The 71,832-nt window shown below is 47.9% G+C and overlaps 3 protein-coding genes across 3 annotated transcripts in view; all 3 read left to right on the top strand.

Moving 5' to 3' along the window:
• LOC144118695 (uncharacterized) overlaps positions 1 to 7,702 on the top strand; it is an 8,654-nt gene extending 952 nt beyond the window's left edge. Inside the window, exons 2-4 of the mRNA XM_077651546.1 lie at positions 3,905 to 4,078; positions 6,281 to 6,412; positions 7,003 to 7,702. Coding sequence (XP_077507672.1) covers positions 3,905 to 4,078; positions 6,281 to 6,412; positions 7,003 to 7,200 — 504 coding nt within the window. The 3' untranslated portion in view covers positions 7,201 to 7,702. The remainder of the gene's footprint in view (positions 1 to 3,904; positions 4,079 to 6,280; positions 6,413 to 7,002) is intronic.
• An 11,734-nt stretch (positions 7,703 to 19,436) lies between these two features.
• On the top strand, positions 19,437 to 24,288 carry LOC144118694 (uncharacterized). The gene is made up of 3 exons (XM_077651545.1): positions 19,437 to 19,852; positions 20,207 to 20,388; positions 23,955 to 24,288. Exons 1-3 carry the CDS (start codon positions 19,491 to 19,493, stop codon positions 24,236 to 24,238), a joined length of 828 nt encoding a protein of 275 aa, XP_077507671.1. The 5' UTR covers positions 19,437 to 19,490; the 3' UTR covers positions 24,239 to 24,288.
• Positions 24,289 to 30,812: 6,524 nt separating this feature from the next.
• Positions 30,813 to 48,969, top strand: LOC144119795 (uncharacterized). Its single transcript, XM_077652335.1, has 5 exons — positions 30,813 to 30,969; positions 32,071 to 32,899; positions 36,097 to 36,361; positions 45,426 to 45,677; positions 48,319 to 48,969. Exons 1-5 carry the CDS (start codon positions 30,815 to 30,817, stop codon positions 48,837 to 48,839), a joined length of 2,022 nt encoding a protein of 673 aa, XP_077508461.1. The 5' UTR covers positions 30,813 to 30,814; the 3' UTR covers positions 48,840 to 48,969.
• Positions 48,970 to 71,832: the final 22,863 nt, after the last annotated feature.

Here is a 71,832-nt window from a genome sequence, read left to right as displayed (position 1 = left end):
TTGTTTTCACTGAAATGCTTAGAACGAATCCGTCATTATATCAGTGAACAATTAAATTGGTAACGGTGCCACAGCGCAGGGCGCTGCGCCGTTATTGCATTCAGCATTCTATGATTCCGCTCCAGGCTCTGTTCGTGCTTTCGCAGCGCTTCTACAATGCCAGATACGAATGCGGTCATTTTAGAAAAAAAACCAGAAAATTCAGTGAAAAAAATTGCAGCGTGTACTGCTTCTAAGGTTCTGCGAAAGTGAAATACTTGCTTTCACCTGTTTATGAGGTACTCTTAAGTTCACAACGACACTTTTTTAGGGCGCTTTCTTCCACTTTCTTTATCCTGCGTGCGCGTTGTTCCTTTCCGTTAAGACTTCCGTGCATCCCTACTTCGAGCAGGCGCTGGTATTTCATCGTGGCAGCTAGAGCGACAGGTATTACATATTGTTGCCCAAGCATTGCAGGATTGCATGCTAGCTGCGTGGCAAAGTGGTTAACTACTTATGCGTATTAGGAGACCATGATTTCAAGGAAAAAATTCAGGGTTATTCGCTTTTTTGGGTGATTGAGCTGAATAGTAAGAGCGACAGCTGACGAACTCCCTTCTGTACGTCATGCAGACCAGAGGTACATGGATCATGGGACCTACAAAGGGCACAATCACGAGAGTGACTGGTCCCTGACGCAGCCACATTACAAACACCAAAAAAGGCTAGAATAATACTGATTCACGAGACAGGATATATAATGGATGTTGCTAATTACAAGCCCATATATCACTCACGCACTTCATGCAAAATATTGTAGCACATAATTTTCAAACACGCAACTACATTTCTAAAACGTGAAAGCTTACTGTCGGCTCACCAGCATTCTGTTGAAGCTCGTTTATCAGCAATCATTCAACTGAAATGGGTAGCTCGTGACGTTACTCTTTGAAATAATAACTGCTCTCAAACTGATGTGAATTTAAAGCGATAACGCTAAAGGCTGTGTTGTCCAGAAAATCTGGTGCTGGCGTTTTCGATGTCGGCGTTGTGGGTGAAAATTCACGAGCATAGAGCGACATGGGAGGCAGGTGGACCACCTAGGTCACGTGGCGTTGCGGCGTCAGCACAACCTGCCCACCGGATAATGAGAAAACTGCCTACCTTGGCAGGTTGCAGTTTAATTAATTATTGGTCGCTCGGGAAGAGCAACCGGGGCGTTACAAACCCCACCGCTGGGAGCGTCCTGCCATCGCAGGCCAGTGGCGCATCGCTTAACCGCTGCACCACTGCGTGAGGAGGGGTATGAGGACTCCCAGCGATGTATGAATGTAAAGTAAAAAATGATCAATTCTGCATATATGGGAATTAACCCAGTATGATATCGCGCTATACCCTTAAGGCAGAGCTTAAAGAGGAACACAAGAAGTTTTAGAATTCTATGAGTTTAAATGAACCGAATGTGTGAAACTTGGAGACTAGCATTTGAAATGGTGACGTAATCGCCGAATAAAGCGGCGTCGGCCTTCAGGCTTCTCTGCAGTGCACAGCGACAGGCAGAGGCCGCAATGATGACGTCAAGTACTGCGGCGCTAGGTTTACAGCGAAGAAGCGGTTGTTTCAAGGAAGAACATGAATGCCGTCAAAGGTGAAGCTCACGAAGCATTGCTTGGCGGCATGGAATGACTCACAGCAATGTGTAAACGAAAGCATCGGATATCTGAAAATTCGGCAACAATGACGTCACAACGAGTTTCCCCGCATTCCTCTAACGCAGCGAGGAAAAGCCTGAACATCGTCGCGGCTTTAATCAGTGATGACGTCAGTTTTCGAAATGCAAGAGCAAAACTACTCTGCATATGCTTTACCTAGAAGCTTCATAGATTCGAATTCTTGAATAACCTCGAATTCTCAAAAAAACTATTTCACCTTCTCTTTAAGTGTCCCCTCCTATTTTTGCTCGACTTATCGAAAGCTTTTCATTGCCTGAGTCACAACAGGCTAATGCCAAAAATACAGAAGGTTATTGGGAAGAGAGAAGCTTCTGCCTGTATAACAGATTTTTAACACATTTCTCCCAGTTGGTTATGTTCGACCATATGCTACACCACAAGGCTCGGTCCTCGGTCTACCGCTGTCCCTCATCTTTATTAATGACACAGCGAACAATACAGGCTGTAAAATTAAGCTCTTCGCGGGTGTTCACGTCATAGAGCAAGAAATGATCAGTAACGACCATCTCGCTCTTTTCGAATCCTTTAACGCGCTAGCCGAGTGGTGCTTCGGTTGCAAATTTGTGTTAACAATGACATCAACAAAATATATATATATATATATATTCTCTTTGTTCATCTATATCGTGTATAGCACACCGTTTTCGAAGGTAAAAGGCGAAAAGTATTTTGGAACATCTTTGACCTCAAACCTATATTGGGGAACGTACATATCTATTATTACCACTACTGCGTTCGCAAAGCTATTTCATCTAAATAGCTGCTTAAAGCTCGCTTCCAGGTTCAGATTCCAATGGCGGCCTGTCCGGAGCCAGAGATTCTTAGCACCCTCCGCTGCGTCACAGGTCCGACCGCCGCCTTGGTCAGTTGCTTCGCAGCCGCTGGGGACTGAGGGCCACGGGTTAATTGGTTTGTTCATGGAAGGTTGCGGCCAAGTACTGCACCAGGGTGGTCAAATCCTGTTCTCGTCAGGGAGTGCGTTGTCGGTTCTGGTCACCAAGATCAGGCCGCATCCCAGGCCTGCTTCTGCAATTCTATTGACACGCGGAGTTTTTTTCTTTTTTAAAAATCCGATGGAGAATTGCGCGGCACCGGGATTCGTGTCCCGGTCCTCTTGCACGCGAGGCGGACGCTGTACGTCTACGCCATCGCTGCGGACATTCAGGGAATAAAATAAACTAAGCTCATCAATAAAGAACAAATCCGTTAACCTACTTAATTTCTCAGATAGAAATAATCGCTAGCAAATATTAATGATTCCTATGTTTTTCCCTTACATAATTTAGGCATCACTACCAATACGTAGAATTGAAGTTGAGTACACCTGTTGTTCGCAACATTTCCCCTTTTCTCTTTGTGTAAGATGTGCCCGTGCTGTTGATCATTTTATTATGCGCTTGTTTTCTATTTAGTTTTTGATCGCTTGCATTTGTTGAAACGTATAGCTGTTTCGTTTTTTTTTGGTTTACACGCACGTGTACCTTGAAGAGAAAAAAAATACCCATTTTTTTTTTCATTCCGCTAGGATTTCGATTGAGAGCGTAAATAAATAAATAAATAATGAACAAATAAGCGTAAAGTAAATAAATAACATATATGCATTATTGAATCGGTAAACGCGCAAGCTATGTAACTCTAGATACGAGTAGACTAGAAGTGTTAACCGGAAAAAAATTGTATTTGCACCGGAAATAAACTAGACTTATTTAGAAAGTTTGTTTACAGGTTGCTGCAAAGAATAAGACAGTCGCTTTGAGCATAGAGGACTATTTGTCAATTCAAACGAACCTAGGTAATGCAAAAAAAAATCATAACCTCCAAAGGGTCTGCAAGGATACTAATATTTTCTGCTACAAAACTGCACAGTACCACAAAAAAAATTACGTCAGTGCGAACTTCAATTAACTGTGCAACCCTACCCAATACTATTCACTAATGCCAAGTGGAATCTATACTGAGTTAATACGGAACAATATGTAACTTTAAAAATACCTGCTGGCGTTTGCCGTCATGATTGGCATCATTTCAGGTTTTTCTCGTGGCATTTACGAATTTTAAGTTTATTTTTAAGTGACAGTTCACGTTAAGTCGATTAGTTTGCAGGGCCACAGCAGCTCTTTTGGGCCGATTTACGTCACATTACACCGCCTTTTTTTTCACCCTTACATTCTATGATATCTTTTGGCATGCAGAGGAGGTCACTAGAAGATGCCATGAGAAGATTAAGGTGGATTGACACCCCGTCTGTGGCCATATCGTACTCTCTTTGCACCCGTCACTACAAGACGTCAACGGTGCCGGCTCGCATCAACAAGCCGTGTATGCATATGGTAGACCCTCCACCACCTCCCCGAACCTCTTCCGACGTAAGCACACATGCCTGGCATCAGCCACATCTGCGGGATTCAGTACAGTGCAGGACAGAAGGCGAGCGCAATATCGAAAGCATGGCTAGGGAGTGCCTCAAAGTTGTCCACAGATTGCAGTCCCTTCTGGACTTGCTGTGGTGCCGATAACCAGTTGAAGTTGATTTCCTTTCCTACAAAGGAGGAGCCGGGACTAAAATCCGTGGCAACAGCTTGGCAAAAAGTCCCGCCACCTTTAAATAACTGACAGCACAGGATGATGGCGGCGGTTACAGAGTATTACATAAGATCACAAAATAAGGACAACAGTGGTTATAAAGCAATTCATAAATTTACATACTATGATACATATATGTTGGATGACAAAGTAATATATAAACAAAGGGAATTACAGTTGTCACTCCTAAAAATGTAAATAATTGAACAATGTAAAGGCTACATTTACACATCAAGATATAATAGAACACACGCATATATATATATATATATATATATATATATATATATATATATATATATATATATATATATATATATATATATATATAGTGACTGTTGGCTCCCTTTATAATTTTATCAAACGAGCTCCTCATTTCCTGAACTTTGACTGCTAATAGCTTAACGAGGGTCTCGGTTCTGGCAGTCTTCATGCCATAGGTAGCATAAGAGGGCTCTCGCACACTTTCCGCCCTCGCCGTTAGATGACGTTCCACGTCACACTCGCGGTAATACAGGACGTGCTGCGTCCACCGCTATGGACGAGGGTGGCGCCGGTGAACACTCTCAGCTTACACCGAATAAACATAAATACCCACGAGCTCGAGCAGCAGATTGGACAGCCGTCGCCGTAGCTCATTTGGTAAGAGCACCGGACGCGATATTCGGAGGTCGTGGGTTCGGATCCCACCGGCGGCATGGTTGTTTTTTTGCTGCTTTACAAGTAATTTCCTTTTGAGCGATATATTAATCGATGTATTATTATCCCATTGATCAGTACTAAACATTAAAAAAATTAAAAAACATTCTCCTATGCACCTTGGTTTCAGTGACTGTTGGCTCCCTTCTTAAGTATATATATATATATATATATATATATATATATATATATATATATATATATATATATATATATATATATATATATATATATATATATATATATATATATAGCGAGAACTTTCACAGAAGTCATAGGGATAACAGTAAGAAGAAAATAACGGCGCAAGCAATGAAGAACCGGAAAACGTCATACAGAAAACTCAAAAAGTTTTCCCAGCAGCAATCCCGCTATATCGATTTCGGTTTACCGGTTACATCGAAATTGTCATCGCTTAATCTGTTAAGCAGAACTGGAAGGTTATGACAAAAAGATTGATCCATATAGTAAGCTTTTGGAGTTGGGGTAAACCAAATTTCTCTGTCTTGTGTTATTACTACTGTTCAGTTACCGCACTCGTCTGATGAATTCGGTTCTATGGTTGCTCCTTAATGTTGGACTCATGCTCGGAAAGAATCCACACGAAGGAAGAACAATGCGCAATGCTCTCTGACGGACGGTCAGGTGATGAAAGTTGTGGGTCGGGGTTGGAGAAAGCATAGGTGTAAGGAAGCTTTCGGCGGTGAGAGGACACCGGATTTGAGCGTCGATGGAACAGTAGTGAAACCTCAACTATCCTTAAATGCGGGTGTTCTGCGGTGAAATAGCATGACGACCTATCTCTTGTCCATCACTTCACTTACAAGGTATGATAGAGATGTGTGTATTATCTATGCAACACATAACATGAGAGTTAGGAGTCGAACAATCTGAAGGTCCAAGCAGAGCTCGCCATGTACCTGAGCAGGAACGAAGGCGATAATCAAGTGCACAGCTGTTTGCTACACAGTGAGCTGCATTACAGAACACTGCATAATTTCCAGGCCTCGGTACAACCCCTATATTCCTGCAGCAGTTCTGGAAGTATTTCTTTTTCTTGATTTCAGCTAGTATTTACCTCTCGCTTGTCTTTCGTCACCCTGCTCTCTTCCTGTCGCATTAAGTTGCGCCTGTACTCTTCTCAATATCACGTAAAGCCTTTTCGTGAGCATGTGAGCATTGTGTGTACTTTTGCAATAAGTTAAAGCACGGTCATAATATGGCATTACATTTTTTGCCACTTGAGGGAGAAGCCTTTCTCACTACTTCCATATTTTTCATTGCAGACATGCAATGATGTGGACGATTGGTACAACGGATCAACCACCTACGGCGCACAGTTTGTTATGATTGCCCAGCTTGCTGCGAAGTCCGATATCATGACAACTTTCGAGAGCGTCTCCACAATCACTTACAAGGTAAAAATACTCAGTCATATATTATGCGCCTGTATATCTGCATACAAAATGTAGTCTACATAGTCACGTTTTTGTGATGATCTTTCAAAGCTCTGAGGTTCGTCTCTGTCTTAATGCACTGTGCCCATTTGGCTCAGAAAAACCGCAGTGCAGACTGGAAGCAGCCTCTTACGCAACAACCTTAGCGCTATTGGCACCGAAGCAGATTCCTTGACAATTTTTTTTGCCCAACAAAAACGTGATTTTTAACTTTCAAGCTGCACTCTAGACTGAAAGCCGGTAAAAAGAAGCTGACTTCTTCACATTGTACTTATTGCGACAGGCTAGTCCGTGGGGAGACTGAGTATGCATAATTATTCATTACTCAGTCTGGAAGTAAGTGATTTTACTTTCTGAAACCCTAATGTTAATGGGAACGCAGTTAGTTCCCAAAGGGCTGACTCCTATATATGTTTTCGTTCTTTTTGATAATTATCAACTAGTATATATTCATCGCGCACTATAGAGTGGCTGTAGGAAGCTACAGTTTCCTAATCAAGGTGCCCATTAAATTTCATCGAATGAGTTCTGCCTCTTCTCATGCTTTTCAGTACTGCATAATGAGGCTCGTATATACCGACTTGGGCATGGCTTTGTTCGACATCGAATGCGAAGACTGGTCCAACGATTGCACCCATCGGCCGTCTCAAGCAGAGGTCCAGGGAACCAAGAGGATCTTCGAATCGACCAACTACACTCGTAGGTTGGCGACTCTCACCATAAACCCCTCCAGCTTCAGCTGCCCTTGACCACATCCCGGAGTTGGATACCCGATCGCACGCCCAGCATCTCTTTCAGAGCTTGATATCCTGCCGACGTGTTGGACATGTGACGCTCGCGCGTTAGAGAGCGTTTAACTTTTCGCACGTTTTCACGACGCTTTTCAGCGCACATTTTATGTTTCCCTGCGTGTAATTCAAAACCCGCACAGCGAATTAGCGTACGTTGGCTCGCCAATCTTCTGCAGCTCGGACTTTTCCGCAGGGTACTCCTCTTCAGCAACGCCACCAATTGGACTAGTGTGACTTATCTCATCATACTCCTCCCAAAGCAAAGCTGGGATCAAGCGCATACACACTCCTTCGCGATGAGCAGAACCACGTGAATATTTGCCGAGCTTGTCATTGATTACGGTTTAGTAATGAGCAATTTCTTCGCAGTATTCTTTGCGTTTCATAGTACGTCTGAGATTGCACCATATCGCTCGCAGTTTTGCTTTGATCAACTGTGTTCGTGACAAAGAAACTTTTGTTTAATTCGAGTGATATATATGATCTGACGTTCCTCAGAGGGCTGCACTTCACGAAGCGAAGCACCGAAATCGTAGCTTGGCTTTCAAATTTTTTTTTACTCATGATTTTCCTTTAGGTTCTCAGTAACGCACTTACCCCCTTGCAAACTTCAAGGGCGATAGCAATAATGGGGAATAGCACAGACAAGCCTACGCATGCTGTACCACCTGTTTCTATGATCCGACAAAGATGAACTTGACGTGCTACAGCGTGTTATGGTGGTTTTATTTCCGGTTCTTGCGTTTGGCGCATGATGGCCTTAGCCGCCTATGTGCCATAAAACCCAACACAACACAAAACTCTTTCCGGTTCTGCACTTTATTACTTTGATCTTTGCAAATCTTTTATTTCCTTTTATCTTTTTATTTTCTGCATATTGCTGTGTGTGCATTCTTTTTTTGACTGAGACGCACTTTAAATAAGGATTGTTCTTGCTTAAAACCTGTACATCTTGAACTTCCCATTGGTAAGAGCAGTGAAATTCTACTCGCGTCATTAGCGCCTGCTTACAACTTGTAATTGAGAACACAAAGCGACATGAAAAGCTTAGAAGTCATCCTATTATCCTTCTCAAGGTAAAATCTATGCCTGCACAAGTCACACATTCCATGCCGTAAACGGTTTGGGTGTCAGACATAGTGTATCGCTACAACCAAAACATCCTCAGTTACACGTGCTAAAGTGAATCGGGCAGAAGGTATACTGTCAGCAGTGACCCTGTGGGGTCGTGTGATGACGTGTGGTACTTTCGGTTTGGCCTGGATGTAGTCAGTTATAAAGTCATGGTTGATTAGATTAATGGGAGAGTTGTTGTATTGCGGCACTGTGGGTTCCGGACGAATAAATGAACTGAACTGCCTCTTCTCGACAAAAAAAAATACATCTTGAACAGTTTTAAAAAGAAGCATATCATAGTAGGCATTTTCATAGATTTCGGAAAAGCCTTTGACTGTCTCAACCACAGACTGCTAATTCGAAAGAAATCAACGGAATTAGAGGGTTTCCACTGCACGTTTAAAATACCATCTTTCGAATCGTGCACAATATACAAGTATGAATGGCCTTGAGCCCAGCTCAAAGAATATTAAGTGTGAAGTGCCGCAGGGAACCATATTGGGGCCTCTGCTATTTAACCTGTATATTACAGAACATAGTAAATATCATTGACCAAGCATCATTTTTTTATGCTAGTACGCAAGTATTTGCTGCAGAGTACACAAGTAATAAACAAAGAAAACATTGATTTATCCCAGGTAAACACCATGCAAGAATAAAACCTGTTGAAAATAAATGCAAACATTAGCAAAGTGGTTCTTCCCACCAATTAACAAACTAGTGCATACGAAGAAAAAAAACTAATTAGTGCAGAAGAAATTGAGAGGATTGATAAAGTCAAAAAGCCAGGAGTTGTCTTCAAAGAAACAATGTTGTAGGATCATCCATATAATATTTGGCCGGAACTCGTTCGAGTCGTGGGCCACCTATATTGCCTCAAAACAACAAACAAAAGTATGTTCCTGCTTAGTTTTTACCATAGTACAAAGCGGTACTTTGATGACGCATACGTTATGATCTTTGATATCTATATTTTTTAATTGCTTTCGCTGCACAAGAATGAGGAAATTCTTTATGCTGATTAGTTCAGCAGGCTAAAGTTCTTAAGTAGAGTACAAAACTGCATCACACGAGACGTCCTTCCCACGACATATTAAAACTCCTAGGACAAATCATGGACAACAAATGATCGCATACCAGCTAACAAAACCAAAATAAATATTGATGTAATTAGTACGAAAATACATGACCTTTTCAGGTATTTCCTGGGTTTCAAGAATTGTGTGGTTATACATTCTGTACCATTATTATTATCATTATTATTGCAATGTGTGCATACCAAGTTTTCTTAACCTTCTTTTGACGTTACTTTGATGATGTAACCTTGATATGCGCGCATGTTACCCTGGTGCCTTCATACATGTAGGAACCGAGTGCTCGTCAAGCCTTTGAGACTTTCTTGCGCGACCCTCTTCATCTTTGCGACGAATAAATTTTTTGTATTTTTATTGTGACTTTCCCCTTTTATAAATCTGAGAACTTCCTTCCTTTTTTACAGCAAATGGTTTCGTAGGCCGGAACCGAAAATTCACTTGTTCCACCAATGTAGTTACACACAGACCCATAGGCTTATATGCTGTCTCAGATGTGTTGCAGGGTATGATGAAAGCTAGTACTGATAGAATATGGCATACATTTTATTTTCGCGAAAAGTTCTTTCAGCATCTGATCCGCATTGTATATAGTACACCAGTTACGTTATTACGGTTAATTTAGCAGTACCTGATCATCCCGAGAACTTTCATTTAACGACCCGCAGTTGTCTAGAAAGTTTCGAATTGGAGGTGGTTGCGCAACGACGTCAAAAATGTCCTCTATTTATGTAGTAAATAAAAAGTTAGGCCAGATCAATTGCACTGACGCGGAGTTAATACTGTAGCCTTTACTTTCAGTCGCCAATCTGCACACAACCAACCGCAGCTGGTAACTGACGCCGAGTCCGCCACCGTACTAAGCAATGAATCGTGGTCTCGTGACGTTACACACCGCGTCGATCAATCGGTGAATTTCATTACGGTCGGCGCCACCAGATGCTGCGAACTTTCTCCGTTGGGGATTTTAATGCTACCGCATTAAACCTTTAACCACCATCTTCAAGCAGAATTCGTCGGGGGAGGCTCTACCGATATCGCCAATGACGAGTCACACTCGTCCAGTCCGATGTTGCGCTGCTCCCACCGCCAATTATAATTATATATTATATAATTATATAATATATTATATATATTTTATATAATATATATTATATTATGTAATATATATTATATTATATATTATATATAATATATATTTTATATAATATATAATACATTATGTAATATGTATTATATAAATGTATAATTATAATTGGCGGTGGGAGCAGTGCAACATCGGACTGGACGAGTGTGACTCGTCATTGCCGATATCGGTAGAGCCACCCCCGACGAATACTGCTCGGAGATGGCGGTTAAAGGTTTAATGCGATAGCATTAAAATCCCCAACGGAGCAAGTACGCAGCATCTGGTGGCGGCTTCCATAATGAAATTCATCGATTGGTCGACGCAATGTGTATCGTCATGAGACCACAATGCATTGCCCACTGCCAAAGACCAGTTACGGCCGGTAATTGCGTAGCTTGCAATTTTCAACACTAGAGGGCGATAGTTGTCCATGAGAAGACGCCTTTCGTGCCTTTAGCGTGTGTTTTAAGTCTGACAACAATCATTTCATAATGGCATCACACATGAAGAATGCCGATGGCCGCGATGTCCCGAGAAATAGTAGCTTCATGGAGCAGTTCTTAGGGTAGCGTTGCTGACTATCTAGAATTTGTTTCTGACAGTAACTGTGACTTAGTTTGCGAGCTGGAGACTGCTTAAGACGACAACGAGAGCGACGGCTACGACGACATGGTGACGCTCTGGGAAGTACATGTTAACTGCTAGTAATGAAGCCTTGTTTTTGTTAGGACGAAGCAACGTTTATGCACATTGCAGTGTGTTGCAGCGTAATGAATCAAAAACCATAAACCATAAATATGGCGCCTTTTTCTCTGTTGTACCCCATTACTAAGGCATACACCGAGGGAAAGCAACCTTCCAGAGCAGATTTTTCTTTTTAAAGTTTTTGTGTTAATTCTAACCACAAACTAATGAAGTAATATATTTTTTAAATCAAAATTACACGATAAATATTTACTAGCTCAAAAATATTTAGGCAATGTGGCAGAAAGTAGAGCTTGTTTGGATCGGTTGCGCTTGAGGTCCGGATACTATCCGGATTTTGGATATCAATATGACAGAAAATAGAGCTTGTTAGTTTCGGTTGCGCTTGAGGTCAGGGACCATATAATGAAGGAACCTGTTTTCGTGAAGCAAACACCGTGGCTGTCTTTCGACCTTTGCTATTAAATTACTCCTATCTTTCGCCGGCCCAGAAGGCCGGAAAGGAAAAAGTGGACATGTCCCTTGGATACATTCATGCAACCTATTTATGGTAATGTGTAAAAATTTGCCTGTTCTATTGGCATTTCGCGTTTGTACATGCGTGTATTGAGTGCTATCGTCTCTCCGAGTTGAAAACTGAACTTCGCATTTCAGCCTAACTGTTGACAAACCTACTGTGCCTCTTGTTAGGTGTCGGAGGGACGCTCTATTATAATGCTTATAGCAATAGGGAAAGGCACTGTGCAAAGACAAAACAAAAGCTCATATTTAGGATCTTCTGTAGTTACAATGCATAGTACATTAATAGGCATTTAAAGAAGAATAAGCTTGCAAAAACTAAGAGCTTTAAAAGTTGATATTTAGCCAAATGCAATTTTCTCTGATCTGCGCTTATGGAATGCTCTACGCTGTCGAATGCTTTGGCGATACCCATAGCGAATAAAGCCGCGACCTCTTTCTTCTTCATTGCAACTGCTTTCTGCTCTCCAAATCTAAATGAGCAGTTCAGATCGAGCACCCTCGACGAAACCCTGAGAGCCCCTATCTAGTACCCTATCGCTCAAGGCTTGTAATGCCATAACGTAATCTGTAAGACGGCTGTGAGCAATGCGTTCAATAAGTATTACTAAATTAGACAACAGGGAAATCGGCCGAACGTTATCGATTACAAAACCCTTCCAGGGATCTTTCAGAAGATTATTTTCGCAATTTTTCATTCGGGAGGCAGCCAAGTTGTCTCAAAGGACACGTTAACAATATGCAAATTATCAGAGGTAAAGTTTTGCTGAAGAGACTTAAACATGCCGATAGTGACCCCGTCGCATCTAGGAGCTGCAGGGTAGAGGCCAGAAACTAGGGAAAATAATTCAGAGGGCTGAACCGTAAAGTAGTCTGCGCAGGAGTGTGGGTAGGACGAACGGAACCACCAACCGCTCTTGAAAGCGCAATGCAAGACCTTGAGCAATCTAATCAAGTTGATTTTGTGCTTCCTGGGGCAGTAACAGCACTGACTCTGTAACATGAGAGGACGGCGAAATATGGTTGCGTTCAATGAACTGGCACAAAGCTTTGCTTTTATTTGGGCTGGATAGATAACTGTTGAAATTCGCATTTTACTCCTCCTTCGCCTTACCAATAGTGTTTTTAAATGAAGCCGCGAAAATTTTGTAATTTATCCAATTCCATGGGCAGTGGTTATGACAGAGGCTCTTCCAGGCAGTTTTTCTAAGTCGATATGCTCTCTCACACTCATCATTCTACCAAAGGGAGGGCCGTTTTTTTAAGCGAAATTTATTTCCCCAGGGCATAAAAGATGGGTGAAGGTGTGATAAAAGATGTAGTAGTGATTAAATGAATTGAAAAAGGCTAGCTGATTTGATGAAGCCCAGTAGAGAACGATGGTACGGCCCTGCGTCCAGACAATGTGTGAAGCAGGGTTGCATGGTGAAAGAACCGCTACCTTCAGGTGCCGGATCCTTGTAGGCTTGAGAGCTGGGCAGTCGCACAGTAAGTGATGAATGTCGGCTTCAATGTCCTCGTGTTTACATATCGGACACCCTGGCCGAGGAAACAAATCTCGGTACTGAGGCCACTTCCGAGTGACGGCCGGTGGGAGGGCAACCCCGACCCGGATCCTCCTAAGCGCAACCTTCTCTGCACAGGTAAGACCGCGGGGGAGGGCTACCGCACACGGAGGGATGAGAGCACGTGTGGGGCGCCGGCGGAGTTCCTTTCTTCATGAAAGGAGGGTAAAGTTGTCCCACTGAAGAAGCCGAGGCAGTGATGAGTCTGGATTCGCAAGGTGGGCCGCTAAATCTGCCTGGCTTTGAGAGGTCAGCAGATCCCGTTGGACCCACTCAATACGTACTGGCTGCGGGATGCGTGCCGCGAGCCGGTAGATGTCCTGACATATCGTTGGACAACGGATAACACGTCGTAGGAACCGGACAACTTGAAGGGCATAAGTGCGGATGACAACGCGGAACACAGGGAGCATTGTTATGGCGGCCACGGAGCAGAGTGCTTCTTGAACTGCAACGAGCTCAGCACAAAAGGACGAAGGGGGTTCCGTTAGCTGAAACCTAGAGGTTTGATTCAGGGCAGGTCTGCACGGGCAGTATATTGCTGTTGTTGCTTCGCAGGCTTGTATGATTGCGTCTACGTAGACAACAATAGATCCTTCAGGCAGGCAAGCATCTTGTTCCTTAAATTTCTGGTGAAACAACGATACCGAATTAGCAGATGTTGGTCGGCGATTATCTGTTGGCTTCTTGTCACTGAGCTGTACAAACTTTCAAGGGGAAAGAACTGGCGTTTGCGGCTGAAGAACGGAATGTGACGTTGCATAATTCCTCAGTGCATGCGTGGAGTGCAATACACTGGCCTTAAGGCTGCGCGCATCACGGCGCTGCTGCACCAGCTCATCAATTGTATTGAGCTGCGCATTTTCTTGTAATGCTATGAACGGTGTGATGTGTGGAAGGCACGTAATGGTCCTCATAGCCTCTCGGTTCACGGCTTCAAGGCGATCCCATTGGGCTCTTGTAAGATGTTGAAGCTGGGCTTGATGAACAATACGTGGCTGCAGAACTGCCCTCACCAATTGCCGTGCAACGAACAAGCCTGCGCCACGTGTTTTAGGAGCAATTCTAATCAAACCCAAAGTCTGAATAGCTTGCCTTTTTACCTGAGAAAGCCATGCAGTCGCTGATCCTGATTGGTGAATCGTTAAGCCAAGTATTTTTACACTCGGACTTTCCTGTAGTGGGGTGCCTGATAGAGAAAGACGGATGGGACTTGCAGCAAGTTTACGGCGTCCCAAGCGGTTGGCGAGCGACGTGTATGTTGTTTTATGCACGGAGAGCTGAAGTCCGATGGATGATGCGTAATTAGAGGTAACAACCCAGGCAGATGGAAGGACAGCCTCCTGAGTACGGAGATCTTGGTGAGTACTCCACACCTTGATCTCATCAGCGTACTGAAGAAATTTTATGCCACGGATGTCATGTAAGCGCCAAACCAGCGGGATGAAAGCAATATTAAATAACGTCGTCGACAATGCTGATCCCTGGGGCACGCCGCAGAGAAGAACAAATGATCCGACCGCTTCACTGCTGAGGCGTATTGCAAATTTTCTGCCTTCCAAAAATGATTCGACAAAACTACGCACTCTTAGAGGGAAATGAAGCATGTCAATGGAGTTCAGAATGGCTGCATGACAGATGTTGTTATATGCTTTTCAACGTCCATTGCTAAAACGGTACGCACATTGCGGCAGCGGGTAGACGACCAAACTGCAGATGCCAACACAGCCAACCCGTCCTCTGTACCAATATATGATCGAAAGCCGATTTGTGCTGGGTGATTAAAACCGTGGTGCTCTAGCCACCATGACAATTGTGTGGCTAGCATTTCCTCCGCCAGCTTGCACAGCGTAGGAGTTGAGGAGAAAGGTCGTAAGTTTCCGAGGTCCGTCGGAGACTTTCCTGGTTTCGAGATAGGAATCACGACAGCGGATTTCCAGCTCTCGGGCAAGACGCCATCCAGCCATACTTTGTTTATGGTGTCTAGTAGTTGAGGGAGTGCAGCGCTACTAAGGTTCTTATACACCTCGTACTGAATATTGTCCGGGCCGGCCGCTGTTTTCCGTTTCGCATCATCTATTGCAGCCAGCAACTCAGGCAAAGAGAACGGACACGCAATTCCATCTGCGTCGACATCAGACGGCATTTGACATACATGCGCTGGTATGCCTGCCATATTCAAACTAGCGGCTGAAGAAGGCACATCAACGTATTCTAGGAAAAACTTTCGCGCTGCTCTTTGGCGAAATCATCTGGCGACAAGTTAGCAGCAAAGCATGCGGTTGCTGCTGCGTTAGTCGAACGGAGAACGCGTTCCATTGTGCGGAATGTTTGCGAGAGAGAAGCACTCAAGGATTTTGCAGAAAGTTGTTCCCACCACGCATGCCACTGCCGCCGAGAGAGGTCGCGTTCATATTTGCGCGCCTTAGCTGTAAGATAGTACAATCGCGTACGTGCCTGCGACGAAGTAGGGTCTCGCGTAGCAGCCAGCTCGACTTGACGGCGTGCCGCCCACCAGTTAAGAAGGCCGAGGTCTGGTGCCGGTCGACCAACATCAGTCCAGGTGGTAGTTGTAGCACTGTTGAGCGCGGTTTGTATGCGCTCAACAAGGATTGGCGAAGAATCTGAACAGAGATTGTCCAGGCAGGAGCGAAAACTGTCCCAGTTGATCACAGAACATTTGTAGCGTAAAGGACGGAAATGTGAGGTGTGAAGACCGATGATGATAGGGTGATGATCACTTCCCCAGCAGTCTGGCTCCACGTGCCAGGAGGGAGTACCCGGATCCGACCACCACGTCAAGTCTGGAGCATAGCAAACACTACGAGTTTGACGCACTGGCCGTGTTGCTGTCCCAGGATGGTTGAGCACCACAAACTGGGCATCCTTGAAGGTGTCCCGCACACGCCTGTCACGAGGGCTCGAAGTGGGGTACCCCAAATCCTGGTGAGGGGCGTTGAAGTCGCCTCCGACTAAAATCGAACACCCGGGATACTGCCGACGGACACTTATTAGCCAGCCAAGATTAATATAGGAGGAAGCGCCACCGGCTGGTATAGCATAAAATGAAACGGCCACGACGGTTCCGTTCTTAAATTTCGCAGCCATTGCCACTACCACTTGATACGACGTGCACCAGTTTTCGTCAGCAAGGTGTACATGCGGAAAACGATAATCCGCATACACCACTGCCTTTCCCGGGGGAGCAGCAGTTTTTACATGACGGTCTACCATTGAAGGAGACATGTAGGCACTGAAGCCTGGAATCGATGGCAAGGCGTTTGTTTACTGTAGCAACATGGCGCATACCTGGAGCTTGTGAATTCGTAGTCGGGCCTTGAGCTCTCCCACCTTTGTGGAAATGCTTCTGCATTTCCACTGCAGCACACCAGCACATACTGAAAATTGCTATTTCTAGTTACTACACCAAGCGCTGTAGTATCACGGACGTCAGGTTGGACAACTGGTTGACCATAAACCGGAGCAAAGAATTTGCAGATTAGTCCAGTGGCATTGAGGTAATCTTGAAAGAGGCGGCCGGAAATGACACTGGTGGGCGGCAGGAAGGTGTTGTTGCTGCGCCATCGATAGATGTGGCGGATGATTCCGCTGCCCGTCTACGTCGAGCGCGCAGTTCACGATGTTGCCGGAGCTAGGTGACCTCCGCTAAAACATGTGCGATTTGTTCGTCGACTGCGGCCATATTGTCCTGCGGTAGTTCAGGCACACTGCGCTGCTTTGTTGGCTGTTTTGGGAGGCGTTCTTTTCGTACAGTATCGTTAGAAGGCTGTTGAGCTGAAGGATCATGCGAGGTGTGCTCAGGAAGCTCCGGCCACTCGTCGTCATCCACAGGAGAGCTGCGAACCGATTCGATGTCTGCAATGAAGTTATACTGTCATGTATTGGCCAATCCTTACTCACTCGACGACGAGCCTTAAGTGTTGCCTTTTGTTTTGTCGGACAGCTTGGAGATGTTATCTCGTGGTCGTCGGATTTGCAAAGGGTGCATCGATAAGCCACTTTCCCTTCCGATGTACTTTCACCGGCAGCAGTGAAGGGGAAGGATTTGCGCATATACCCAGTACGGAAGCAGTTATAGCAGTATACCACACTCGGTTTATATGGCCGAAGCTGTAAAATACAGCCACAATAGTACAGACGGGCTGGTAGTGTCAGAGGGCCTTGCAAGGTTACTATGCAAGATCGCTCCTTTCCCACGCGTCGTGCCCGGATGACACTGTGCGTGGGACAGTATAGCTCACACTGGAGTGCAGTTTGATCCTCAGTGATATCGACGTTGTAGACTACGCAGCGCTGCAAACCGGAGCCTTCAACTAAATACACTTGTACTGGCACTGAGATTTCGCTTGTTAGTGAAATACTGGTGAGCTTTTGCAGCCGTTCTACGGCAGTCAGAGTCGGAAGCCACACTGCAATGGTGCTGGACTTTGTCCTGGCTGTGCAGCTCCGAAAACCTTTGGTTCTGAGGCACGCGTCCAAGTTAGCTTGTAAAATCTTGTTTGGTATATCTGTGCGGCTTTTGTTGGCCAGTGATTTTATGGTCACTTTGTAAGACGACGATCCGGGTGTAGGCTCCACCGAGTTCTCGATCGTACGACAAGTGCGCTTGCCTTGGGAGCCATCACTTGCCGAAGATGAAATCGGTTGGCTTTCGTTTGAGGGACGCTTGTGAGTTACGCGAGGGCAGTTTTTCACGGGTAAAGGCGCCGATAAGTCCATTGGAATGCCCTGTTCATCATGCTGTGCGGTTTGAGGTCCATCCGGACGTGTATAGTTGATGGCCATTGGCCCTGGGGGCAGATCACTTACGAGCAGTTCGGCATTTCGGCCGTTTGTTTTTGACCGTAGATTGCACCTTCGGCCAAATAAGGTTTGTTCCTCTTTTTCCTCTTCCTCTTCAACTAAAGAAAAATATGGTCCGCTTAGCACAGGCACGCGACATCAGTGAGGGAGGAAGAAGAACAAGAAGGGAATTACTTAGCAAGGTCGGCTCTTGACGGGTCAGTGACACATCCCGTCCCGAATTTCAGCCTGCTGGCGATTTCCAGGTTTCAGCGGTTCCTACATATATCAGCCAGGTTACGAGATCCCTTACTAAATACCACTGACTATCAGCACTTAGCATATAATTGGAACGTCCGTTCGTGTAAATCCAGGCTTTGTGAGGTAACAATGACGCGGTTGCGGTGCAGGATTCCAAGTTTGAATTTATATCTATACCCGCCGCGGTGGCTCTGTGGTTAGGGCGCTCGACTACTGATCCGGAGTTCCCGGGTTCGAACCCGACCGCGGCGGCTGCGTTTTTATGGAGGCAAAACGCTAAGGCGCCCGTGTGTTGTGCGATGTCAGTGCGCGTTAAAGATCCCCAGGTGGTCGAAATTATTCCGGAGCCCTCCACTACGGCGCCTATTACTTCCTTTCTTCTTTCACTCCCTCCTTTATCCCTTCCCTTACGGCGCGGTTCAGGTGTCTAACGATATATGAGACAGATACTGCGCCATTTCCTCTCCCCAAAAAACCAATTATTATTATTATTTATATCTATGCAGGTGTGGGTTGACTCCGACGAACCTATGTGACGCATGTGGGAAAGTTGAATCTTTAGACCATTTTCTCCTCTACTGTCCAAAGTTCGCACTTCAGAGAAAGATTTACCTGGAGGTCCCTCTCTCCAGGTTAGGGCTCCCTTTATCTTTGCCAGTATTATTATCGTTTGGTGCGAACGCCAAGGGATTTGCATTGGGTTCTATTTGTGGGTTTCTCCCCCATTACATAATTGCAACTGGTAGGTTGATGTGCTAATTCTTTTAAAGTTCTACGAGCACTTTTTTTCACCAAAATGCTGTCTGTTATTTAACTGTCATTATTGTTCTCTTGTTTTTATTCATTGGTTTTTCAAAATTCACGATTGGTGCTACATTTTTGTCATCATCTTCCATGGAAACTTCGTTGTTTATTCAACTACACCTTGGCCAATCCCCCCGCGTGGGTATGTGCCATATACCTGGGGTGAAGAAGAAGAAGAAGAACGTAAGCAAGTCACGCGTCAGCCAATTCGCTGGCGTCCTGTCACAGACGAAAAAGATAAGCTATATTGGAGACATGGCTCTGCCTGTACCCGAATCGCTTTTGGAGGCGATGGCAGAGCAGCAACTTTCCGCGAACCCGTACAAGAAACCGGCAAGTGGATCGGCGTCACCTGGCAGGCCTGGGCGGAGTACGGCTTGGAAGGGATCGGCCCCGGCCAGCCCTGGAACAGCAACGCCCAGGGGAACCGGAGCTAAGAGTCCCAAGAGGACGGCCGCATCGGGCAGCCCCGGAACAAGATCACCTCGCCGGGCGTCTCAATCGGCAACTCCAAGCCGCATGGCCAGCTCGATCGCCTTGAGGCAGCCAGGAAACGCAAGTCCAGTTAGAAGCCGAGGAATACCGTCACCAACGGCCGCTGTGAAATGGTTGTTTGGGTATGTTCCTACTGTATTGGCCGATTGTTCTGGCATAAAGTTCCTTCATTACAGACTTTAAACCTCATATCCTGTACTTCAGGGCATAGACCACGAAGCTTAAAACGAGATCGGATGGCGTAAGTTTTTATGCACGAAAAGCTGCCATGTGCCATTTTTTTGTTCAGTACACATTCAAAAACCCTACAGTATAAGAAAATGTTCAATTCAGAAACTTGGCGGCGACGCTATGTAAGAACCTCGAGAGAGGATAATCACAGCAGGTGCGCAGCCAAAAGCTGTAACATCGCTATAATGCAGTTTGGTCACGTAGTAGCGCACTGAGTATGCAATGTTATCAAATTATCCTTGCAGAGCATCCGGGAGAAGCTCACCTCACGATAAGCCACTGCCACCAGCAAGGTTTGGGTCGCCAGCGAAGGCCGCCCGCTCCGGCACGAGTATCAACCCCAGCGAGAGCACAGCCGCTGTCGACGCCTCTACGGTTGCAACCACTGCCGCAACAACTGGGGTATCGACGGAGACAAGGGAGCCCGGTATGTTGGCCGGCGCTACTGCAAGGAAACTTCATACATTATAAAAGATACAGCCACAAGGTGCTCCTTACAGCAGGCTATGCATTGCGAGGTTGATGAATTGAATGGGCAAGGAGCAGCTACATTTTTCCGTGGTCAGAACGCGAAAAACAAGCTTTAAATATAGAGGCTAACACCCATTTTTAACATACTGGATAGGAATCCTTGGAGTGTCGCAAATTGCATGTGCTAATGGGATTTACTACACGGCTACCTGGTAATGCTACGCACAGCACATAGACCTATAAACAGTATAAGAAGCTTTAGAAAAAAAAACAGACATTGCGCTCTTATAAAAAGCATTCAAGACCACCCCTCTGCGTACCTACTTTCTCCCAAAAATCCCCCCAAAGATTTATACGAAACTTTTTTTAGCCAGATTCTGATGAGAAGCGGTCTTTCGGTACATTTGGACGTTTTATTCTAGAAGAGTATGAGTGCACCAGATACGGAGAACCTGTAGTGAGCTGTCCTTGAACCGGAGAGTCCATTCGTGTAGTTGACGGCATACAAATCGTCCACTGTTTTTTCTAGGACGATGTCTTATCAGCAACGCTTATGAATACGTTGATCTCTGCCATAACGGCACCAGACTGCAACTTTAAGATACGTAGCGACCCCCTTGTGGACTGGAACACACTTGCGGCATCCTGTGCTGAACCCATATCTGATTCGCACTATGAAATTGCGCGTGCAGGAAAACATTCCGCTTGTCAAATCAGTTATCTCTAGAACCTTTCAAATATGAGTATGGCGTCTATCCTGTCACAGGTACCCTGCTATTTCTAAAATGGATGTAGTGGCACGAATGCATGTGTGGCGGTCGACCCTGGATGAAGACATAGCACTGCGCTTTGATGCTGTGTGTGTAGAGACAACGAGAGAACGGCGCGACAGGCAGCAATGACGCCATGGGCTTTTCCTGAGAAGCCGTAGTCGCAAGTATTTGTCAACTTTTCTCGGCCTCTCAGGAATCGTTACCTGATGATTCTGATTGATACCTTCTAGAAATAAATCGAAGTTGTTTCTGTTGCTATGTGATCATGTTCGATACCTAAGAGCTCCCAGAGCTGACCGTTTCGGATGATGGCCAGTGTTCGTGTGTGACAGCTACGAGGAGTTCCTCCAGCGAAATGGCATATAGCATGTGCTGACGCCAGCATATCACCTGGCGTCAAATAGTGTTGCTGCGTGTGGGGTGGAAACTATCAAGCAGAAGCTGAAGCAGGCACTTCGTGGAAGCTTCGACTGTCAGATAACCCGCATAATTCTTAACCTTTGATCAACGCCCCCACAAGACTACTGTGTGCTCACCGGCTGAGTTGATGATGAGACGCAGGTTGAAGACAGCTCTGACTGCTGAAATCTGACATGAGGTCCACCGTTATGACAAGGTAGCTAAAACAGAAGGTTGCGCGCGAAAAGAACGTCCATCCAACACTGCTTGGCGTCGTCCAGGGGATCCTGTCTATGCACGAAGCTTTTTAAACGGTCCACATAAGTTTCAGCAAAATAGACTGCTACGTCGGCCGACCTCATCGTTGATTCCAAACTGCCCGATGGTCGACCCAGAAGGTGGCATCAAGAGCACCTGCGCTCTGATTCAGCCACACCTGAAGTCCCCTTAGGTCTACACAGCAAAGCCGCAAGCCGGTCCACGAGATGAGAGTGCACTTTGCAGACTTCTGCCGTTTAACCGCACTTGAGTGCCAACAGTGAGGACTAAGCTGCACAGCGTGAAGCTGCGCCAAAGGATTATTCAGCACTGGGTGTGCCAGACTCTCCAGCGCTCCCCTCTTGTGAACCGCGAGGACCGCCGGCGCGAAGGAGGTCTAGAGGATGAGAAGGAGGAGGGAAAAAAATGTTTTCCGATTTGCTTAGTTATGCCAAATGCGAATTAGGTCCACTAGCAGTTCGATTTTCACTTCGGTTCTGGTGTTCAGATCCAGTGTTCACGGATGGCACTTGTTCGGATAGCGATAATAAGTAAATGGCCATATATACGAAACTGGTATTCTTTACATTCATAGATCCCTCAGAGTCTTCATATTACTCCTTGCACAGTGGTGCAGCGGTCAAACGATGCGTTACTGCCTGCCTGTGACATGTGCTGCCATCGAGGGGCTTGGCTTGCTTGGGTTGGGTTGCGATCCAGGTTGTTCTTCGTACCAGCCTCTCACGAGTAATGAGCTACCGCCTGACACGGTGGGCAGGCTTCACATCTGCCCACCGAGTAGGAGGCGCTGCTGACCAGAAATAACTTGGGGGGCCAATACACCCTCGTCCAACAGGCCCACAGAGCAGGTCAAGCCTGTGGAGCCCTGCAAAAAGGATGCTACCCATAAGCTCAAGCAACTTGTTTTTGTTTAATAAACCTTTTGGTACGCTATCACTTACAATGGCCATTCTTCGCATTTAGCCGTTGTGTGTTTGTTTCTTTGGCTGTGGGCAAGTGAGCAGCCTGCCACAGAACAGGCTTCAGACAGACAGACAGAAAGACAGACAGACAGACAGACAGACAGACAGACAGACAGACAGACAGACGGACGGACGGACGGACGGACGGACGGACGGACGGACGGACGGACGGACGGACGGACGGACAGACAGACAGACAGACAGACAGACAGACAGACAGACAGACAGACAGACAGACAGACAGACAGACAGACAGACAGACAGACAGACAGACAGACAGACAGACAGACAGACAGACAGACAGACAGACAGACAGACAGACAGACAGACAGACAGACAGACAGACAGACAGACAGACAGACAGACAGACAGACAGACAGACAGACGGACGGACGGACGGACGGACGGACGGACGGACGGACGGACGGACGGACAGACAAACAGACAGACAGACGGACGGACAATGGCTAAATGCGGGGAATGACCACTATAAGTGCAAGCTCTATAAAGCTTTATTAAATAAAATCAAGTTGCTTGAGATTATGGGTGGGGTCATTGTTGTTGTTATAAAATGCCACATCAGTTCTTAGAATTTCGAAACGCGATTACCTTGGGCACTTTCGCTCGACCAAATTTGGCTATTTCGACTAGTTACGTGTACCGGAGGTGTGCTTTGCCTGCATGCTTTTCGAAACCGCATATATTTTGGCGCGGTGTATCCAAATTTTGTCGAGCCAGAAACGGAATGGTAATTACGTTTTCGAAATTCTGAAAATTTATATGGCTATAGCTAACGGCGGGCTACAAGTCATTAATTAGTCAGGCGCCGGTCGGTAATAGTTAAAATATAACTATTAGAATATAGTTAATCACTTTACTAGCCAACACGCTTCGCCTGTTTTTTTTTTTTACGTACGTCAACGCTGGTATTACAGTGCCGCAAAAAGCTTCTCTGTACCTCAAAAACCCTGTCTTTGAAAATTAGTGATCTCTTTCCCTGAAACACCCGGTACACGTTCGAAGTGCGTGAGCAGGGCTTTCACGTCGCATTGCTTGTGGGGCTGCGCGGTGGAATACCTGGACTGATGGCGTTCTTTGCTCGTCAACAGGCTCAGCAGCTGCCGATCACAGAGTGGCCGCTACCCACAAGACCCCAGAGCGCCGCGCATTGGACCACAACGAGTCCGCGAGGGCTAAAGCGACAGACCAGAAGACTGCCGGTCGAGCGCGTGCGACCCGGTGCTGCGATCTCCCGCCCGAGGCTCTGTGTTGCTTTGTTGTCATAGCCCTCGCGGCGGTGATCACCGCTGTGTTCATCGGCATCTATATCCGCGGTGGCCGTAACCAGACGGGGGAAGCCTTGCTAGCATCCCCCGAATTCATAGGCGTCTGAGCATTTCAGCTTAATCTTGAATGAACATGATGCGATTTTTTTTTCGCCTCCCGGAGGGGCTATCAAATATACGTTTATTGGGAAGATGGAAAAACGTCTTCTAAAGGCACGTTAGCTCATACCTCTTCTGATGTTCGACAAGAACAATTATTGTATATGCCCAATTTGATTACAAAAAATCTAACAAAAAATAAAAGCCTTAAATGCAGCTATTTACCAATCCGCAATTATCTGTTTGATGGAAACAAGGACGCGGTCGTCCATTACAGCTCTATCAGCCTAGCCAAGTTCTCTGGATTTCACGTAGATCGCATGCACGGGTTTGGATCGCCCGCTATCACGTGACCACCCCTAACACGCAGACCGTGCCTCGGGCCTTGCGCTGCCTTCATCGTAATTGCGTGGAACGCGGGAGCAACAAGATGCTGACGTATGCCTGTAAACGGCTTTCTAGGAGTCATGTTGAAGTGCATCGTCCTGCTTTGAGGCTTTCCATCGAATTTCACCTGCCCTCGTTAACAGCATGGGCGAGGCAAAAAGATGTGCAGGCTGGCTGAGCGCTTGGTGTAACTTCTTGTCATCACTTTATCAAAAATAAATTTGACATGGCTGTTTAGCTCGCTATCAAAATAATGCCACAGTGTTAGCCATTTACTGGCGCCTCCATGCGGTGGGACAGCACCCGCTGGTCTTCTTTGTCTTCCCCAGCGCGTGCGTTCGTTCCCTGAGTGTGCCTGCCTGGCTAGTCCTGGTGTGCCCTTCTGCCCCTTCTGCCGGCTTTCGGTGACAATATGCTATGTAGTTCGAAATCGCTGACTTAACTTCATCATGATTAAGTACATCCAGGTAGTAGAGACCAAATGAAAATGAATTTATCCACTGAAAGTGAATTCTAAGGTTATATTTCTAGTATACTCCCGACGTTGTACACAAGAAATGTTGAGGGACATTTTTGGAATATGGCAGGGGCCACACCCATTTCCTTGGATGCTTCATCATGTCAAAATTACGCATCGTCATCGCCCTCACCGCCATCATTATCGTCATTATGCACGGCTTCGCGCTATTAGTATGCGTAATTACAAGACTCGTATTACGTTCTAACAAACAGCTTCAGGTTTCTCGACTTTACTACGGATGCATCGCACGTTTCGGTTCAGCAGCCAAAGTTCTTCTTCCCGCAATAAATGTAGTCCTTCTTTACGATCACTCCATCGAATACTGTCCGCTTACTTTTGTTGTTGTTCTTATCGGAACAAATAACAAAAGAGCCAATCTGCATGCCATTCTAAAATAGAGATATTCATTTTTTCTGCTGTTCCTGTTCTTTGGCCCTTTACCGCATCATAGTCCGTTTCGAGAGTAACAAGAGAATAATCAGTCAACGCTTATAAATTAGTTTCTTACTTTTTGGCCATCGTTAGATGAGCTTGTGGCAACTGTTGCAACGTGCTACTTCTCGGCCTGGCGTAGTGAAACATACTGCTTTTTTCCGTGTGCTGTTTGGTCGCCATGCTATTTCAAAGTTGTGGTTTCATCGGATGCTGGTATTTAATCTTACCCAAAAGTATTCAAGATGCAAAGCTGCAGAACGGCGTGTCTGTCTGCAATAAGCAAAGTTTGTTGCTAGGCTGGCTGGTACAAAGACCCAAAATGACTTTTTCTACAATTTTATTTTGTCTCACGCCCTTTCATTTTTACGAGGAGGTCACCATGCAGTATCATCATCATCTCAATCAGCCTCCTTCGTCTTCTGAATGACCTATCAAGTCACTGTCATCAGAGATCAAAAACACAAGAGACATTTCATTTGCGACAAGAGGAACATGGGCGATACTGTTTAGCATTTTTTATTGTTTGGTGCTGGCCCTCGTTTTAACAGTACAAATGTTCGTTTTTTTCCTTTAACAGTGCTGAAAACACGCGATTTTGTTTGTTGTTATTGGCTTCTGATAAAATGACATATCCGGATTGAATCGGCCGCCGCTCTGCGAGAGATAGAGAGCGAGAAATTGGCTGTGGTTTAGCTCTAGTTAACCCTAGCTTAATTTCGAAAGCTTCGTTTCCTCGGCACGTCGTCTACGCAGCGTCTCATTCCGACGCTCTCGAGAACTCAAACCGGCCTCTTCCGCAGATGAAGAGTCACTCCGGGACGCGGCACGACTAATTGTAGCCGCATCTTCGTTACGACTCTTCTCGAGTCGTGCGGCACCTTCATCTGGCGCCTCTTGAGCGCGTTGCCTCTTCCTCGCTTCGTTCTGTCGCTGCGTCACTTTCGCGCTCTCCTAAACGACCACAATACACTGAGGCAAAGCGCATATATATCTATACCCCCACGAGGCGACACCTCCTCTCCCTCTACGCCAGTGGAGCACATCTGGTGGAGCGAGCGGAGACGGCAGCGGCACCGACGGCGGCGCCATCTGTTGGAGCGCAGCTGCGGCACTGCTAGGCAACGGCGGCTCAAGGTCGTTCATCGGCCACGGCACACGCATAAGGCATACGGCTGAAGTGCGCGACGAGCCGAAATGCTCGCTGGCTGGCGTAGTAAAGCTTTCGCTTTAAAAACGTTTAATGCATAAAATGGTTGGGTGGCCCCTGATTCCATGAGCCCATTGGGTTTTGCCGCCGCTCTCGACACGTTCACTAGCAAAATCTGGCCTTCCGAATGTGAGCAGGGCAGCGCCACCTCCCAGTCCTTAGTTGTTGGATAATTGGTTGTTGATATTATTGGGTTTTCTGGTATGCCCCTACCATATGCTATAAGTTAACCACTTCACCGCAGAAGGCGCAATGCAGACCGTACGAATTTCGAAACAAATAGCTGAATTTGACGGTATTTATATAACTATTCGAATGCAATTTTCATAAGATGACCCCTCGCTCCGTGATTAGATTTTTGTGCGGTTAGGCGTATACTTTTTTCGTTAATCTCAAAGGTTGGGGTAAATCCCGTAGCTTAATAGCGGTTCTTAATAATTAGGTTCGTGCGCATGTTGGTTGACCCGGCGTAATGGCGTGCGGGCAGCGATAGGATTGGCAAGCACGCTAGCAGATTACTTAGAACGAAACAAGAAACAGACTTTATTTCCATAGTCTAATGGACTACAGGACGCTCCGCAATTGTTGGAAACGAAGGGTTCGATCAGGATTCACAAAGAAAACGACACCTGCCTCTGAACTCCGCTTAGTACAGGCACGCGACATCAGTAAGGAAGGAAGAAGAACAGGAAGAACGGAACGTGAGCCAGTCAGCGTCCGCTATCTCGCTGTGTGCTAGCACAGACCATAAAGACAGCCATTTTGGAGACATCGCTCTGCCCGTACCCGAATCGCTTTTGGAGGCGATGGCAGAGCAGCACCTTTCCGCGAACCCGAACAAGAATCGGGCAAGCGGATCGGCGTCACCTGGCAGCCCTGGCAGAAGTACGGCTCGCAAGGGATCTGCCCCAGCAAGCCCTGGAACAACAGCGCCCAGGGGAACCGGAGCTAAGAGTCCCAAGAAGGCGGCCGCAAAGGGCAGCCCCGGAACAAAATCACCTCGCCGGGCTTCTCCATCGGCAACTCCAAGCCGCATGGCCAGCTTGATCGCCTTGAGGCAGCCAGGAAACGCAAGTCCGGTTAGAAGCCGCGGAATACCGTCACCAGGTACCGCTGCGAAACGGTTGTTCGGGTAAGTTTCTGCTGTAAAGCCCGGTAGTTGCGTAAAAGGTTATTGCAGGCTTCACAGCTCATGTCACTCGCTTCAGGGTAAGGGCCTGCGATGTTAAGAGCGAGATTTTATGTGCAAAATGCTACCACCTGTAACATGCGGCTAACTATCAGTACGGATGCCACACGTGAGCAGTGCGAAAACGTTTTGCGGCGACGCTATTAGATGCTCGAGAAAAGGCAATAGACTTTGATACGCGACCTAAAGCTCAAGTAAGGTCATAATGGAATTTAGAAATCCTGGAACACACTTATCATACAAGGTTCCCAAATTATCCTCGCAGAGCATCCGGGAGAAGCTCACCTCAGAATAAGTCACTGTCCCCAGCAAGGTTTGGGTTGTCAGCGAAGGCCGCCCGCTCCGGCACGAGTATCAACCCCAGCGAGAGCACAGCCGCTGTCGACGCCTCTACGGTTGCAACTACTGCCGCAACAACTGGAGTATCGACGGAGACAAGGGAGCCCGGTACGTTAGCCGGCACTACTCTAAGGATAGTTAACACCTCGCTAACTCTAGGGGCTTCCGCGCAATAAATATTAAATGCCATGGGATTAGAGTGTCACGAACGAGACGGGACTGGAAAAGGTTTCTGCTAGGGTGTTTTGTGTGTTAACTCGGAAAGCTTGTGTATGTGAAAAGTAGTCTGTACTGATTTCTTTTACGGCAGTTTCAGATGGTTAGAGAAATTTAACACTTGGAGGAGCTGTCAAAAAACCCTTTTTGACTGAGTCGGGCATAATCCCAGGAGCTGCATTTGTTCGTGGCGCTGAACTTTTGTATGAGTGTATAAACTTTTCATTGCAATCCTGGTGAAATGATCAGATACTCCCCGCTTTTGAAGAACAGTAACGGATTGTGCAAGTAACCTGGCTGAGGTTGAAAAGTGGGGGTGATTGATTATGGATCTGAGTCGGCAGCATTTGCACCACAGGAGACACGCTTGAAAATTGCATTTCCTTAAGAGCGGTTGCAGGCGTGGCGTCTTGATAAAAGCAGTTGTCTTGCCGGCATGACATGCTTGGTGATCTATTCCTAACGCTCGTTCTGGGATCTTAGTGCTCTAAATTTCAACGAAGCTGCCATTCTTATTTACTGTCCTGGAGAAGAGGTGGCTATGATAGGTTAGGCGAATCAGTGCCCCGATTCCATGAATGCACCATGAATGCACCGGACGGCATTACTACTGAGTGCCCGTGTACTGGCGATGTCAGTGAACGTCAAAAAACTTCACGAGGTTGAAATCAACTTGGAGCCCTCGACTACAGAGTTCATCACAGACTACGTGATATTAAGGACGATGAACACCACATACCATGCCATATCATACATTACCTAATTGGACTATCTATACTCGGTTGCGTCTTAACGCCCTCCAGAATGCATACAGTGCTAGCAGGTGCAGCTATCTTGTGCAGCTTTTTTTCTTTCATTCAAACAAAGATTGACACAAAACCTTCTGTAGCTATTCCCTGATTGGAAGCCGCCTTTCGGAATATTAGATATCTCGTTAAGGAGATGACAAGCGCCAGGCATTGAGAACGTCGAGCGATCCGTCCTTGACCGCCAAATCGTTCATTAGCGTATATCACAGCATACAAGTCGTCGATTGTTGCTACCACGATGTCTTATCACCAACTCATTGGAATATGCAGGTATTTTTGCCATTCCGGCGCCAGGTTGAAACATTACAACTAGCAACGACCGCAGCGATCGTCAAATGGTTGAGCGTCCGCCTCGCATACGGGAGAAGGGGGGTTCGATCCCCAGTGGCGCCAAGTACCCACCGGCGAAACAATGGGTACAAGCTTTGACCTGGCCTGGTGCTCCCCTTATCAGGGGTTAAATGATTGGAAAATGGGTCTTTGGCCCCACCTTGAGGAATTGAAACTACCTTGTGCCATGGCGCCTTTGGCCATAGGTGCCCTTGATCCATAAAAATCCATAGTCATCATCACAACTAGCAACGCCTTTTTACTTACATAGCGAACCCGTGGCCGGCTAAGGACGCGCGCCGAAGAATACGTTGGTTTCACTTCACGGATCAGACAGCGCTGTTTTGTGCACTGCCACCACACGGAAGGTACAGCAAAAATTTAAAAATAAAGCTGACAACAGTGCCATCAGTGATATCCTCTTGAGACATGTAAATTAGTTATCGTTTTCGGTGCAACCTAAGATATATTTCTGAGATACGTGTGCTCCCCTGAACGCAGGTAAAAGTTAGTCCGCCACAGATCCAAAAGTTAATGGCAAGCAGTCTGCATGCGCTGTGCGGTAGTTCTCTATGCCTCCACAAACATTGGCAGGCGTCGTCCTAGCATGCACATTTGAGTAGCTGCATGATTGGAGGGATAGGTACCACAAATCATCTAGTAGTGAAGTACAAGGAAGTTGGGAGTTCTTTCGTCGCTGGGAGGAAAACACCGGTTTGTGCCAAGGAACAAATATCGGAGCTCCTTCATAGTGCCTCTTTTGATGCACAGTTCATGAGGTGATTGTGTGAGAAGATGGTGTGCATTATTTTGATTCCCAACCGCATTTAGGACTTATAACTGGAGTAGATAACAGCTGTGTACTTTAATGTACGTGAGTACAGGAAAGATCTATCGAGCTAACGTTCGATGTGCGTGAACGCACCTTGCTAGTGCGCCTGCAGGGCAAAACACCCAAGCCGTGCAGCTCTTTGCTCCTCAACAGGCCCAGCGGCTGCTGAACACAGAGTGGCCATCACCCACAAGTCACCAGTCACAAGTCACCCCAGCGAATCCGCGGCCGCCAAGGCGACAGATCAGAAGACTGTCGCCGGTCACGCGAGTCCAACCGGCTACTGCGATTTCCCGCCCGAGGCTCTATGCTGCTTTGTTATGGTACTCATCGCGGCGGTGATCACAGCTGTGTACATCGGCATGTACATCCGTGGCAGCCGGAACCAGACAGCGGAAGCCTTGCTGGCCGCCCCCGAATTCATGGCCCTCTGCGCTGGCGAAGCTTCAATGTCAGGATGCCAGAACGTCACCCTGTGCGTACGCGGGCGCTGCAAAGGACCTAACATGTTTGGGGCCTTAGTGCAACCTTTCGGGGCTGCGAAACTTTGTCATCAGTATCTCATCAGCTTAATGGCCAGTCTGCTTCACGGCTGGCTCATTGCTTTTCGCGCTTTTCCTGAGGTCATAAGGATCACTTGATTCTCAATAGTAGAGGAGGTTCCACGAATGGAAAAAAGCCTTTACTATTATACCTTCCCAATTTTTCTTCTCATCAGCCCGTATCTTCGTGCTTTATCAACTTGCGATGAAATCAAGAGACTCCATTAACACCTGTGCAGATCGCGCTTTGATGGTTCCTGGATTATGGTAACGTCATCGGCAGAGAGCAGAAATTTATCTTGCTGCAGTTGGCAGGAGTGGCGGGGGCTGGTGTGTTCGTTGTCTTTGATTACTACTCTAGATCCCGACAATATGTTTCTTGATTTCGAGTAGAAGTTGGCACACATTTAAGAAGTGAGTCCTCTATATGCCAGTGGATACCCAGTGAAACGTGGCTCTTACATATTTGCGGGACTTTGCTGCAAACACAGCAATCGGCAGCAGCTCCGGCCCATTGCCTTACAAATGTGTCGAGTTGCTCATAACAGCTCGCCTACAATCAGGCTGATTTTACCTGAATATTTGGGAGCCATATAATAGAGGTATAAATTTGGAGGCTTTCAAGAGGACCAAGGGGTATCTTTATCAAATCTCGATCGACACCGTTAAACCTTGGTGAGCTCTTTAAGAGTTAACGTTGCAACACAACTCCGGGGGACACACCCTCGAACTCACCATTTTCCAGGCACTGCCTTCTTGCATTTAGAACTATTGTAAATGTTGCGCGCATGCGCTTCTATCAGAACCTTTAATCTTTGGCAGCTTAAACCTGTGCCTGTCATTTCAAGTTTGGCCAGTTGATGTGTACTCACATAAAGAACCATCGGCGCGACAACAACGGAAGTCGTAGCACGCGTGCTTTCTGTTGTCTCCTTATTTTGTTCGCGGTGCTTAATGTGAACCTGTGCCTACAGCGGGCGGCCTCATGTTGTTTAGAGTGCAAAACGCAACTTTCTGTCGTCCTCATTCCTCAGGTACATGACAGATGCAATGAATCCCGACGCCCAGCCTTGTGTCGACTTCTACGAGAACGTATGCGGCCGATGGCGAGCGGACAGCTCTCACCGAGTGCCCTACAGAGAGGAACACGTACGCGCCTTCAACCGGCGCGTTGCCGACGCATTGTTGAGCCGGGCCGCTAGAAGCGAGAACTCCACCGAGCAGCTCGGGCTCGAGGACCAGATGGCGCTCTTCTACTCCAGCTGTTTCTCGATGGCCGCTGGCTACAAGAAGACAAGCAATGTGACGACTGTGTTGGCCGCGATCGCCACCGACTCCTCGAGGTGGACGCAAGCCTCCACGTTCAGCGCTTTGCTCGATCTCGCGGTCAGCACGGCTCTGAGAAGCGGGTTACCTTCGTTCCTTCGTATACAGTTGTTCAGAAGACGTCCGTACCGCGTCAGCGTGGGCGAGACGCTGGCGTCTACGTTTTCCCAGCGCTTGCAGGAGGCCAAGCAGTTCGTCTCCTCTGTAATCCATGATCTCGGCGCTGAGTTATCGTCTAGTACGAACTCAACTGCTGTGTTTCTTATCGACCATCGCGTTGAAAGCGGCCGAGCCAAAGCCGATGACCAGCCGTGGACAGCGCTGCGTAGCCCGGACGAGCTCAAATTCATCGCACCGGAGCTCCTGTGGCGGGATGCTCTGCAAAGAGGTCTTTCATCGATTCTGAGAACTGAGCGCGAGAACGACACGGGGGTGGAAGTTAGGGGAGCGGACTCCATCCGAAGCATTATCGGTTACCTGAGGCAGCAGCAGCTCCGGGCAGCCGGTCTCTATGCTCTCGTTGTATTGCTTGCGCAGGTAAGTCCGTTTGAACCATTCAGACACCGCAGGTGGCATGACGCACGCAGGCAGAGAAGGTTCAAGCCAGTCAAACGAGTAAAATCACGCGAGGAGAATAACCGTGTGCCCAGTTGTCATTTTTATCTTGGCATTCAACATCTCCTTGCTAATCTCTGTCACTCCATTCAATGGTTCTACAGATATAGGTGCCGCAATTTCTCGGCAATCAATAACAAATGTTTCATACAGTGGTTACCTCGAATTACTTATAAATTGACAGTTTAGAGCAAATATACGCCTATAAAACTAAGTGTGGATGCCTTTCATATGCTAAACATTATCAGGTGGAACGCTGCGATAAGCCACGAATTTAAGCGATTACCCGAGTTTACGATGCTGTTTAATTCATGATAAGAAGCGTTATCCTGTGAGGTTGCTCCGGAGTCGCCATTTCCTATCTTTCTGATCCACTTCCAGTACTGTTACCTTGAGCGGTGTCGACAAACTCGGTATTCCGCAGCAGTTAACTTCTCGGACGCAGATGGCTCGACATGCACGTCAGTTTTTTATACTTTCTGACGTTTACGAACCCAGTGACCTATATCCAGATTTTGACGGAAACCCGTCTGTTCGCGTATGTTCATGGCGGAAATTCTTTGAATTTTTGAATTTCAATTTATTGTGCTTCAGCCATGGAACAGAGGCAAAACGCGGTAACGCGGAAACAAGACCCCCGTAGTGAGGCCGGAACGTAATTTTTTAGGACGGTTGGTCGGCGCTTGAAGAAATTCCGCCAACCCAGTGACTATGTGAAAGACATACCGGAGCACATGCGGATTCCTTTCCGGATATTATTATCATTAGTATAACCAAGGTACCGAAGGATAAAGGCCTTCTCTACTGTTCTTCAAATAAACCAATTCTGCACCAGCTGCGGCAACCACACCGAGCAGACTTCGTAATCTCATCCGCCTACCTCACTCCGCGCCACTCCCTCCCAAGTATGCGTTCCCGTTTATCTTCACCGTTACTGTCTCCATATCGTGAACAAGGAACTGTATGACTTTCAAAATGTCATTCTCATCCCATGTGATTCGGTCAATGACGGCAGTCGTTCGTTGCCGTTGATACCTCCCTTGATAAAATTTCATCGCAGTCTAGACTTTGAGCTAGCCTTAGCTTTCCTAGGAAGGACTGCCAGAGAGCAGTTTTGTGAATGAAGTAGCATGCAATATGAACATCGTCTTTCACGGAAGGTCACAACCTCCGCCCCTCATTTTTTGTTGCTAAACCATACCGTACACAACCAAGGCCTGCCAGCGAAGATCGAGCTCAGATATGCTTCTGTTCGGTTTGTATTATTAAATTCCAGTACCACGTTGCACAGAGGACATTACTGAGCGAAGTGGTATCTATTACAGAAGAATAAATTAGCAATGAGGGAACGCAGACGTAAGGAAAGTAAAAACGCATTAGAATAAAACGCAGCAATAGAAAGAACTTACTGGTGACAGCAACGTTGTAAATAAACGAAAAGAATAGAAAAGATGAGAATGTACCGCAGCATTTCTATGTAGGCGTCGCTATAGGAGAAAAATTAAGAAAAAGTGTGGACACAGAAAGACACGAGGAAAAAAGAAACTAAAAGTATAGTTAATGAAGGAGGTTATTCTAAAATCTGCTGCCTTATTTGGAAGGCAAGATATTTTGCCCAAATTTGAGCGACGAGATGAAAGGCAACGCGGCACAGTAGCTAACGGCCACAGCAAAACTGGTCTGTGCAGTGTTCTTTTAATGATTAGGAAATAGACTATACAGCTCGTTTTTGAGCTTTGGAGACGACTGAAATAGTCTTGGAGAAGCAGGAGAACTGCAACTCCAGTACAGTTCCAAGCGGAGGAATATTAGGAATGGTAGTGGGCTCTTTTTCTGGAAACTTAGTATATTCATGTATGTGGTGTAAGAGTTGTCGGAAAACTACACCAGTTGCAAGCAATTCGGGAAAGCGTTCTAGGCCACTTGTTTCACCGCGTGGCTCGTGACAAGAACCTGATATTTTCTGAATAAAATTACCTTGCGGCAGCGAAGGTTCAATATGCTGGCCAGTTTATGTGCCTCAGAGGCTATGTATGGTTTTGATAGCCTATTTATGTGTCTGATTGTCTGTGTACAAGTCAGAACCGTCGTTACGGCGCGACGTTGCGAACGCGTGCTCGCGCTGGGTTATAGCCTTAAACCGTGAGATGCGGCAACTATGTTGTAAAAATGTCAGTTTGGACAGTTTTTCTGCATGTTTCGAAAATCACGGCAATGGACAATGGAAATCCCGTTTCCGCTTGTTTGAAGGCACCGGGAAATTTTATTGGAGTTTTAGATTATTCAAAAATGAAACTTTATTCAGCCGACTGGTTCTAAAGCATCGCAGTGTACATAGTGGCCCGTTGTTTAAAATTAGAATAGTTTTGGAACAAATGTTATATCAGGCATTTAGAAACCGCTGCGTTTGATGTTTATGAGCGATAATTTTAAACCTAAATCCCTTGGGAAGCCCAGTCCGTTACCTTTGCGAGTAGTTATGGCCAGAGAGGCGACTTTTCCCACTGAGCTACCATAGGACAGAATGCTTAATGGCTCTAGCTAGCAGCTGCCCCGGTATGTTGACAGGTTTTGCAAGATTCATGAGGTGCGTGACGAGAGCGTTGAGTTCACTGTTCAATTTTTAACGCTCCTACAGCACTGCGCCGCCATGACAGCTGTTAAATCAGCCATGGTACAGGTGCCAGTAAACCAGCCACGAGGCTTAAAACGAAAACTTCCTTTGGAATACCAGCAACCTAAACTTTTAGATAGATATTAGCTAATTACTCCCGATGCGATTGTGATCAAAGCCTGTCAGCACGTGCAGGATTGTTTTGGAGGAAACGCCACATACACAAGGTGTTTTGTAGCGAAAGCTACATTGGCCACGAACTCGCAGCTTCGCCGTGCTCGCATTCCCACCGCGGTTGCACCGCACCACGTGACCGATCACGTGACTGGTCACGTGGCCAACCGCGTGACGAACAACTTGACCACAACTAGCCAGACAACAAGACTAACCTGGACTTGCAATTAATATTAGCCAAGGCTAACCAAGCTATGCCTTAGCTTTCGCTACGTATATCCTGGCATAGCCGAGCTAAGCCACTGCCAATTTTTTCTCTGCCCGGCCGCAGGTGATGAAGTATGCGCCCACCGAGGAACAGGCAAAGGTGACGCCTGTAGAAAAGAACGTGGCCGGTTGCCTCGGCGTGACTGCTGAGAACTTCGGCCGGTTGTATCCACTGTGGGTGGCACGGACATTGCAGCGCAAGGGTGAGGTCACTGCTGCCCGGTCCCTCTTCCAGGATATCGTGGCCACTCTCAAGAGTGACCGGAGAGTGAACGGCGGTGTCCTGATCGACACGGACCGGCTGGTAAAAGCACGGCTCTTCATATACGGTACATATTTACTTTCGTGGTGTACGTCTTTCCATCCTTACCTAAATATCTGCAGTCATATTGATCATGGCTGCGAACGCTGGTTGTGGTTGTTGGAGGAATAACCACCACATCTTTCGATAATAACCCTCTGCAGTGTCTCAGTGGCTTTGGCTTTGGGCTAATAATCTTTGTAATCAATTTTCATAGCAGCGATCCTCATCATTCATGTTATTCACACCAACATCTACATAGGCATTCCGTTGGTACCCCTAGTTCAATTGTTGTGATCTCAACTTTAGTGGGGCATTTTCCTTTCTGTACCAGTGCCGTGGTCTCAGTAACTGTGCCAGTGGCATTTCGATGAGGAATAAATGCAGAACAATCTGTAGCGTACTAAACTTAGGGCGCGTTAAACTGTTGGTATTCATCTAGAACCTTCCACTCAGCAACGCATCTCAGACGCAACATTTTTTTTTCTTAGCACCACCAAACTTTTAAACGTGATTAATTTGATATTTACCTGTCACGACGAACCTGCCATGGACTGCAATTTAATTTAAGGCATATGAGATTGGTTTCTTACAAGCTGAGAAAAAAAATGCTTAGTGAGCCTTAGTGAACAAAAGAGCGGTCCAAAAGTCGCGAATTTCGCCATGTTATGTGTTTCGGCACTGTGAAAATCAGTCGGCACAGCGCTTTGGATTACCGCCAATAAAGGTTCAGTAAACGGAGCGTGGTATTGTCCTTGAACATTTCTCACGCTTTTCCTAACTGAAGCCGCCAGCTTTTGTGTGCTCAAGCTGCTAGGGGACAGCAGTGCGTTTTCTCACAGACAAAAATGTTTCTTAGTTTCCGACGGGGAGGCATCATTGCAATGATATGCGAATCACGTGCTGCGTTTGTTTATGTACGCATCTGTGCTTATTTCTTACAAATGGCTGTTCGTTTACTGTGATTCAAAGTTCACTTTTAGTTTATTCTGATTAAAAGTGTAAAAAATCTTGCTGCTCCCTTACTCGCGAGGAAATCATTTTAGCACAAGGCTGCACGCAGGGCAAAACGCTACATTCTGATGTTTTCCAGGGCCTAAAATAATAATAATGGTTCTGTTGTTTGTCTCAAGCTACGCCCTTGCTTTATAGCTTCCTATTGATGATCCAGATACGCAAAAGGAGAACATTAGTTATTGACTAGCGTAAAGAAAAAAGGAAGAAAGCTCTTGAAATCGCGTCAAGGAGCTCCGGTGCCACTACGCGTCCTTGTTTTTCCTAAACGCAGTCACTGCAGAACAGTCAAAAAGTGGAGAGACGTAAAAGCCAGAAAAAGCAAAATGTTTCGTCGAAACCTAAGCGGCGCAGCCTTTCTGACGAGCAAGAACGGTAACTTGCACAACGTCCCCCTCATAGTGGAGCAAGCTGTTTTCCATCTGACCGACAATCGCATGCCGGTAGGTACGAAGTGAAAGATAATAGGTGTAACACTAAAACAGAAAATGTCGCTAAGAAGGCTGGACAGTCAAGAAGCTTACGTAACCAGGGCACGCACAAAGCCTGGCCATTGAACTTCCTAGCCTGTTCTGGTCTTAAAACTGCCATTGTGCAACTTGTCTGCTCAGCCTGCTCAGCCCACCTCTTCAAGTAAAGTTCCTCACTGCGGTGTCTTTGAGGTGGCAAAACGGTTGCGATCTCTTTGCGCAGACCTTTATGCCTAATATGATCTGTCAGTGATAAAAATGGTGTCCCATTCCCTGGGCGAATCACGTATAAAATGTGCTACAATTTACGGGTTAGCTCCTACGTGTAAGCTAATGGTACTAAACCGCATCCTTCATAAAACTGCCACTAATCGTACTTACCGCCTCTAATATTGTAACGAATAGTACACCAAAAACACTCGGGGACCAAGGAGCTACACAGCCGGTAGAGCGAGCACGAGCAGGAAGAAGATTTTCTTCGTCCTCTGCTTCTATCGCCTGAGTTCCCTTCGTCCTCCTCTTCTATCACCTGTGTCATTGCTCCCTCCCCTGCAGCATCGCCCCGATGCGGCCATCGTGCGCTAGAGTGACGAGCAGAAAGCGAGCGTGCTAGGGTGAGGCACGAGGATCACAACATAGAACAGGGCACAGCGGTCAGCCTCAAGTTCAATCGGGTGGTCGGTCGTGGTACGGCTTCATACGAACGACGTGCACAACGTCGGTAAGCTTGCGTCTGTGGGATGAGCTGGCTTGGGTGGCGGGTTGAACTTCGTAGGTGACGTCGCTAATGCGGCGGAGGACACGGTATGGGCCGAAGTATCGACGGAGTAATTTTTCAGACAGCCCGCGGTGACGAACGGGCGTCCAAATTCACACATAGTCGCCTGGCTCGTAGGCAACGAAGCGCCGTCCCTGGTTGTAGCGGCCAGCGTCTAGTTGCTGTTGACGGTGTATGCGCTGCCTTGCCAGTTGCCGCGCTTCTTCCGCACGCTGCACAAAAGTGGCGATGTCGAGGTCAGGGTCACTCTCGCAGTGGGGGTCAACAGGCAGCATAGCATCCAGCGTAGTAGTAACTCGACGGCCGAAGACAAGCTGGAAGGGAGTGAGCCGCGTTGTCTCCTGCAGTGCCGTATTGTAAGCGAATGTAGCGTATGGCAGAATTTGGTCCCAGGTTTTATGCTCTATATCCACGTACATGGAAAGCATGTCGGGCAGAGTTCTGTTGAGCCGTTCCACCAAGCCATTGGTCTGCGGGTGGTACGCCGTCGCACGTCTATGGCTGGTGTGCGTCAATTTCAGCACAGCCTGGGTTAGGCGGGCTGTGAAAGCTGCCCCACGGTCAGTAATAATGACCGCAGGGGCGCCATGACGCAGGACGATGCTGTGGACAAAAAACTCGGCTACTTCGGCAGCAGTTCCGCTCGCAAGCGACGTGGTCTCAGCATAACGTGTCAAGTAGTCCGTCGCAACAGCGATCCACCGTTTTCCAGTGGATGACTTCGGGAAGGGGCCAAGGAGATCCATTCCAACTTGTTGAAAAGGGATCTTCGGTGGCGCTATTGGCTGAAGAAATCCGGCTGGTTTCATGGGTGGAGACTTCCGGCGTTGGCAGTCGCGGCAGGTTCGCACGTAGGTCTGCACTGATGGAAGCAATTTGGGCCAATAGTACTTCTCCCGAATCCTTGATAGCGTGCGACTGACTCCCAAGTGGCCGGCGGACGGCTCGTCGTGACAAGCGCTCAAGATGTCAGGTCGTAACTGGGTGGGCACCACGAGTAAAAATGTCTCGGTGGACTTTCCAAAGTTGCGCTTGTAGAGAACGCCATTTCGCATGGTGAAGGATTGCAGGCCACGACGAAAAACACGCGGAACCCGACCACTGTGACCTTCCAGGTGCTCGATGAGCGGCACTAGCTCCGGGTCCGTTCGTTGAAGCTGAGCCACATGGGATGGGCTAAGAGCACGAATGAAAGGAAGATCTTCGGTGATTTCTTGCGGAGCGTGGTCCACGGGCGCGCGTGATAAGCAATCCGCATCTTGGTGCTGCCGGCCCGACTTGTAAACGACAGTCACGTCGTACTCTTGCAAACAGAGGCTCCACCTAGCCAACCGGCCGGACGGATCTTTAAGGCTTGCCAGCCAGCATAACGAGTGATGGTCGCTGACAACACGGAAGGGTCGTCAGTACAGGTATGGACGAAACTTGCTGATGGCCCAGATCACCGCAAGGCATTCTTTCTCTGTCGTCGAATAGTTCGCCTCCGATCGCGAAAGTGTTCGGCTCGCGTAAGCGATAACGCGTTCCACGCCGTCCTGCCACTGGATAAGTACCGCCCCAAGGCCAACATTGCTGGCATCGGTGTGTATGTCGGTGGCGGCGTCTTCATCGAAATGGGCGAGTATCGGGGGGCTGTGTAGGCGGTTGCGGAGCTCCTGAAAAGCTTCTTCTTGGTCGCTTCCCCACAGAAAGGGTATTTCGTCTCTAGTCAGTGCTGTCAACGGGTCAGCTATTCTGGAGAAATCGGGCACAAAGCGTCGGTAGTAAGAACAGAGGCCCAGAAAACGTCGAAGTGACTTCTTGTCGGTTGGGCGCGGAAAGCTGGAGACGGCAGCAGTCTTGTCGGGGTCCGGGAGAACGCCTTGTGCGCTGACAACATGGCCAAGGAAGCGAAGTTCCGTGAAACCAAAATGACATTTCTCGGGCTTGATCGTTAGTTGCGCGCATTTCAGGGCTCGAAGCACGATGCGCAGCCGGTATAAGTGTTGATCGAAGGTAGGCGAGAAAATGACGACGTCGTCCAAGTACACCAAGCAAGACTGCCACTTCTGACCGGATAAAACGGTGTCCATCATACGCTGGAACGTGGCCGGCGCCGAGCAAAGACCAAACGGGAGCACCTTGAACTCGTATAAACCGTCTGGAGTCACGAAAGCCGTCTTCTCTCGGTCTCTCTGGTCCACCTCTATCTGCCAGTATCCGCTTTTGAGATCTAATGAGGAGAAGAACCTGGCGTCACGTAATCGGTCGAGGGCATCGTCAATCCTGGGAAGCGGATAAACGTCCTTTTTGGTCACGTTGTTTAGTTTCCGGTAATCAACACAGAATCTCAAGGTGCCGTCTTTCTTTTTGACGAGGACAACGGGCGACGCCCATGGGCTTGTTGACGGCTGAATAACATCGTCTGCAAGCATTTCATCGACTTGCGTTTTGATGGCTTCGCGTTCCTTAGGAGAAACACGGTATGGGCGCTGGCATACAGGCGGCGTGGCCTCGTCTGTGATGATGCGATGCTTGGCGACAGGTGTACGACCGACCCTGGAGCTGGTGGTGAAGCAATCTGCAAAATCTGCTAGAAGAGCAGACAGAAGATTCTTCTGCTCAGGTGCCAAGTCCGGGTTGATTTTCACGGTCTGCAGGGCGTGGCATGGTGCGGCCTCGTCTTGAGGGCTTGCCCCGACGGCGCATAAATCAGGCAACACAGTAACTTCGTGAAGTAAGGCAACAACCGTGTCCCTGGCGAGGTGCTGAACCTCGTTGGCGAAGTTCGTGAGTAGGACACTAGTACAACCGTTATGCTACTGGACGAGGCCTCGAGCGACGGCTATTCCCTTCGCGAGCAGCAGCGGGAGGTGGCTATCCGCGATACCCTCGTAATCGTGGAACAAGTCATGTCTCACGAGAACCAGGACGCTAGACCGTCGTGGCACCATCACGTCATCGTCGACTATACGCAGAGCGTTGATTCCCGGATCTCTGTCGGTATGCGCCACGGCCTGTTTCGTCGAGAACGTGATCCGGGCTTCGTTCAGGTCAATGACAGCGCCGTTCGTCTGCAGAAAGTCGAGGCCCAGGATCAAGTCCCTCGAACACTCGGACAGTACCACGAATTCACAGACGTACAGAAAACCACGGATGCCGACCCTTGCAGTACACTTGCCAGCAGGGGTAATCAGGTGACTCCCAGCAGTACGAATGCTCGGCCCAGACCATCGCGTCAAAACTTTCTTTAATTCTTGGGCGAGGGCACGGCTCATTACGGAGTAATCGGCACCGGTGTCGAGTAAGGCGGAGACGTCGACTCCATCAATTGTTACGTACAAATCGGAGGTAGCGTGTCGGATGCTGTCGCTACCTGCCCCCGGCGAAATGGCGTATCGCCGTGATGGTGGCGGAGGATCTTCACATTTCCCTACAGCAGCGGCCTTGCCTCCGGAGGCCGTCGGCATTAGTTTTCCCGGCGTGGGCTGGGCGAACGGCGTCCGGAATAGCTTTGCGCTCCGCGGGGACTTGGAGAACGGTAGCGCATTGGGGACGGTGATCGAGACCCGCGGCGACCGGATGTGACGAGATTCTGTCGCTCCAATAGGTGAGAGGCTATCTCAAGTGGCCTTTCGCCATTGCGAGGGCAGGGGTCGTCCGGGGCGAAACCCCGCAGGCCCACGCGGCGGTACGGGCACGCCCTACAGAGGTGACCCGCCTCGCCACAATGATAACAGAGGGGCCGACGGTCTGGGGCCCGCCACACTTGACTCTTACGCGTCCGCTCGCAGGCTGGCAGAGCGGGGTCACGAGGGGGACCCGGTGGCCGCACTGAGGAGCCGCGGCATTGATGGTGTAGCCCGACGTCGGAGCTTGACGGAGTACAGACGCGTACGTGGGTCTTGCGTCAAGCTGGAGGGGTACCTCAGATGCTTGTTGTTGGGCTGCGAGGCGCACCTCGTCGCAGACGACGCCAGTCAGCGACGCGAAGGATGGCATGTTAGAAGGCGTCCGAAGGGCTTGGAGTTCCTCCCGGACGACGGAGCGGATGAGTTCGCGTAAGTCATCCGGGGCGCTTCCGAGATGCATAGAACAGGTGTCTGGCCCGAAGGCGTTGACGTCACGATTGTATTGGCGGGCTCGTTGCTGTAGAGTCTTCTCCATGGTGGCCGCCTCGCTGAGAAACTCGGCCACAGTGCGCGGTGGGCTGCGCACGAGTCCCGCGTATAGCTCCTGCTTGACACCACGCATTAAATGGCGAAGCTTCTTGTCTTCCGACATAGAGGGGTCCGCGCGCTTGAAAAGGCGGGTCATGTCCTCAAAGAACATGCGGACACTCTCGTTCGGGCGCTGGTTGCGCGAGTGTAGCGCAGCTTCAGCTCGCTCCCGGCGGTCGGCGTTTGGAAAAGTGGCGAGCAGGTTGCGGCAGAAGGCCTCCCTAGATGGAAACGAAGCCTCATGGTTTTCGAACCATGTCCGCGCCGACTCTTCGAGAGCGAAATACGCGTTGTGGAGCTTCCGCTCATCGCTCCACCCGTTGTAACGGGCGACACGCTCGAATGTCTCGAGCCAGTCCTCGGCGTCCTCGAACACGTCGCCATGAAAAGACGGGGGTGTTCGTGGCTGCTGGCACAGGATGTGAGCTGGGAGCCTACTCTCAGTTGACATGGGATCTGGCTCCTCCGACGTCCGAGGCTGTGTCGTCCTGGTGGCTGCCGGAAGGGGTCCGAACTCTGGGGACTCTCCTCGCAGGCGGCGGCCGCGGCGCTGGTGGACCGGGGTGAGATCCGTGATCACAGGTGGGCTGCGCGGGTCTGGAAGCGTACCCCGCACCTCCACCAGATTTGTAACGAATAGTACACCAAAAACACTCGGGGACCAAGGAGCTACACAGCCGGTAGAGCGAGCACGAGCAGGAAGAAGATTTTCTTCGTCCTCTGCTTCTATCGCCTGAGTTCCCTTCGTCCTCCTCTTCTATCACCTGTGTCAATATCATAAATAAAAGCACAATGTTTGGTCAGTTCGTTAATATGCACGGTAGAAAATTACCCGTCAAGACGGCTAACAGACGAGGAAACGCAATCAGAAGCGCATTGTCCTTACCTCACTGCTTTTGATCTTATAGTTCTTCTGTTCGACATCTATTTTTCTATGGTGGAGAACATTTGTTAAATACCACGCTTTCATTTGACATTCTTTCAATCGTGAGCAGTGGATTGTGACAGCTTGTGCAAAAATTATTTTTCTTTTATTTTCAAGATAGGCTTTCTCAAAAGACGTCCTCTTCAGTATATAAACACTTCGTGTTAAATCGTGTTTTTTTTAATATGGAAGATACACACAAAGATTGTATATGTCGTTTTACTTCAGTGAGCTTCTTTACTGTAGCTGCGCCCCGAATTTCAGTTCGGCAAAAATGCTTCTCAGACTGTGGGTAGTATCGGACGTATAATTCCTTCCTTTCTGACCATCCATTGTTTCGTATCTTTTGGACTCTTATCGACGCTGTCTATCTATTACAGGCAAAATCTTTACGAAGTGTCTTGTTTTCGTTTTAGATTTGGTACGGAAAGTGAGGTACACATGGTGTTTTTATTTGCTGTTGATCTTTTTGCGTTGTACATATACAGCCTTTTTCAAAAATTACAGCCCAATGAGGTTTCTGCTATTCCATGTAACGGGCTGTTGTAACGGTCATGTAAATTGTATGCTCTGGAGGTGAGAAAAAAAACTGGTCTTCTCACATCCTAGACGTTCGGAACGGTAACATTGCAAAACGCACCATATGGTATGACCCTGAAGTAAACCCTGTTTGCTGCATACTTTTCACAAAGGCTGTGCTTATGTTGGAGTTCTATATATTCAACGCCGCTATGGTCTGCCAAGCCACCCTCGCAGTCGGCACTGTGCTTGTACGAGCTGGATGAAAATTTTGTAATATGTGAACAAATATTTATTGTAAAAAATTTATTATTATTATTATTATTATTATTATTATTATTATTATTATTATTATTATTATTATTATTATTATTATTATTATTATTATTATTATTATTATTATTATTATTATTATTATTATTATTATTATTATTATTAATGCGAATAAACAGAAAATACATGCATCAATAAAAACGCTACCGAGTGCGGTCATAGTGTTTTTCACAGCTCAGAAAGATTGGTCAATGCATTTGGAGCCGACTTTAAGTGAGCTACAGTCCTGAGTAGCTTATTTATTTTGGGGGAATCTCATTTTACCCCGTGAACAGTCTCACTTTGCTCCCGTTTTCGCGGCAGAATGCGCCACTTTGAATTTATACTGTAAAATTCTGCTGTGTTCAACTTCTCTTGGCATTATCAAATTTTCGGAGTGTGATGCAAGGACTGTAGCAAGTAATTCTGTTTTTTTATTGTAGCCAATTGCGAATAATAGAAAAAAATTCATGGATGACAAATTTTTGTCGCGTTTTGCTTCACTCTCTCCTAGCTCATAGCCTGTTTTTCGACGGCGAAGCGTAAAAATTCATTGCTATTTTATTTCGCGGTTAGAACGAAGCTAGTCGGCATGAAGCACACTGAGACACTGCTCCCATGGTCGCTTCCAGCTTTGCGACGCTTGCAGAGCGGAGGATTCACAGGTCTCAAAAGTGCACCTAATAGGGAGCTATATAGCACACTTACCGTAAACTACCGCCGCCAAAAGCACATGCGCAGCTGTACCTTCGGGGTGATCTGCGCGTCTGATGTCTGCAACTGGCCTTAGCGGTATAGGATAATGGGGTGCTAAAACCTCTAATGTATATTATCAAACATTTAGTCAACGCTGTCACCACGTTTTCCTGCTACAGACGAAGCCGGCAATGAGAGCCTACGCGCGATGCCCCTGCTGGCTACCCTGAGGCCAGAATTTCTGCCAAACCTGGCCGCCGTGGCAGCAGCCGGAGTAGGCGAGGAAGAACCTGCCCCCAAGGAGTACTGGCTGCCCCAGCTTCGAGGTCACGTCGGATACAGCGGCGACGGCCAGTTCCTCATCAGCTCGACCTACGTGTCCGGAACCGGCGTCTTCGCGGACGTCTCCGCGGACCGCAGCCTGCAGACGAGTGCGAACATAGGACTTATTCTCATTCAGCGCGCAGTCCTGTTCAGCATTAGGCGATATGTCTACACAGGCATGACTAAGGAGACAAATAGAAGACTCCAAGACTATGCACCCTACTTCGGTGCGAATAGTGTGCACTCTGAACACAAATTGGCCTATACGGAAGTAAGAAGGAAGTAAGCTGCCCTCTTGCGCTCTACCTTTAAAGCTCAGTGCATGCCGCCCAACCCGAGGGTAGACGGTTGGCAACGAAAATTCCTTCTTCAAAACATGCAAAGTTCTAGCAGTTCCGAAAAATTTTAACTGAGGTTTAAATCTCCTCTATATTCTAACCTCAAGAGCCCCGGTGCAGCGTTTAAAAATCTCCTGCCATCGCTGACTGCATCAAGTTACTATGCTTTGCAGTGGGAATATACCCTCGTTACCAGGGGTAAGCATTCCGAATATGCAGCGATCAAAAGCGACCCCGGGACTTTGGTGGCTTACCCTGCCCCTAAAACGGGGTGCGCTACACGACAGTTTGCTCCCTTCTTACTCCAATAGAGGGTTGATCTTGTTTACAGTGATCGGAATATGCTAGGATAACTTTCCAGCCCAACAGGTACCAATATTGCGCTTACTGCAGCGTCGTCTCCTCGGGCTACCTAGAGAACAATCTCATTGGACGGCTCGTGAACATAGAATTTCTGGATTGGAAGAAATAAGCCGACGCACACAGCTGCACTGCGCCCCAAGGTGATAGTCCCCGAACGGGTTGTCATTGGGAGCTGATGGATCGCCCCCCTTGCCCGTTCTTATTGCCTTAACCTGAGACCGGGAACAAAGTACTATCGCGTTTAAAGTATATGGGTCGCGATTGTGAGGAGAAAAAATTGACAGTGGCTTAGCTCAGCTATGCGAGGATATACGTAGCAAGAGCTGCAGTTCCCCCCTGGTTATGTATGTTGTTAAGCTTGTTGTTGCGACTATAATGTTAAGCATTGAATAAGTATTCGGTGAAACACATTGTTTATTTATTGATTTGTTTTAACAGAGATAAACACTGCCCGATGATCGGTAAAGTAACACGCAGTTGTCTCACAGTATTTAGACTGGTTGGTTTTCCTCAGATGCACAAAGTCAATGGTAGTTCCCAACTCTGTAGTCTGAATGCGAGTATAGCTAGCTAAGCTAAGATCAAACTTCTCTTTCATCTATCGAGTAAGAGAGTCATGTTCCCTATTGAAATCATCACACCGAGTCGTATCACCTCAGCTTTTATGCACACAGCCACACATACGAAGTTTATCCACACGACCCCACACGCGGCCGCGGCGGCGGCCGAGCTCTGACGTCGTGCGCCGCGCATCAGCTGCCCTTCTCCGGTTGCCGCGCAAGCGCATTCACGCGCGGCGCCGGCGGGCGTATAGTCGGGCCGGCACGGCTCTTCGCGCGGCGGCGGTGAACTCTGACGTCATGCGCCGCGCACCTGCTGCTGCTCTCTGGTTTCGCGCATGCGCACTATCGGCCTCCCAGGGTCACGACGAAATTCTCGACTGGGTAGCGAAGTGTAGCTTTCGCTACAAAAAAAAGTCGTCACCTAAGTTCTGAGGGGCCCGCATGCTGTAGCCACTGGTGACACAACACGATATGGTCGCAAGGCAGAGTTTAAATTTTTTTCTAGAAAATTCGTCCCGTAACATTTCGATCTGGATAGTATTTGAAGTATTTTCCTAGGAGAAAGCGCCCAACGTAACTTTGGCAGCATGCTGTAGCCACTGGTGACACAACACGATATGGTCGCAAGGCAGAGTTTAAATTTTTTTCTAGAAAATTCGTCCCGTAACATTTCGATCTGGATAGTATTTGAAGCATTTTCCTAGGAGAAAGCGCCCAACGTAACTTTGGCAGGGATACTTGGTGTTTCACTCATGTTACTGACATACTGCTGGATGATGATGTTAATAGTGCTGAACAGCGATATCAATGACACTGCTGAAAACGTTTATTGCAAATGCAGCCGTGCTTGTTTCATTCAGAACTCTATTACTATACCACTTGGGAAACTGTGCTTCGACTAGTCCCAGTGGCTAATTTGCAGGGGTTACTTTACAGTCGCGCCGCCAATGAGTTGGGAGTGTGAACTTTGGGCGGCGTCCTACAACTTATTTTTTACGCTATGTTCCCATTTTGAGCAGTGCTGAGCAGTTCGTCTCAACGCTACGACAGGTAAACATTTTCTTAACCTCTGAATTTTAGCCCAGTCAGAGCCCGTATTTCGTTATGTGGACTACATGCGAAGTTTAGTCTCTGGTAAGAACAAAGAACTCTGGTTTCATTATCAAGTTTCCTGTGGGGAAAAACACGCATTATTCAGAGGCAGAATCGCATCATTGTCACAATGTCATGTCGTCACGGAGAAATGCAAAACGCCCATGTTGCTGTGAATGCAATTAAACAGAAAAAAACTGCAGGGGGTCTAAATAAATATGGAGTCCTCCCCGTTGACGTCCATCGTTGTCTTGTGCTGCTGTAGCACATTAACCGCTAAGTAACGTACCATAATATAACATAACTTAGCATGACATAATATAATTAAGCATGTCAGCATTTTTTGTTTAACGTTAAGATAACATGTTAAATTTTTCCTTGTCGCCACGCAGCAACGCGCTATGCAACCCTCGGTACGCTCATCCTGCGCTCCATCTTCGACTCTGACGCCACCTACTTTCCGTCGTGGGCGCATCGATACATCGACGGGTGCTTCGCCAGCTCGGCCTCGAGGGCGCTAGGGCAGCTCGTGGACAGACGACTGGCCAGGGCGATCATGCGCTCTCGTTGGTCTGGTCTACTCGCCAAGTTCCTGAAGGCCAGGTTTCTGGGAGAGGCACCGATTCCGGAACCGGAAGCAGCGGAGCAGCCGACCGCCGAGAGGAGCGCTGTCAACCGGGCGTCCGCCAACAACGACAAACTCTTCTTCCGCCTGCTGTGCTTCGTCGAGTGTGGTGAGCCGGATGGAAGACAGCTCTGCAACGATATGGCAGCTTTGGACCGTCAGTTCACCGAGGCCTTCAAGTGCCCCTGGAGTGACGTGGAACGGGGAGGCAGCTGCGACTGTTACGGCATGAACCACTGCGAGACTCATTTGCCCACAGCGACTGGCGCGCAAAAGAAGGCGGTTTAGGATTGTCTGTAGCGTCCGGAAAGTCGCGGGGCGTTCCGCTGCGTGTGTAAACTGCGCGTTTATATATAGTTGACTATCAGCAGATACAACCGCCAAACATAGATCACGTAACAAGCGTGCTACGCTTGGCAGGAAAGCCCAGCGTCGGAATTGGCGTGAATGTGCCGATTTTATTCCCCCCGAAGCTGGGAAACAATCATTCAATAGTCGCTGCTAAGTACTGGTGCGTCATCTTTTTGTCATGCAAACAGCAGCCGAGGCAAGCTGCTCTTCCCATGGCGGTTGCCTCGGCCCATTGCGTCCCGTAGTAAACAGCATGGGCTCGGTAGATTGTGTGAATTTGTTTTGCCAGAGCATTTAATTTCATAGTCATGCTCTCGGTGACGATAGTAGCCGTTTTTCTGCAGCAGTCATTTAATCGTGCTGACTTGCTCTCGGTTACAACTTAAGCAGGCAGGTTTTGCGCCATCATATGTACTCATGTCCCAAACTTCTTTCCTGCGTTTGTGAGCGCACACATTTAATCTGATTCCCCGAACCTATTTAAGAGCCTGAAATAATTCCGAGATGCTAGAGATTATCGACGTTTACTGCACATCACTAATGTCCCATTTTAGTAAACACTTTTTTTTAATAGACTAAATATTGGTAGACATTGTCATCCATGTGCCCTATAAGGCAGCCCCAAGGCTGCCCTCTTATGCCAGCGCACAACGCCTCCTTCAACTGGTGTGCACAACACTCTCACAGAGTTAATCGAGGCCCACAAGACAGCTCAAATTCACCGCCTCTAACGTACCGTTCATTGTCGCCAAATTCTCAACCAGTTACACATCAACCCTATGGGCGACTATCGCTCTCCTCCACCCCTTTCCACAGGTATATACGGTAGCCTGGTGGTCAAAGCCCTGTCAAATAATGTTTCCTGGACAATAGGACACACGCCGGCGCCCTAAAGCCCGAGCCCTAGGCGGCTCGATGCGGGTTTCGTCTTCCACTGCTGCAGAACATGTTGCAATAGCGCTGGCCATCGCTCACTGCCACTCGTACGGTCCTTAGCGACTCCAAAGCGCCATCGGCAACTGCTCCAGCAACTCCGTTGGCCCTGCCGCGGCACACATCCTCAAAGACTACGTACCTCCGCGACAGATCGGTTTAGTCTGGGTTCCTGTTCCTGATGGGAACTCCGGAAACGAGAGAGTCGACCACTTAGCTCAAGCTTTTACGAACCGGGCGGCCGACGCGTCCTCCTACCCGGGCGCCCGGCGGAGACTTTCCACACCTGCGCTGATATCAGCCTATACAGAGAACGCCGAATATCCCCCCCCCCCCCCAAGTGCGCTCCGTCGATTACAAACTCGCTCCCCTTTCTGTCATTCCGGTTTGGAGCTTATCACCAATGGTGATTTCGACTCTTCCCGCCCGAATTGTAAAAATGGTACCTCGGAACACAGGTTCACATCTTATGGGAAGAAACAACCGACCCCACATGCACTGCTGCCAGGTCCCACCTAAAAGGGATGGAATAGACTGCTGATAACCACAGACAGATCGCGACACGTGGTTCCCGCGTCGTGGGCCCAGGTGGGGGCGGCTGCCTGGGAGCAACGCCGCCCCACTATTCCTCACTAATTATACACTGCGGTCGCTTACAATGTGCTCGCGCGCGTCGACGGCTACTCGCTAGTAGATGAGCATCAGAAGAAGGCTGCTTGCATCCGCACAAAAACGTATTGTCAAAAGTATCTTACTATAAAAAGTGATACCACACAAGAGTATGAGGATGCAAGCGGCACGTTGTGTTTCTTCGATTTTGCCGTCTGGAACCACACAAAGAAGGGCTTTCAGTTCGAGTTGAAAAGCTTTGGAATACGAAGTCGAAATCCAAGAAGTGAACATCAATAGGAGGGCAAGCTGCTATAAAAACGGCTATAGCAGCCGCGCCCATAGAAGACATGAGGAGCGAGCCAGCGTGGACCATATTTTCAATAAACGGACCACGCTACCAAGCGCAGCCAATGGGTGTTGCGGCCGCCAAGATGAAACCCAGAAATCTATCGTGGTACTGTCAGCGCCAGAAAGATTGCGCTCACGTCTATTTGCAACTTTAAAGGGATAAAAAGGAAGGAAACTGTGGAGGTACACAAAGGATTCATGAGAAAGAATCCAGCGGTGTTGCGTTCCCGTGTGCTTTTCTTTTTTATTAACTGAGTACAGGTGAATAGCCACCAAATACTTGGTCGATGGCCCTGTGTGGGTATGTGCATCTTTTGATAGGCTAACAACAACAACAACAACGACGACGACGACGACAGCAACAACAACGACAATGACGACAGCAACAACAACAACAAAGGATTAAAGCAAGGTTGTCGTCTATCACATCCTATATCACTAGAAGGTAAAGGAAAGCCTCTGGGTTCAGTCCTCTCGCCCTTCCTTTTTAACCTCTCGCGCATCAAAATTCCTCTTGAATTAGCAGCCCTACCGGGGCTGCAACACACATTCCATACATGCGATATCACTTTATGAATCACAACTGGCAGCGATGATCAGATAAAGGATACCCTCTCTCAAGCTGTAGAAATAATAGAAGATCTGGAGGGTAAACGAGGGCTAACCTGCTTGCCCTCTAGGTCAGAATTATTCGTAATGAGAGAGAAACTAAGAGGCCGTCGAGAAAAAAAATTATAAACCTCCGTCTCCACTTAACATATGGGTTGAAGGGCTCCCTCTAAAGGAAGTTCAAACTATAAGAATCCTGTAACTCTACCTTCACTCAAACAGGAAGAACAAGGAGACATTAGACTCAAGACAACCGTCAACATGACAGTAGGACAAATCAGACGAATTGTCAAGAAAAAGACGGGAGTTAAGGAGAAAGAACTCTGCAGAATAAAGAAGCATCTGTATTAAGCAGACTTGTCTACGCACTCCCATACCTAAAATGAGACAGCACTCAAAAAGCCAAAGTAGAGGCTATAATTAGATACGCATACAAGATTGCATTAGGGCTATCGAACTGCACCACCACCGAAAGACTCCTGGCCCTAGAGGCGCACAGAACCCGACACGAGCTTAAGGAAGAACACTTTACAATGCAACAAGACCGGCTTTCCCGCATCAAAGCAAGAAGGGCCATACTAGATCGCCTAGGACTAGGCATTTATCTGCCACCAATGGATACCAAGGAAGAAATACCTAAACGCATCGCTAAAGCAATACTAGCCCCGCCACTATCTAAGAATATGCATCGTGCTCACCACGAGGGGAGAAGGAAAGCTAGGGCAAAGTATCTACACAGGATGTACAGCCAACATGAACAAGCGGTATTTGTAGATGCCGCAGAATACCCAGAGAAACAAGCGTTTGCACTAGCGGCGGTGGACACGCAAGGCAAGTATCCGACACTACTAAGACGAGATTATCAGAAACGGCAGAAGAGGTGGCAATCTCCCTAGCCATCATTAACACCGACGCCGATACTATACTATATGACTGTAAATTCGCCATACGCAATCATACGAGGGGCAGAATTTTTCAGGCGGCAATGAACATATTGGGTCAAACAAAAGACTTAGAACTATTGACTGGACATGGATCCCGGCTCACCCAGGGGACCATGGTAACGAAGCGGTGCACATCAAAACTCGAGTATTCGTAAGCCGAGCAGGGGGCGCGGTAGATACTGACAGTTTTTCGAAGGACGGCCTAGCATCATATCACGACATTGCTGATCATTTTAAACTAGAAAAGCGGATCTTCTATCCTTCAGACAGAACCTCAAATAAGGAGCAGGAGACCACCTGGAGGCGACTCCAGGCGCGGTCCTTCATGACTTCTTACTTACTATCAAAATTCTATCCCGGTGACTGCGATCCGGAATGTGCACCATGTGGCGAAATAGTTACTTACGATCACACATTGTGGCACTGTAAAGAGGATTCGCCACCGGAATCAGCTGTCACCGGAAGGTCGCTGTCAGCCGTGAGCTGATATCCACCTAGCATGGATCATCTGCATATGCATTTTCTGACGAAATAAATGTTTTCCACTCAAATCCTCTATCACCGCTGCTGTTCATGCTTTGTATGATAAATATGCAAATAAGGCTACAAGTAAGTAACCTAGGTTATAATCTGTCATACACATTAGGCGGAAAGTTCGTTGAGAAACGGCTCCCGCGTTTAATGTATGCGGACGATATTGTACGTTTAGGAGACAGCCAGGAAGATTTGCAAACTCTGGTTAATTGTTGTGGAGACCAGAGACGCTCTAGGTTTCAGTTTTAGCGCAACTAAATCAGGTGTGATGATTTTCAACGATACAGCTGATCAGGAGCTTACAATACAAGGCCATGAAATACCCAGAGTGACCAAATGCAAATATATCGGGGCATGGGTAAGCGAAGGACAGATATACATGAAAAGCACGAACAGTCTCTGAGGCAAAAGAGCGAATGGATGCCGCGATAATGAAGCTTAGGACATTATGGTTACAAATGGGAAGTACTGAGGAATATTTGAAAAGGGATAATGGTGCCGGGGCTTACTTTCGGGAATGCGACTCTGGGCTTAAGGGCAGATGTTCAGTCGTGATTAAAAATAAATCAGAGAGCTGTTGGAAGATTAGCACTAGGTACCCACGGCAAAACCACAAACGAGGCAGTACAGAGGTGTAAGGGCTGCTTATCGTTCGAAGCGAGAGAAGCTCAGACTCCCAAGCAGCCTGCAGAGCCAATACGAGTATACGTGTCCCGCGCACGGATGGGCGGCCATCTCCGGTATGATCATGTTATCCCCTGTGACCCAGGACATGCAGGTCTCGATGGCAATATTAGGGCAGATGCCCTGGCTCGACATTATACCAACCGAGCGGGACGCACTGACTCCTCGGGCGTTCTTCTTATAGTATATTACTCTGAGAGAGAAAGAGAGAGAGAGAGAATAAACATTTAATTGTAAAAAAGAAGACCGGAGCGGAGTGTGGGTGGGGTCCTCAATCAAATACTCCAGTGGCTTCCGCCGACGCTTTGGCGATGGCGACTGGCGCCTTCTGGTCTTCCAGGGTGCCGCTGGCCAGCGTCACCTCCCACTGCTCCCCTAAGCACAGAGCCGCATTCCCGCAAGTAAGCCTCGGCACAATTATCCCTTTCCAAATACCCCTCAGTACTTCACATTTGTACCTCTACTCCTCTCAAACCATTTTTCAACATAGAGACTCTCCGCCCAAATAGGCGTCTCTACCCCTCGCCACATAAGAAACTTTCCCCGGAGGGCACCTACCACCTAAGACGCATCCAAACACTTAAATTGCCCAACCTCCACCATCTACACCGCATTCACCCAACATTACACGCAGATACATGTTCTTGGTGTGGCGAAATTCCCGCATTAATGCACATAACTTGGACATGATCAGATAAACCGAACAACTTAAAGCCGCCCAACGCGGCGCTGGGCAGTGGGGGGTGACGCTAGTCAGCGGCACCCTGGAACACCAGGAGACGCCAGTCACCATCGCCAAAGCGTCGGCGGAAGCCACTGGAGTATTGGATTGAGGACCCCACTCACACTCCGCTCCTGTCTTCTTTTTTACAAGTATATGTTTATTATTTCTCTCTCTCTCTCTCTCTCAGAGTAATATACAATAAGAAGAACGCCCGATAAGTTGGACGATTACATGTGGGCAGCTAAGGTATTTAAGTACTGATAGAAAGAGCGTTGACTCAATATGGCGGACAAAAAACGGGGAAACTAACCTGTAAGTATGCCGGACACGAGGACGGAGAAATAGCATTAAACAACAGGTAAAAAACGCGGGAGGTAAAATTTGGATTAATTCAACGAAAAAGAAGCACAGTGTAGAACTATATCGATACTGGAAAAAGCAGATCAGGAAGGAATCATGCTGTGATAACTCAAGAAGCAGTGCCCTACTCTTTGAAGCTAGGTTAAGGTGTCTTAGAACGCGCTGCTACTAAAAGAAATTTAACGAAGACACATGTGCTGTTTGCAGTCAATCTTTAGAAACAATGGAACACCTTATACTCAAATGTGATGGTACCCACCCGGATGCCAATCGAGGCACAGTCACACTTCCTGAGGCCCTAGGGTTGAGAGATAATGGTCATTTAAATAAATCTGCGGTAGAAGTTAGCAAAAAGCGATTGGAAGATTGATGGCTGAAAAGCAGAGAGGTGGCTTAAGGTTAGAAGCGTAGGAAAACGTATTTAGAGAAAAATTGCGAATATTAATAAGAATTTACAGCACAGTTAAACAAAAATAAAGAAAAAACAAAAGCTGAGCATGATGGCAACTGCCATCACCCCGTTTCAAAGGGGACGCTCTTATCTACCGTCCGTCCGTCCGTCCGTCCGTCCGTCCGTCCGTCCGTCCATCCATCCATCCATCCGTCCGTCCGTCCGTCCGTCCGTCCGTCCGTCCGTCCGTCCGTCCGTCCGTCCGTCCATCCATCCATCCATCCATCCATCCATCCATCCATCCACCGTCCGTCCGTCCGTCCGTCCGTCCGTCCGTCCGTCCGTCCGTCCGTCCGTCCGTCCATCCATCCATCCATCCATCCATCCATCCATCCATCCATCCATCCGTCCATCCATCCATCCGTCCGTCCGTCCGTCCGTCCGTCCGTCCGTCCGTCCGTCCGTCCATCCATCCATCCATCCATCCATCCATCCATCCATCCATCCATCCATCCATCCATCCATCAATCCGTCCGTCCGTCCGTCGGTCCGCCCGTCCAAAAAAAAAAACGCCGAAAGACAGTGCCCGTGACTCCGGAGACAGTTTCCTGATTGACCGTTGGTGCCACATGAACCGTCATCGAACGGTGATGTGGAAGCTGTGCGAGAACCCTGTTTTGCTGCCTATGGCATCAAGACTGCCAGAACGGAGTCCCTCGTCAGCTGTTGAGCAGACAAGGGAAGAGATAAGAGTGACTCGTAATGATATACATGACGGAAGCCAACAGTCAATGAAACCAAGGAACATAGGGGATTTTTTTTAGGTTGGGGTGTTCACAAATGGGGGATTAATAGCGTAATTATGTGAATATATTTGATTACAAAAAAAAACTACGGAGGGTTCTCCCACAGCTTCGGCCCTCAGTCTTCGATCACGTTCCAGGTGGCACACGCAGCATAGCAGGACGTACAACATCCGCCCTCATGGAAGATGGTGGCGCTGGGGATCACTCTCAAGGTTCGGTTGCACTACAGATAAATACCCCCGAAAGCAGAAGATTTGACAGCCGTCACCGTACCTCAGTGGGTAGAACTCTGGGCGCGAAGTTCGGAGGTCGTGGGTTCGGGTCCCACTTACGGCAGCAAACATCCGAGCGGCTGGTATTATTTCCTACTTGCAACATTTTATTTTGTTTAATGGCTGACAAGTGTGCGTGTCGCGTTATTAATTGCATGCACTTAAATTTGGGGTTATAAAGAAACGCTACGCAATTATTTTGACGGAAGTCATTGCTAAAGTGAGACATTTGAGCATCATTAGCATTGCGAAAATTCTACTTGACTATTAAATGCCAGAGCACACTTTAACGGAAGCTAATAAGGCAATCGCGGAACGTTTGGAATGTTTAACTGCTAATACTGCTCGAAATACAACTGCTGCCGGCGAGTTGTGCGGTGGCTCGATGCTGTCAAGCAGACAGTAATGCTTCTAGCGGCTGGCGCAGACCGCACATGAATCTTTGATGGGATCTTCGTGACTGCAGAAATCATTGAAGGACCCTGGTACTATCTAGTACTAATAAAACAAGCAGCCGAAAGCGGCGCTCGAGAGCACTACGCCGCAAAGAGGCACGCAAAGCACCAGCATCACCAGGAATTCGTGACAAGCGCCTCTCGTTCTCTTGGCTACCACTACAATGCGCACGGCTTTGAACATTTAAACATAGCGTCTTGACATCATCCATGATGTAGGAAAGAAAGAAAATGAGAGAGAGTGGTGGCTGCAGAACTAAAGATAATATGGCGCTATAGGCTTAGTGGCACTGGCTGACCGCTGTCGCGAATTCCTGGTAATGACTGGCGAAGGAAGCCGAGCCTCTTCTCAATATTTAGATGCCGCTTTAGAGGCTTCTCAAGCCTCTAAAGCTTGCCATGGAGACCACGCGTACTACAGAGTTTTAAGAGCACAGGCGAGTGAAGGCGGGGGCACATTCAGTTGCCAGAGAACCTGAACAATTCCTAAGTGTGAATAACGGCACCTTTGAGCCGCCTTAGACTGTGCTGCGTCTCTCCTAAGATGCATTTTATGGTACACGCCCCTTCTCAGATGAATTTTATGGTTACATACGTCTAGATGACGAAGAGCTCTATATTCTCGACTGTTTTTTTAGGTCCGTAATTGTAAATGAAGGTATACCTCCGGACTACAGCCTGGAATGTTTTTTTATTATTGGCTTATATAAGTAATTCACCTTACTAAGATATTGGCGCGTGCTCATGGGAGCGCGCCGACGATGAAGACGAAGTGTGCGTGTGCCGGTGGGCAAAGACGAAGTGTGTGTGTGTGGTTCGGACAGCCATCTTGTGAGTTCCCTGCTGTGCGCTGGACTTCGCTGAGACTGTGATCTGTGCCGGGCCTGTTTTTGTTACATTTTTGGTGGAGGTGCGGGGTACTTTCCAACATCTACGTGCCGCGTAGGCTCTCTATGAACACGGATTTGACTCCGATTCATCGCAGTACGAGCCGCCGAATCCAAGGTCAGTCACCAGAGTACGGTCCGTTATCCCCTAGGACCAGGGCTCCAGCTGCGACGCGCAGGACTGACGCGGCACCTATGGCTAGCAACGGAGACGCGGCAGCTATGGCTGACAACGGGAACTCAGCTGCTCATTTCCTGGTCCTCCAGCCGCGAACGCCGCCGACCTTCCATGGCGAAGTGTTTGAGGACGCGGAGGACTGGCTTGACCAGTTCGAGCGCGTTGCCAGGTACAACGGCTGGGATGCGGAGCGGAAGCTGCACAATGTTTACTTCGCTCTTGACGACTCGGCGCGGACGTGGTACGAGAACCACGAGACAACGTTTCCTTCTTGGGAACGGTTCCGTAGCCAGTTGCTGGCGACCTACGTCAACACCGACCGTCGGGAACAAGCTGAGTCGGCGCTGCAGTCAAGGAACCTGCGACCCAATGAGAGCGTCGCAATGTATTATGAGGACATGACACGACTGTTCAGAAGGGCGGATCCAAACATGGCCGAGGACAAGAAAGTGCGCCACCTGATGCGCGGGATAAAAGAAGAACTGTTTGCTGGGCTTGTGCGAAACCCACCTAACACTACTTCGGAGTTTCTATCGGAGACCACTACCGTCGAAAAGACCCTGCAACAACGCGCCCGCTATTACAATCGCGCCGTGAACACCGTATCAACTGCCGACTTTGCGCCAGCCTCCAGCGACTCCGCTGACACCCTTCGGGAGCTGGTTCGATCTATCGTCAAAGAAGACCTGCATAAAATGGGCCTCTCTGCCCAGTCGCAGCCGCAGTGTCCATCGTTAGCACAAATTATCCGAGAGGAAGTGCAGTAGGTGGTTCCTGAACCTGTTGCCCCTGCTGCCCTTACACCGACGCCCCCGCGCCAGTCGTACGCGTCGGTACTCCGACAGAACTGCGACCTCGCCCCTTGGAGCACCAGCCCATCTGCATCTGCTTTCCAGCCGCGGCCCCCGCCTGTCCCTGTGTTGCCCGAAGCCAGGCTGCGGAAGACGGACGTGTGGCGGGCACCTGACCAGCGGCCCCTTTGCTACCACTGCGGTGAGGCTGGCCATATCTTGCGGTGGTGCCCTTATCGTCGAGCTAGAATTCGCGGATTTCATCCGCGAGTCCCCTGTCCGCCCAATGGCGAACGGTCCCGCGAAATTGAGGAGCACCTGTCAACGCGCCGGGATCACACTCACACTGATTTCCCTCGCCCTGACTACCGCCCACCAACCTCTACCCGCTATCGTTCGCCGAGTCCCCGTCCTTCGACAAGCCGTTTCAGCCGCTCACCGAGTCCTCGCCGGGGAAACTAGACCCAGCGGCCTGCGGAGGAAAGGCCGCTGCCGAACATCCTCCATCGCGTTCCCGACCAGACGACGGCTATCAAACGAGGACACGTGACGATCACAATGGATGTGCAGCTTCGAACTTACCGGTCGATATCGACGATTTAGCGGTTACGGCATTGGTTGATACGGGAGCGGACTATTCGGTTATGAGCAACGAGCTAGCAAAAGAACTGAGGAAAGTTTTAACCGCGTGAACTGGGCTCAGATTCACACAGCTGGTGGGCACCTAATTACCCCTGTTGGCCGGTGTACGGGGAGAGTTACAATCGACGTATTTATTTACGTTTGTGACTTTGTGGTCCTACCTCACTGTTCGCGCGATGTCATTCTCGGCCTGGACTTTTTACAAGCTAACGGCGCCGTTATCAATTTACAAGAGCCGCGCGTGACATTTCCGCCGACGCAAGCAATTGAAATAGCCCACCCAGACGACTCCAGGATACCCGCCCTGCGTATTGCTGCTGATGACGTGACGGTGCCTCCGCGGTGCAGCATGATGGTCCCCGTGCAAAGTGACTCGCCCGGTGATCGAGACGTTATGGCAGAGAGAAACAGAAACGTCAGCCTTCTACTCGAGAAAGGAATCTGCGCTGCAAGAGGGCTTGTTCGCTTACGGGATCGCTCTGCGACACTCTTGATCACCAACTTCGGAACAGAGTTCCAGCCTATTGCGAAAGGAACGGCCGTCGCATACGTTACCGACTTCGTTGAGCCCGCAGAAATATGTGCTCTGGAGCTACAGTCGCCGGACGGACGCGATGCAGCAACCGTTCTGTCTACCGTGGACATTAATCCCGACTTGTCAGTGGGTCAGAAGCAGCGCTTGTTAGAGCTCCTTCACGATTTCGCAGAGTGCTTCGCCACGACATCAAAGGTAGGGCGCACCCCGGTAGCCAAACACCGCATCATCGTCAACGAGGAGACTAGCCCCATATCCCAACACCCGTACAGAGTGTCGCCGGTGGAACGGGAGGCTATACGATCCCTAGTGCAAGAAATGCTTGCAGACGACGTAGTCCAGCCGTCCACGAGCCCCTGGGCTTCGCCTGTGGTATTGGTGAAGAAAAAGATAACACCTTGCGATACTGCGTCGATTATCGGAAGTTGAATCGTGTCACGAAACGTGACGTTTACCCTCTTCCACGTATCGACGACGCCTTGGATCGACTGCGTGACGCTAAATATTTTTCTTCAGTCGACCTTAAGAATGGCTACTGGCAGATCGAAGTGGACGAAAGGGACAGAGAGAAGACAGCGTTCGTGACACCTGACGGCCTTTATGAATTCAAAGTGCTACCCTTTGGACTCTGTTCTGCGCCAGCAACCTTCCAACGCTTGATGGACACCGTTCTTTCTGGGCTGAAATAGCAGACATGCCTAGTGTACCTTGATGATGTGGTCATTTTTGCTCCTAGCTTCGAGGAACACCTCAACCGGCTGCGAATGGTGTTACAGGCGCTCCGTTCGGCACAGTTGACGATAAAGCCACAAAAGTGTCACTTTGGTTTCGAAGAGCTCAGTTTTCTTGGTCACGTGATAAGCGCTGACGGAGTCCGTCCTGACCCGGAGAAGACTGCCGCTGTGGCACAGTTCCCACGCCCAACCGACAAAAAGTCCGTTCGTAGGTTTCTGGGCCTCTGTGCCTATTACAGACGTTTCCTTGAAAACTTTTCCACAATTGCCGAGCCCCTTACAATGCTTACTAGAGACAATGTATCTTTTGTGTGGCATGATGATCAGGAATCTGCCTTCAACGAGCTACGCAGCCGCCTACAAACTGTCCCAATACTCGCCCATTTTGATGAACAAGCTGCCACTGAAATTCATACTGACGCCAGCAATGTTGGTCTCGGCGCTATTCTCGTTCAGTGGCAGGATGGCAACGAGAAAGCGTACGCCAGCCGCTCCCTCTCGAAAGCAGAGGCAAACTACTCTACCACAGAGAAGGAATGCCTTGCGGTAGTGTGGGCGATTAGAAAGTTCCGACCATATCTCTATGGTCGCCCGTTTCGAGCTGTCAGTGACCATCATTCGTTATGCTGGCTAGCCAATCTCAAAGACCCTTAGGGACGGCTTGCGAGATGGAGCCTTCGCCTCCAGGAATACGACATCACGGTAGTGTACAAGTCCAGCCGTAAGCACAATGACGCCGATTGCTTGTCACGTGCACCTGCCAACGTTGCTCCGGCCGAAACGGAGGATGACTTCCCGTTTTTTGCTCTCGTCACGTCGTCCGATATGGCCCGGCGTCAACGGGCTGACTCAGAGTTGCGTCCGCTCATCGAGCATCTGGAGGGCCTTAACGTCGCTGTTCCGCGGCTTTTCGTTCGAGGTTTGGGTTCCTACAGTCTCCGAGATGGCGTCCTTTACAAGAGGAACTTCGCCCATAACACGGAAACCTTTCTTCTGGTTGGGCCATCCGAACTCCGTCCAGAAATCTTGCACGCCTGCCACGACGAGCCATCGGCTGGCCATTTGGGTGTTACGCGGACGTATGCCCGCATTCGTGCGAAGTATTACTGGCCAAAGTTGCTCTCATCAGTCCAGCAATATGTGAGGACCTGCCGTGACTGCCAGCGACGAAAGACACCACCAGTTAAACCCGCAGGGCTTCTCCAGCCCATCCCACCGCCTACAACACCTTTCCAACAAGTGGGCATGGACTTGCTGGGCCCATTCCCATTGTCTTCCTCTGGGAACAAATGGATTGTTGTGGTGACGGACTACTTAACGCGGTACGCCGAGACACAGGCGCTCCCCCACGCTAGTGCTGCAGAAGTGGCTCAGTTTTTTATGACATCAATCGTCTTGCGTCACGGTGCGCCATCAGTCGTCATCACGGACCGTGGAACCGCCTTTACGGCGGCATTAATGCAATCTCTCTTCGAACTCACCCACACCAGTCACCGGAAGACAACAGCCTATCATCCCCAAACAAACGGCTTGACTGAACGCCTCAACCGGACGCTTGTAGATATGCTTGCTATGTATGTCGACGTTGAGCATCGTACGTGGGACGAAGTTCTTCCTTATGCAACCTTCGCCTACAATACCACAGAACAGGAGACTACCCGTCTTACACCTTTCCAGCTGGTCTACGGACGGTGTGTCACTACCATGCTGGATGCTATGCTACCCGCTGCTCACAACGACGGAGACATCGGCCCCTACGCTGACGTTGACACATTCGTCCAGCGGGCTGAAGAAGCCCGCCAACTCGCAAGGTGCCGGATTCGACATCAACAACAACTCGACGCTGGTCGCTACAACCTCCGACACTGATGCGTTCGGTACGAGCCCGGCGACTCTGTATGGGTATGGACACCTGTGCGCCGCCGTGGACTCTCCGAAAAGCTCCTCCGACGCTACTTCGGTCCGTACGAGGTGGTTCGTCGTATAAGTGATGTCACATACGAAGTTTTTCGCGGGACACGACCTCCTCACCACGTCGGCGCCATCCGACCGAGACTGTCCACGTGGTGCGCATGAAGCCCTACCATAACAGGCTGCAACCCGCCGCTTTACCAGCTTAACAGCTCTCTGTATTCTCTGCCGTCCGCCGTCTATACCGAACATTACCTTTGCTGTCCGTGTTCGTTTCCGGCGTCGGGCCGCCGCCTTGATGGAGGGGGTAGTGGCGCGTGCTCATGGGAGCGCGCCGACGATGAAGACGAAGTGTGCGTGTGCCGGTGGACAAAGACGAAGTGTGTGTGTGGTTGGGACAGCCATCTTGTGAGTTCCCTGCTGTGCGCTGGACTTCGCTGAGACTGTGATCTGTGCCGGTCCTGTCTTCGTTACAATATTAACGTTGCATGGTGCACGCCGTTTATGTAACTACAGTGATAAAACGCTTTCATGAAATGTAATACAAGGCGCCCGGTTGTGACATTCTTTTTAATTCATAGTATTTGTATTTAATAATCTTACTTTTCTATCGTTGACCGGTCTGGTGCCAGAATTTAGTTTTTTTAGAATTAAGTTATGCTCTAGCAGGCACTTTTTGTAGAACCGAAAAAGTTCCCTTACCGTTTGTTTCGTTGCTGGTTGTGTATAACTTATGCAAAACGCATAACTTTATATTGTTCTCAGCGCAATTTGTGCCATATTACAGCTGCTAAAATACAGCGCGAAATGAAGGGAAGTTAAGCGTTATTTGAATTCATTGGGCTGTGTCAAATGAATTCAATGTACAAGAGAACTCCATTCGATATTCTGCCATAGCATACTGGATGCCTCCGAGTTAGCTGAATAGACTACGTATTAATCAGAGCGGCAGCCGTTCTTTGCGCAAGCCCACCAACGTCACCTGCGCCCGTGAGAAATAATCTACCAGTAACTAGTTCTGGCACGTAGACGTGTCAGAGAAATTTCGTGATTAAGCGAACTGCACAGATATTCTCCCATATCACAATAGATATCTCCGAAATAGGAACTTAGCCAGGGTAAGAGCGGCAGGCATTTTTTTTTGCGCAGCGTGAGCAGCATGCTTGAGGAGTACAGTCTTTATAACTATTGGCAAACACGTAATTCGGCCACATCACCTAGCTAACCGAATGCTTCCTGGCGCCTCTTATTCTGGCTCTTGATCAACTGAAGCCGGAAAATGTTGCCTAAATGATCACGCCCTTTTGAGTTCGCAACTATCCTTCCAGTTGGTCGGCCTTGAATGCGTAGATAAGAGCGAGGGAAACCGCCTAATGTCGCGCATGGTGTAATTCGTACAAAGTTATTCATTCGATCGTTTCAGTACATGTACACCTAAACTTATCGCTGCCTGTGGCACCAAGCTCTCTACTTTCTGCTGCCATAAATATTATGCTGGAGGCCAAGCTGGTTTTCTTGGCCGCTTTTCCGTCCCCCTTCTACTTTGGCTTTAAAACGCGCTGCTAAAGATGCGTATACTATAGGTTGCATGTCGCACGTGCAAATCCTATTCTCCGGCATTTCTGTGGAAGAGTAGTCAGGAAATGATAAACGCAATCGACGTCACGAGAGGGATACTTCTGAAAACCCGTCCTGTGACCTAGTGGCAGATTATATCAGTCGTAATATGCAGTTTGCAATGTAAAACATCTGCGTCTCTTAGTCAGAGAAAAAGTTTCGGCTGATGCTTTCTCCACACCATCGCTGACTTCCCAATCAAAGATGGGGGAGGCATGTTCAATCTGTTAAAACGCGTCGAATGACGTCTGTCAAACCAAGCGACAGAAACAACACCAAAAAAACAGGAATTGGGCAGGGGGAGAGAAAAGATTGCAAACGCACAATGTACAAAATAAACCGCTTTCGCATTTTGCAAAGCAGCGGTCATATTGACTTGGTACAACATCAGGGTACCGAGACTTCACAGTAGTATTTGATGACGCACTTTTTTTTTCAAATGCTTTCGGAAGAGTGTCGAAACGTGTACAAAGGCTCGACGAATCACCTAATGACGTCTCAGCCCAGTATTTATTTATTTGTACATACTATCTGCCCAACCTGGACCAAGATAGGAGTGGACACAACATCAAACTTGTGGCATACTCAGACCAGCAGGAACAAGATGCGGTGAATACAGTAGAGTCAGTAAAACAGTGATAACAATGTATCGTCATAAAATACAGGTCAAAAATTGCAGCTGATTAGAGAGTCCCTTTATATACTTGATTGCTTTATATGTTTAGCAAGATGGATGGAAAGTTGTTCTCGAGATTGTGCATTTACAACATCGTTTGGCAACCCATTCCGTTCGGACGCTGTTACAGGAAAAAAAGGAATATTTGAAACAGTCCTTGAAAAATCTCTCTATTTGGACATATCTAGTATTTTTATTACGACATATGCGTGTTCTTGTTTCGTTTATGTAACGCTCGTTCCTCACATGCACTAAACTATTAATAACACAATAAAAATTTTAGTCTTTTTACTTTTCGTCTCTGAGAAAGGAAAGGCAAGTCAGCTTTCGCATAAAGGGGGGTCACGGTATCCAACCTTCGGTATTGAGAGAAAATGAAGCGTAAGGCCCGTCTTTGTACATGCTCAAATTAAAATATTGGTTTTTGTGGTATGGATCCTATATTTCACATGCATACTCAAATAAGGGTCGTAAGCATCTTGTACGCTGTCAGCTTTGTGTCTATGGAAGGTTCTTTTAGGACGCCTCTGAGGTAGCCTAGTCTTTTGTTCCCCTTCCTGACAACGTTAGCGATATGTTTTGTCCAACTGAGGTTTGAAGTTATTTGTATTCTATTTGTATTCTATTACCCGAGGTATTTGTATTATTTAACCCGTGAAAGGGGACTACCTTGCAATGTATATGCATAGTGAAGCAGCTTACCCTTGTGAATAATCGTCGTGCAGACTCTCTTTTACGGGTTTAAGTACATTTACCATTATGTACACCAGTTCTCTATTTGAAATAAAAAAGTTGTTTAGCTGGACTTCGTCACTAGCAGATTTAATTTCACTATTAGTGTAGTTAGTGTAGTGCATTAGTGTAGTTGCATTACAAATATTCGCCTTTACCAAATAATAATCACCCGCATTACCCATTTAAATGCATGTGTCTCAATTTGTCAACATACAGGTTGCACATCATCTGCTCATTCCGACATGGAAGTTGCAAATAATGATTACTTACCATATATTCCCAGCAGCCAGTGCTTTCGACGAAAATGTTTGGTGCTGTTTTGACGAAATACCTCGGAGGAAAATGTGGCGAAAGTGTGTGACTGCCAGCCAGCAAAAAACGACTCCGCTCCGCATTTTGAGACAGCCTGGCGGAAAGATAAACAAAAATATTTTAGCCTAACAATTGTTTTCCCATTTCCCGGGTTCTTGAACATCTCCTCTGTTGAAATAATGCGATTGAGAAGGTTTTTTTCAGCCAATTACCGTCTTTTTTTTCTTCCTAGCGAATTCCAGACAATTGTCATATGCGGCAGGTTTCATGAGCTCAAAAAATATAGTTAAACTTCTTCCACTGAAAAATGACCGCCTTTTTCTTTCCACACAATGTATCACCACCTGTGTGCCACCAAAATATTCTTAGAGTTGTTGGTGAGAATATTTCAAATAAAGAAATTGTACGGGCGATTACGATAGCCCCTAATGCGAAATTTCAGCGCAGGTCTGTAGGTGTCTCAGGCTCTGTAGGTTCATTGTGTTGTTTTGGGGGGTCGTCGGAACGTCTTGCGATGATATTAGTTTAATAATAGTATTAGTTCATCAAGACGAGGATGTGCAATGCACAGCGCTGGAGAATGTGTATATCGTTTCATACTAGTATTAGTAGCAGAAGAAGACGATGTGCAATGCACTGCGCCAAGTGTGTTGCAGTTTTACACGAGGCGTTATCGGCTGCGGCGATAGCCTAGTGCTCTTATACCCCTGTCACACGGGCACTTTCGATCCTCATTGAGTCAATGCTCATCGAACTCAATGCAGATCGACGGTTGTCACACGGCCACTTTCAAGCGCAATCGAGCTCGATCCTGCTTGACTCGATGCCGAATCCTCAAGAGTGCTTGAGGTTCCAAGCACAATCGAGAACACTCTCGCTCTCATGAAGCTATAAAAATAAACACAAGTTAACAAAACCAAAGCACAATTGTTGTTGTAATTGATTAAAATGTAATACAGAACACTTTTCAGGTACTATGCCTGCATATATGCAAACATTTGAAAATAATCTCTACAAAACGCTCCAAGCTTCGCCGTCAGTGTAAACAAAGATGGCGCCCTCCTGCTCGTCGGCGCGGAAACTGTGGAGCGAGCGCGAGACAGCCACTCTCATCGACTGCTGGCAGGACCGCCTAAATAATTTGCGGCGCCAGAAGAGAAACGCCGCAGTCTATGCAGAAATCGCGGAGGCGTTGCGGACCCTCGGGTTGCATCGCACAGCAGCAGAGGTGCGCCACAAAAACCTAGCGCAGATACGCAATGTACCGATTTGGCTACGGATTTGGCTGCCGCTGCCCCCGACTGCACAGTGTTGCCGGACATCGCCATGTTATGGCTGTCGGCGGAACATTTGGCGTCACCTAACACACATGAGGGAAACTTCTCAATGAGCATTGAAAATGCCCGTGTAGCGCCGGATGTTTCGAGCGTGCTCGAAAATCTCGATGCAGATCGAGCTCAATGAGGATCGAAAGTGCCCGTGTGACAGGGGTATTAGTCTCTGTACGCTCATTGTTTTGCTTTCCTGGGTCGTCAGCACGTCTGCAGACGATATTAGTTCGATAGTAGTATTAACCGAAGGAGAAGACGATGTCCAATGCACAACGCGGAGGAATGTGTATATAGTTTCATAGGGGTATTAGTAGCAGAAGAAACGATGTGCAGTGCACTGCGCCAAGTGTGTTGCAGTTTTACACGAGGCGTTATCGGCTGCGGCGATAGCCTAGTGTTCTTAGTCTCTGTACGCTCATTGTTTTGCTTTGCTGGGTCGTCAGCACGTCTGCAGAAGATATTAGTTCGATAGTAGTATTAACTGAAGGAGAAGACGATGTGCAATGCACAACGCGGAGCAATGTGTATATAGTTCCATAGGGGTATTAGTAGCAGAAGAAGACAATGTGCAGTGCACTGCGCCAAGTGTGTTGCAGTTTTACACGAAGCGTTATCGGCTGTGGTGATAGCCTAGTGCTCTTAGTCTCTGTACGCTCATTGGTTTGCTTTGCTGGGTCGTCAGCACGTCTGCAGACGATATTAGTTCGATAGTAGTATTAACCGAAGGAGAAGACGATGTGCAATGCACAACGCGGAGCAATGTGTATTTAGTTCCATAGGGGTATTAGTAGCAGAAGAAGACGATGTGCAGTGCACTGCGCCAAGTGTGTTGCAGTTATACACGAAGCGTTATCGGCTGCGGCGATAGCCTAGTGCTCTTAGTCTCCGTACGCTCATTGTTTTGCTTTGCTGGGTCGTCAGCACGTCTGCAGACGATATTAGTTCGATAGTAGTATTAACCGAAGGAGAAGATGATGTGCAATGCACAACGCGGAGGAATGTGTATATAGTTCCATAGGGGTATTAGTAGCAGAAGAAGACGATGTGCAGTGCACTGCGCCAAGTGTGTTGCAGTTTTACACGAAGCGTTATCGGCTGCGGTGATAGCCTAGTGCTCTTAGTCTCTGTACGCTCATTGTTTTGCTTTGCTGGGTCGTCAGCACGTCTGCAGACGATATTAGTTCAATAGTAGTATTAACCGAAGGAGAAGACGATGTGCAATGCACAACGCGGAGGAATGTGTATATAGTTCCATAGGGGTATTAGTAGCAGAAGAAGACGATGTGCAGTGCACTGCGCCAAGTGTGTTGCAGTTTTACACGAAGCGTTATCGGTTGCGGTGATAGCCTAGTGCTCTTAGTCTCTGTACGCTCATTGGTTTGCTTTGCTGGGTCGTCAGCACGTCTGCAGACGATATTAGTTCGATAGTAGTATTAACCGAAGGAGAAGACGATGTGCAATGCACAACGCGGAGGAATGTGTATATAGTTTTATAGGGGTATTAGTGCCAGAAGAAAACGATGTGCAGTGCACTGCGCCAAGTGTGTTGCAGTTTTACACGAGGCGTTATCGGCTGCGGCGATAGCCTAGTGCTCTTAGTCTCTGTACGATAATTGTTTTGCTTTGCTGGGTCGTCAGCACGTCTGCAGACGATATTAGTTCGATAGTAGTATTAACTGAAGGAGAAGACGATGTGCAATGCACAACGCGGAGGAATGTGTATATAGTTCCATAGGGGTATTAGTAGCAGAAGAAGACGATGTGCAGTGCACAGCGCCAAGTGTGTTGCAGTTTTACACGAAGCGTTATCGGCTGCGGTGATAGCCTAGTGCTCTTAGTCTCTGTACGCTCATTGGTTTGCTTTGCTGGGTCGTCAGCACGTCTGCAGACGATATTAGTTCGATAGTAGTATTAACCGAAGGAGAAGACGATGTGCAATGCACAGCGCGGAGGAATGTGTATATAGTTTTATAGGGGTATTAGTGCCAGAAGAAAACGATGTGCAGTGCACTGCGCCAAGTGTGTTGCAGTTTTACACGAGGCGTTATCGGCTGCGGCGATAGCCTAGTGCTCTTAGTCTCTGTACGCTCATTGTTTTGCTTTGCTGGGTCGTCAGAACGTCTGCAGACGATATTAGTTCGATAGTAGTATTAACTGAAGGAGAAGACGATGTGCAATGCACAACGCGGAGGAATGTGTATATAGTTCCATAGGGGTATTAGTAGCAGAAGAAGACGATGTGCAGTGCACTGCGCCAAGTGTGTTGCAGTTTTACACGAAGCGTTATCGGCTGCGGCGATAGCCTAGTGCTCTTAGTCTCTGTACGCTCATTGTTTTGCTTTGCTGGGTCGTCAGCACGTCTGCAAACGATATTAGTTCGATAGTAGTATTAACTGAAGGAGAAGACGATGTGCAATGCACAACGCGGAGCAATGTGTATATAGTTCCATAGGGGTATTAGTAGCAGAAGAAGACGATGTGCAGTGCACTGCGCCAAGTGTGTTGCAGTTTTACACGAAGCGTTATCGGCTGCGGCGATAGCCTAGTGCTCTTAGTCTCTGTACGCTCATTGTTTTGCTTTGCTGGGTCGTCAGCACGTCTGCAGACGATATTAGTTCGATAGTAGTATTAACTGAAGGAGAAGACGATGTGCAATGCACAACGCGGAGGAATGTGTATATAGTTCCATAGGGGTATTAGTAGCAGAAGAAGACGATGTGCAGTGCACTGCGCCAAGTGTGTTGCAGTTTTACACGAAGCGTTATCGGCTGCGGCGATAGCCTAGTGCTCTTAGTCTCTGTACGCTCATTGTTTTGCTTTGCTGGGTCGTCAGTACGTCTGCAGACGATATTAGTTCGATAGTAGTATTAACTGAAGGAGAAGACTATGTGCAATGCACAACGCGGAGGAATGTGTATATAGTTCCATAGGGGTATTAGTATCAGAAGAAGACGATGTGCAGAGCACTGCGCCAAGTGTGTTGCAGTTTTACACGAAGCGTTATCGGCTGCGGCGATAGCCCATTGCTCTTAGTCTCTGTACGCTCATTGTTTTGCTTTGCTGGGTCGTCAGCACGTCTGCAGACGATATTAGTTCAATAGTAGTATTAACCGAAGGAGAAGACGATGTGCAATGCACAACGCGGAGGAATGTGTGTATAGTTTCATAGGGGTATTAGTAGCAGAAGAAGACGATGTGCAGTGCACTGCGCCAAGTGTGTTGCAGTTTTACACGAAGCGTTATCGGCTGCGGTGATAGCCTAGTGCTCTTTGTCTCTGTACGCTCATTGGTTTGCTTTGCTGGGTCGTCAGCACGTCTGCAGACGATATTAGTTCGATAGTAGTATTAACCGAAGGAGAAGACGATGTGCAATGCACAACGCGGAGGAATGTGTATATAGTTCCATAGGGGTATTAGTAGCAGAAGAAGACGATGTGCAGTGCACAGCGCCAAGTGTGTTGCAGTTTTACACGAAGCGTTATCGGCTGCGGTGATAGCCTAGTGCTCTTTGTCTCTGTACGCTCATTGGTTTGCTTTGCTGGGTCGTCAGCACGTCTGCAGACGATATTAGTTCGATAGTAGTATTAACTGAAGGAGAAGACGATGTGCAATGCACAACGCGGAGGAATGTGTATATAGTTCCATAGGGGTATTAGTAGCAGAAGAAGACGATGTGCAGTGCACAGCGCCAAGTGTGTTGCAGTTTTACACGAGGCGTTATCGGCTGCGGCGATAGCCTAGTGCTCTTAGTCTCTGTAGGCTCATTGTTTTGCCTTGCTGGGTCGTCAGCACGTCTGCAGACGATATTAGTTCGATAGTAGTATTAACTGAAGGAGAAGACGATGTGCAATGCACAACGCGGAGGAATGTGTATATAGTTTTATAGGGGTATTAGTGCCAGAAGAAAACGATGTGCAGTGCACTGCGCCAAGTGTGTTGCAGTTTTACACGAGGCGTTATCGGCTGCGGCGATAGCCTAGTGCTCTTAGTCTCTGTACGCTCATTGTTTTGCTTTGCTGGGTCGTCAGCACGTCTGCAGACGATATTAGTTCGATAGTAGTATTAACTGAAGGAGAAGACGATGTGCAATGCACAACGCGGAGGAATGTGTATATAGTTCCATAGGGGTATTAGTAGCAGAAGAAGACGATGTGCAGTGCACAGCGCCAAGTGTGTTGCAATTTTACACGAAGCGTTATCGGCTGCGGTGATAGCCTAGTGCTCTTTGTCTCTGTACGCTCATTGGTTTGCTTTGCTGGGTCGTCAGCACGTCTGCAGACGATATTAGTTCGATAGTAGTATTAACCGAAGGAGAAGACGATGTGCAATGCACAGCGCGGAGGAATGTGTATATAGTTTTATAGGGGTATTAGTGCCAGAAGAAAACAATGTGCAGTGCACTGCGCCAAGTGTGTTGCAGTTTTACACGAGGCGTTATCGGCTGCGGCGATAGCCTAGTGCTCTTAGTCTCTGTACGCTCATTGTTTTGCTTTGCTGGGTCGTCAGCACGTCTGCAGACGATATTAGTTCGATAGTAGTATTAACTGAAGGAGAAGATGATGTGCAATGCACAACGCGGAGGAATGTGTATATAGTTCCATAGGGGAATTAGTAGCAGAAGAAGACGATGTGCAAAGCACTGCGCCAAGTGTGTTGCAGTTTTACACGAAGCGTTATCGGCTGCGGCGATAGCCTATTGCTCTTAGTCTCTGTACGTTCATTGTTTTGCTTTGCTGGGTTGTCAGCACGTCTGCAAACGATATTAGTTCGATAGTAGTATTAACTGAAGGAGAAGACGATGTGCAATGCACAACGCGGAGCAATGTGTATATAGTTCCATAGGGGTATTAGTAGCAGAAGAAGACGATGTGCAGTGCACTGCGCCAAGTGTGTTGCAGTTTTACACGAA

This window comes from Amblyomma americanum, chromosome 2, assembly GCF_052857255.1.
Source record: "Amblyomma americanum isolate KBUSLIRL-KWMA chromosome 2, ASM5285725v1, whole genome shotgun sequence".
Lineage (NCBI taxonomy): Eukaryota > Metazoa > Arthropoda > Arachnida > Ixodida > Ixodidae > Amblyomma > Amblyomma americanum.
The sequence above is the reverse complement of the archived record's forward strand: the minus strand, read 5'-3'. Positions and strand labels throughout refer to the sequence as shown.

Excerpts from the sequence above, each read along its gene's own strand:
- LOC144118694 (XM_077651545.1), top strand. The coding sequence starts at position 19,491 with ATGGCTCTGCCTGTACCCGAATCGCTTTTGGAGGCGATGGCAGAGCAG. Across the intron at positions 19,853-20,206 it reads GCTGTGAAATGGTTGTTTGG|AGCATCCGGGAGAAGCTCAC; the intron begins GTATGTTCCTAC and ends TTATCCTTGCAG. Across the intron at positions 20,389-23,954 it reads GACGGAGACAAGGGAGCCCG|GCTCAGCAGCTGCCGATCAC; the intron begins GTATGTTGGCCG and ends GCTCGTCAACAG.
- LOC144119795 (XM_077652335.1), top strand. The coding sequence starts at position 30,815 with ATGGTACTCATCGCGGCGGTGATCACAGCTGTGTACATCGGCATGTAC. Across the intron at positions 30,970-32,070 it reads GGATGCCAGAACGTCACCCT|GTACATGACAGATGCAATGA; the intron begins GTGCGTACGCGG and ends CTCATTCCTCAG. Across the intron at positions 32,900-36,096 it reads TCGTTGTATTGCTTGCGCAG|GTGATGAAGTATGCGCCCAC; the intron begins GTAAGTCCGTTT and ends GCCCGGCCGCAG.